Here is a 69,682-nt window from a genome sequence, read left to right as displayed (position 1 = left end):
TCTCCTTGAGAGTCAAGACATGCTGGGCTATGTCGATGGAACTATGGTTCCACCACCTCGCTTTGAACCAGAAACCTCTTCAACACTCAACCCCAAATATTTGGCATGGAGAGCAGCCGATCAACGACTTCTCTGTCTCCTGCTCTCCTCTCTCACTGAGGAAGCCATGGCTGTTGTCGTTGGTCTCTCTACTGCACGTGATGTTTGGCTTGCGTTGGAAACTACGTTCAGCCATCAGTCTAAAGCTCGTGAACTGAGACTCAAGGATGACTTGCAGTTGATGAAACGTGGCACCAAACCTGTTGCTGAGTATGCCCGTGCCTTCAAAAAAAAATTGTGACCAACTTCATGCCATTGGCAGACCGGTCGATGACATTGATAAAGTGCACTGGTTCCTTCGTGGACTCGGCACCGAATTTTCAGCTTTTTCTACTACTTAGATGGCTCTCACCTCTATCCCCTGCTTTGTAGATTTAGTCTCTAAAGCTGAAAGTTTTGAGTTGTTCCAGCTCTCCCTTGAGTCCTCTAACTTCACTCCTACAGCATTCACAGTCACTAATCGTGGTCGCACCCATGGAAGCCACCCTGCTTCCTTTACCAACCAGCGAGGTCGTTCTTATTCTCACAAAAACAACTCTTCTAATCGAGGACGAACCCACTAAAGTCAAGGTCGTCGGCCACCTCACTGCCAAATATGCCGCAAAGAGAGCCATTATGCTGACCGCTGCAACCAACGGTATGTTCGACCTGATTCTTCTCATGCTCACCTTGCTGAAGCCTTTAACACGTCATGTTCTATTGCTGGACCCGATGCTGCTGATTGGTTTCTGGACACTGGAGCTTCGGCCCATATGACTGTCAACCCATCTATTCTAGATCAGTCTAAAAATTACACGGGTAAGGACTCTGTGATTGTAGGAAACGGTGCATCCCTACCCATTACCCACACCGGTACTCTTTCTCCTGTTCCAAATATTCACTTGTTAGATGTCTTGGTTGTCCCTCACCTCACTAAAAATCTTCTTTCCATAAGTAAATTAACGTCTGATTTTCCTCTCTCCGTTATATTTACTAATAATCTTATTACTATCCAGAATCGTCAAACAGGAAGGGTGGTGGCAACCGGTAAAAGAGATGGAGGGCTATATGTGCTGGAGCGCGGCAACTCTGCTTTTATTTCAGCCCTTAGAAACAAATCTTTACGTGCTTCATATGATTTATGACATGCTCGTCTAGGTCATGTGAATCATTCTGTTATTTCTTTTTTAAATAGAAAATGTCATCTTTCTCTTACATCTTTATTGCCTTCTCCATCATTATGTAATACTTGTCAGCTTGCAAAAAGTCATCGATTGCCTTATTCCTGCAATGAACGTAGGTCGTCTCATGTGTTAGATCTTATTCATTGTGATCTTTGGGGTCCTTCTCCCGTCAAATCAAATTCGGGTTTTCTTTATTATGTTATTTTTATTGATGATTATTCTCGATTCACTTGGTTTTACCCTTTAAAATTTAAATCTGATTTTTTTGATATTTTTCTTCAATTTCAAAAATTTGTGGAAAATCAATATTCTTCTCGTATCAAGGTATTTCTGGCATCCACCATCAACTCTCTTGTCCATATACACCTGCTCAAAATGGTCGTGCTGAGAGAAAACATCGTCATGTGACTGAGACTGGCTTGGCCCTTCTCTTTCTCTCTCATCTTTCTCCTCGTTTTTGGGTTGACGCCTTCAGTACTGCAGCTTATATTATCAACCGGTTGCCTACTCCACTTCTTGGAGGTAAGTCACCCTTTTAACTCCTTTATGGCTACACTCCACATTATGACAATTTTCATCCCTTTGGTTGTCGTGTTTATCCTTATTTGCGTGATTATATGCCTAACAAGCTTTCTCCCCGCAGCATTCCTTGTATTTTTTTGGGTTATAGTCCTACTCATAAAGGGTTCCGCTGTCTTGATCCCGCCACCACTAAGCTATATATCATCTGTCATGCTCAATTTGATGAAACTCACATTCCTGCTATCCCTAGCTCCCAGACCCAACCTCTTTCCTCTATTCCTATTTCAAATTTCTTAGAACCACATCTTCATCATATTGATTCATCCCCCCCTACCACTTCATCACCGCAAACTCCTCGATCCAGTTCATCCCCGTGTGATATTTGTTCTGATCTTGTAGATGAGTCTGTGCAGGTTGATACTTCTCTTGCAGGTTCCACTTTGCCACCCTCGACTTCTAATTCGACCACTATTGAACCTTCTGTTGATTTCTCTTCTTTGGGCACTCATCCTATGATCACACGAGCCAAAGCTGGTATATTCAAGACTCGTCATCCAGCAAATCTTGGTATTTTGGGCTCATCTGGACTTCTTTCTGCTCTTCTTGCATCCACTGAGCCAAAAGGATTCAAATCTGCGGCTAAGAATCCTGCTTGGGTGGCTGCCATAGAGGAAGAAATTCGAGCATTACAACAAAATGATACTTGGACCTTGGTTCCTCGCCCTGCCAACACCAACATCATGGGCTCTAAATGGGTGTTTCGTATTAAATATTTGCCTGATGGATCCGTCGAGCGTTTCAAGGCTCGTCTTGTTGCCAAAGGTTATACTCAGGTTCCTGGTCTTGACTACACTGACACTTTCAGTCAGGTTGTCAAAGCTACCACCGTCCGTGTTGTGCTTTCTATTGCAGTCACAAATAAATGGCCTCTTCGACAACCTGATGTCAAGAATGCTTTTCTCAATGGAACTCTTATTGAACGTGTTCATATGGAACAACCTCCTAGGTATATTGATCCTCGATTTCCCACTCATGTTTGTCTATTAAAGAAAGTCCTCTATGGTTTAAAGCAAGCTCCTCGTGCTTGGTTTCAGCGTTTTAGCTCATTTCTTCTCACACTTGGGTTTTCTTGCAGTCGCGCTGACACGTCCCTTTTTGTCTTTCATCAGCAATCTAACATTATCTATTTGCTTCTTTATGTTGATGACATTATTGTTACCGGCAACAACTCATCTCTTATTGACAGCTTTACTCGCAAGCTTCATTCTGAGTTTGCTACCAAAGATTTGGGTTCTCTCAGTTACTTTCTTGGTCTTGAAGCTTCACCCACTCCTGATAATCTCTTTATTAGTCAGTTAAAATATGCTCGAGATATTCTTACTCGTGCTCAGTTGCTCGATAGCAAACCAGTTCACACTCCCATGGTTGTTTCTCAACACCTGACTGCTGATGGTTCTCCTTTCTCTGATCCTACTCTCTACAGATCTCTTGTTGGTGCCCTTCAGTACTTGACTATTACGCGTCCAGATATTGCCTATGCTGTCAATTCTGTCAGTCAATTCTTGCATGCCCCTACTGCAGATCACTTTCTTGCTGTCAAACGTATTCTTCGCTATGTCAAAGGAACACTCCACTTTGGTCCTACCTTTCGTCCATCCACTGTTCTCAGTACGCTAGTCGCTTATTCGGATGCTGACTGAGCTGGTTGTCTCGATACTCGTCGTTCTACATCCGGCTATTCTATTTATCTTGGTAACAATCTGGTTTCTTGGAGTGCCAAAAAGCAACCTACTGTCTCACGCTCCAGCTCTGAATCTGAGTATCGTGCTCTTGCCACAACCGCTACTGAACTTCTTTGGGTTATGCATCTTTTGCATGACCTCAAGATCCCTATTTCACAGCAGCCCTTACTCTTATGTGACAACAAAAGTGCTATTTTTTTGAGCTCTAATCCCGTTTCTCACAAGCGGGCCAAACATGTTGAACTAGATTATCATTTCCTTCGAGAACTTGTTATCGCTGGCAAACTTCGCACACAATATGTACCCTCTCATCTCCAAGTTGCTGACATCTTCACAAAAAGTATTTCTCGACCTCTCTTTGAATTTTTCAGATCCAAGCTTCACGTTTGTTCAAATCCGACGCTCAGCTTACGGGGGGTGTTAAGGATAGTTGACCGTTCATTATAAGGCAAATATTTACATTACGGGTTACCATATTTGCCCTTTTATTAAATGCAAATATATTGCATTCATTTATTATTCTTTCCTTTTATTACTATTTTCATATTATTTGTAATTTACCATATTTCTATATCCTGTAAATGATTATAAATAAGAGAACTCTCACCCCATTTAGGTGGGGTGATTCAGCAAACATTCACAATGTAAAGTAAAAACGAATTCCATTGTAGAGCCGTATGTACTGCACAAAAGATGGTTGTTAAAGCTATCTTCTTTATTCTCTTTGACTCATCGTGATCAATCGAGATAGAGATTTTGAGGTTTCATATATGTCATGAAAGGTGATTTTCATTTTGAGGTTCCACATACATCATACTTGAAAATACAGTAAAAAGAACATCTGTGCTTTCTTTAATGCTTTCTTTAATTAAAAACTAAGTTAATTTACAAATATGATCGATCTTATTTCTAAAGTGATTCAAATCTCAAATAAATCTCAAATATTCGTTCAACGGTGATCTAAATCTTATTTTATTTTTTTCATTCAGAGGAGGAACAGAAGAGGAACCTTATAAAGATCGTATTGATTCAAGCACGAATAAATTATTGATTCAAGCACGGGTAAATTAAACGGTATTCCCATAGCAATTGAGATTATGGATTTTAAGTTTATGGAGGATAGTATGAGATCAATAGTAGGCAGAAAATCACCCGTTTGATCTCGTATGCTATAAATCCAATTGTAAGTGATCTCAATATCGGCTAACTCGACAACTTCACATGAAAAATCAACACAAAACCAAAACCTTATTCCTCGTCATTTATAAATACAACAAAGGAGAACCCTTTGTTCACTCCAAATTTATTCTCTAGGACGTAAAAGAAAACTGCCTAATTAAATCTCTTCCTCAAACGATCATCTTTTGTAGAAATAGCTTACGCTCACGAAGAAAGCTAAGGACAAATAATAGGGTTTTGTATCCCAGTAACAACCTGGTTTCACATTCGAACATTCAGATACAACTGGACCTTCACGTCCAGTGTAAGTGATATCAATGTTAGATAACTCCACACCTTCACATGGATAATTAGCACTACACAAAAGCTTGACAACAACTACATTGCCCGCACTACCTTTGCCCGCACTACCTCTGATATTCTTGAAACTCACCTTACTTATCTTGATTTTTGATGGAATCTGAAAACATGAAATAAACACCGCTTAATGAAAATGTTTCTAATTAAAATAAAACAAAGAAAATAAAAGATTTCGTAATTCCAGTACCTTCTTGTTACATTTGTTGTATGGACTAATTCCAGTACCTTCTTGTTACATTTGTTGTATGGACAGTATTCTTGATCCAAAATAATTGGATTGGATTTTGGACGTTAACAAAAATTATATCTTCATAATGCATATCAGTAACCGTTCCAGTAGCAGGAGAAGTCGGCCATGGTTTGATTCTTAGGCCATTTGTTGTACCAATCAATTCTCTTTTGTGTTTTAAATTTTTTTAAATAACTAAAAAAAAAAAATTAACGCAATCATGATTTGAATTAAGTAGTCAAAATTTTATAAATATTTGCACAAATGAATTTTTCATAAATAAGTTTGAAATTTAAATTTTATTTTATTTTGTTTTATCAACTAATATTTAAATTACTTATTTTGAAATTTAAATTTTATTTTATTTTGTTTTATCAACTAATATTTAAATTACTTATTTTTCTTATCCCATTAATTGTCTAATTAAAAAATATCCCTCAAAAAAAAATTTCGGCCTTAAGAGATACTCTAAAGCGGCCAATATAAGTAACGACTTTAAGACTATGGGTCAAGATCCGACTTACATAAATTTATAACCCCAAGTATTAATCCCATTCGAGGATTTGGTTTGAGGGAAGGTGTTGGATGAAAGTGTCCCACATTGGTTTTGTTCGACATTCGAGGATTCGCAGGACTAAGTTTAGAAAAATATAAATTCTCATGATTTGTATCCAAAAATAAGTTCAACGAGGCAAGATTGATCAATACTTCTATTGTTTGGATAAGGGAGATTGAAGCAAAACAAAGCACGGGTAAATTAATTGGATCAATACCTTTTATTTAATTGGATCAATACTTCTTTGGATAAGGGAGATTGAAGCAAAACAAAGCACGGGTAAATTAAATAGCAATTGGGATTATGGATTTTAATAGTAGGCAAGAAAATCGCCCGTTTGATCTCGTATGCTACAAATCCAATTGTAAGTAATCTCAATATCAAATAACTCAACATGAAAAATCAACACAAAATCAAAACTTTATTCCTCTTCATTTATAAACACAAAAAAGGAGAACCCTTTGTTCACTCCAAATTTATTCTCTAGAACGTAAAAGAAAACTACATAATTAAATCTCTTCCTCAAACGATCATCTTTTGTAGAAATAGCTTACGCTCACGAAGGACAAATAAGAGGTTTTTGTATCCCAGTAACAACCGGTTTCACATTCGAACATTCAGATACAACTGGACCGTCACGTCCAGTATAAGTGATATCAATGTCAGATAACTGCACATCTTCACATGGATAAGCAGCACTACACAAAAGCTTCACAGCAACTGCAGTACCAGAACTACCTCTAATATTCTTGAAACTCACCTTACTTATCTTGATTTTCGACGGAATCTGAAAAAACATCAAATAAACACAATTTTAATGAAATTATTTCTAATTAAAATAAAATAAAGAAAATAAAAGATTTCGTAATTCCAGTACCTTCCTGTTACATTTGTTGTATGGACAGTATTCTTGATCCACAATAATTGGATTTTGGACGTCAACCAAAGTTATAGTGCATATCAGTAACCGATCCAGTAGCAGGAGAAGCCGGCCATGTTTTGATCCTTAGGCCATTTGTTGTACCAATTAATTTACAATTTTTGACATAAAGCCCAGCAACCGGTTCTTCAACAAGATATTGTCCTAGACTTCCTACGCTTATGCCGTGTCCAGGTCCACACGTCACATTCGTGACTGTTACCTGTCTGCTTCCATCTCCGAGTGAGATACAATCATCACCAGTACCAATAACTGAATTGATGATATTAACTTCATCACAACGACCCATGTGAATTCCATCACTATTAATACTATTCCCCGGTGCATTTATAGTCACGTGGTCGAAAGTAAGATTCTTACAACCTAGGATATTGACATGAAAATTCAACCTAGGATATTGACATGAAAATTCTTGCTGTCTTTTGACGTTATGTCCCTCACAATTGAATCTTTTACAAAGCTGAACTTCAAACTCTGTAAAAAAACGGTCATGCATGAGTATAAACAATAAATTAAAATTTGCAAATGGTTAATTTAAGTGTATTTACCATTGGAATTCTTGCACACTTGGGGTTTTTATGGCAATCGTTACTTGCCCAAGCTTTTTGTCCTTGTCCATCAAAAACTCCGCCACCTGTTAATGAAATTTTGTCGACATATCTGAACTGAATCCAACCATCACCTGTTATATCTACGGGTGCCATTATTGTTCCTTGCACGACAATATCAATTGGACTTTTGCAAGGACCAAGCATTGTGATTACACCTAACGTGTAAGTCTCTTTTGGAATAATTAATTTACTTTGAATCGGTGAAGCACAAGCGTCCTTCCATGCCTTTTCTAGAATCTGTTCAAAAATCACGAACATAATTAGAAAAGATTTATCATCGTAAAAATATCTAAGCATCGATATATTTGATATTAGTTTTTACCTGAGTTATATCAGCATTAGGCTTAGCACCGTATGTTGTTACGTCAAAAACTCCATCACTTGATTGAGCTGTTCTTATAGAAACGTATAATAGTAACACGAACGATAGAGTTATCAACTTCATGTTCATACCCATCTTCTTGTTATTCAACTTTCTAGTTTTTTTTTTTTTTTTTTTTTTTTTTTTGTTTTTGTTTTTGGAGATTGTTGGTGTGAAATGCTTGAATGTTCCATTTACAATTTGAAGTATTTATATGAAAAGGAGAGAACTTTGCTATTATTACCTTTCTTCTTGCTCCACCTATACTTAACTAATTTTGCTGTTCTTTCTCCATAAATTTCTCTCTTTTGTGAAATGGTCTTTGTGGAAAATTTGTTAATAGTTTAAATAATATTAATGTGGTTTATGGTTCATTAAGTCAAGATTTGTTCTCGGTGTGGAAGCACTATCATTCACGACTTGTTCGTTCTTCAAAAGAGTCACTGAAATGTTTAGAAAAAACATCTTTTTAGTTGTAGTCTCTTACTGTATCTAGTAGAGATTGCACGTGTTCGAGAAGAATTAAAAAAAAAGGTGTGGTCATGTGTACAAGACCTTATAATCCAAACCTGCATGAGAGAACTGTGTTCGAGGCTTTTGAAGCATTGGGTGAAAAAACGAAGTCTATTTTCCGATGGTTTTGTGAAGAATGTTTTAAATTTGACTAAATTGGTCTATTTGTTGTATAACGACCCATCTACTAGGAGAAGGTTTCCAGACCCTTATAAATGGTGATTTGTTCTCCTCTCCAACCAATGTGGGACATCACATGTTGTCTAGAAATACACCTAGAAATGGTTTCACTCTCGAATCAGTTTTAGGTCATTTTCTAAAAGGGTACCACCAATTGTACAAGATGTGAATTTTGTGCATCCCTTTTGTTATATTCTTTTACTTTTACCACATCATCGATCTATAGCAAGTAACAGTGTTCATTATCACAATGCATTCTTAATCTTATGAAACGTGGTTGCAACAAAGAACATCAATAATGACCCTTAAGGGACAATATCGTTCCTGGTTCTTATGTTTTATGGTTCATCATTTGGTTGGTTGATCATGGTTAAGAGACGCTCGATATTACTTTATTCAATCCTTTTTCTAAGGTTGTGATTTGTCTTCCTTCATCAAAGTTATAGATGTTGTAGCTACCTATAGTTTATATTTTAAACTGGTATGGTTTAGGGTTTAGGTTTTTGTATTCGATTGCAGTAATATTTAATAAAATCTCTCAACCTCGTACTAAAAAATGTGAACGTTTCTTAACTTGTTAAACGTGAATTTAAAAATCTATGTATACCGCTTAATAACACTTGTGAGATCCCACATCGATTGAAATGTTTTAATACACCTACTTATATTTTTGTTACCAATGTCTTTGTCACCATATTATATTTGGAAAATTAACAAAATATATATATATATATATAGTTAACCTATTAAATATTACAACAAAAGAAATTCAAATGCAATATTAAAAAATAATAATAATGATTGATTTTAAACTAAATGAAAATAAATAAATTAAGCGAGTTGAGTTGGAAAAATCTTTTGGACCAACGAATTTTGAAATGGTGACTCGAGCAACCCTAATAGAATTCACAGTCCAACTCAACCCTTAATATCTTGAATAAAATAAAAAAAGTCATATTGCATCTTTAACGACGGTTAGAAATGTTAATATTCTTAATCATTTTAAAAGTAGAGTAGGTTGGTCGGATTAGTCAGATTGACTCCAACTTTTATGATTTGAATTAAGTAGAATTATTTACACCGACTTAATCATGATTAATCAAAATTGTAAAAAATATAGAATTATTTACACCAACTTAAATATTTTTTAAATAATATATATATATATATATATATATATATATATATATATATATATATATATATATAAAAGAGTCTTATTAAACGATTGACCAATGAATTTTTTAAATAATATATTATATATATAAAAAAAAGTTTGAAATTAAAACTTTATTTTATTTTATCAAAGAATATTAAAATTACTTATTTTTCTTATCGGATTAATTGTCTAATTAAAAATATTCCTTAATGAAAATTTTGGGTCTTAAAGAGGTACTCTAAAGCCACCAATATAAGTAACGGCTTTTAAACTATGGGTCAAGGTCGGACATATAAATTTATAAACTAAGTATTAATCCCATTTTTCAAAAGTTTATTTGAACTAATAATCTAACCCAATCAGATGGTTCAATTTAAATTAAGATTAGATTGATTTTGTTTTAGTTTAGATCGGGTTGATTGTTTAAAAATAAAAAATTTGGTTTGATTTACAAGTTGACATTTTTCTAGTCGAGTCAATCAGACCAACTCGTAGAATTACAACACAACTCAACTCAACCTTACCGTACTTTTAAAAAGATATTTAACATTTTTAACGAATGTTAATGATGCATTGACTTGTAAACGTTTAGGGTTGTAAAATATACTATAGATAAATATAATTTTTTTAATATAAAATATATAAACATAATTTTTTTAATAATTAAAAAAAAATCATCAGCTCACGTGAATTTTATTTGGATTGTTCGAATACCAACTCAACCAGTCCAAATTTCGAGGTGGTTCAAAAGATTTTTGTTCTACCTAACTGATGTACACTCCTACATCTACTAGTAAAAAATTAAAGAAATTATTTAGATCTGTAACGATCCGAAATTTTCTTCTTAATTTAAGGTTGCTACTGTATACGTACCATAAACATTGAATGCAGAAGACTTCATTTAAATTTCATAAAACATAATGTTTATCTTAAAACACAGCCATGGACTTACGTGTTTCGAAAAAATCTTTAAAACGACACAACAAAAAAACTAAATAAAATAAATAAGCGTTTAAGTTAAAAACATCTTATTCTAGCCTAAGTCTAAGAAAATAAATACCCCTATCCTATGCATGTGTCATGGTCTTGAGTTGCGATTCCGTCGTCAGTCGTACAGGAATGCCTTATCTTAACCTGAAAAATGTAGTAGCACATGGCTTGAGTAAGTGACTCCACTATTGGGGTTAAATGCAAAAACATGCGAATGCAATGACGGGACCTATCCTTTCAATCTATTTTCCTACGGTACTGTCCTAATAGGTAATTTGGACGTGTACCATATACTCTACACACAGCCCATACGTATGGGCTCACCAATCAGTTCGCACACCGCTGGACCACCTTACTTGTCGGGCGAGCATACACTAGGACGCTCCCTAGGCCGAACACCCGTTAGAACTAGTAACCGTCACGGCAGCGCTATGCAAAACATAACAATCGTTGTTCTGTCATTGGATGTACGCGTCCATACCTTCGTGATGGAATAGAGGAATCCCCCTAAATGCATGAGCACACATAATGCATGAGGTCCCCAACATTTCTACTTTTATCATTAATGAATATAACCCCACTATCATCTTTCATGCTTAACATGTCAATTCTCATTTTTCAGTCTACGTATCATACATAATCCTAACGGGGTTACAATTCATTTCATTTGTCGTGATATCATGTCATTCATAACATGTTGTATACATACAATTTAGAAAACATAACATAACGCTCCATGCTTTTAACATGTCGTTTCATAACGTGCAATTCATACAACAATTACTTCAATGATCACACAAAACAATCTAAAAATAACATATTACATCACAATATATCGTATCATAAACATGTCATATCGTAAACACTTCGTGGTCATATCGTTCCCTAACTTATCATAACCTTAACGTTCTTATACCTATCACAATCATATCGTTACGTGAACGTACCTTAGTCATATCATCACAGGGACGTATCCTAACGCTATCGTTCTATCAATCTATCACAAACCTATCCCTTTCTACCTATATCCTAACCATATTCTTTCATCAATCTCCCCTATCCATAGCACTCCAGTATGTAACCTAACCTTAACGTTTCATGAACGTCTCTTACTCCTATCGTTAAATTTCGTTTTGTGCATCATTCTTGTATCATATCTCAAACATATCCTTGAACACATCGTACCATAATTATTATCATACAATCTACATGTTATAACATAACATAAACATAATATAAGCATACTGACTCACAGATAATTCACACATATCAGTATATATTACACGTGCAGAACCACAGACACATGTCAACATCAAATATAATCATGCTGATAGTAAGGTCACTTACCTGGCTAGCTTAAGTCGTTGTCACAAATATATCTTTAATGAAAGTTTGATTTCGTCCTTTGAAATCCGAGTCAACCTATGTGAGTCCATGACATCAGTTTTAAGTTTGAACTCTATAACATTATCTCTAATCTACCTTAATGCATTGTTAAAAGTCTTGAAATGTTTTATATATATATATATATATATATATATATATATATATATATATATATATATATATATATATATATAATGCTATTTTCACTAAATATCTTATATTCTATTATCATGTTGTAGTGAATATATTGTTACCGACAAAATTAGATACTTCCTATTTTATTTTTAAATTTTGTTCACCAAATCTTTCCTCAATCTTCCCTCCTCACTTTGAATGGTATAAATAGATTTTCATTCTCTCAACAGAGATTTCTTTTAATCTTGTTTGCCTAATCTTACATATTTATATAACTGACAACAAAAATCTAGTTAATTGGATAAGGAAGATGAGATCTGATCATTACATGATCTGATAAAATATTGGATAAAGGAAAGAAGATCTATCCTAATTTCTTATAACGATAACTATAAAGTAAAAGGAAATCTGAGATAGAATTTTACCGTAATAACTGACCAAAATCTCTAAATCTGCTGTCTGCTTAAAGCCATTTTACTTTTTTAAATATGACCATTGTTGTTTTTCTGTTTCTTTTTTGCAATAACTGTTACTCTGGCATAAGGATGGGTTGAAGAGAAAGTGTTGTTTTTCTTTTCTTTTTTGTAATAACTGTTACTATGGGTTGAAGAGAAAGTGTTGTTTTTCTTTTCTTTTTTGTAATAACTGTTACTCTGGCATAAGGATGGGTTGACGAGAGATAATTGTGGGAAGGAATGAGAGGTTAGTGGAGAGAAGTGCCGAAATGTTTTATTTATTTATTTATTTATTATTATTATTTAACTATTTTTTTTATAATTATTTTTATTTATTTATTTATTTATTTATTATTATTATTCTTATTATTATTATTATTTTGGGCTATTACAAGATTAATCTAATCCACTAAACTTCGCCCTCATTTGATAACACTCCCATATTTATGATATAACATATAGTTTATTGTTTGGTTTTATAAATGCTTTATATTTAATTTAAAATTAACATTCCTACTTACTCAACGAATAAAACAAAAGGATTTGTCCATTCTATGTGTCGTGTCTCCTAATAACTTACCTAAACTCAATTAGGTTCATTAACCACTTCCTTAAAAATTACTATTTTTTTTTAATTAAAAATTACAAGAATATTCGTAAATTTCGTCTTTACTTTAAAAATATTTATATTTTATCGATAAATTTGTCTTTACTATACAATATTACTTTTTTGACCTCTCATATTATCCCCGGTATGCAAAAGTCCAAATCCATCACTAACAAATATTGTTATCTCTGAAATTTCCGTCAAAGTTTTTAAAATGCGTCTGCTAAGGAGAGGTTTTCACACCCTTTATAAAGAATGCTTCGTTCCCCTCTCCACCTCATTCGGAGCCCAACGTTCTTGCTAGCACACCACTCTATGTCTGGCTAACCCTAAACTAACAGAGAATGTCCTTTTTGGACTTTTCGTTTCTGGGTTTCGCTCAAGGTTTTTAAAACACGTCTGATACGGAGATATTTCCACACCCTTTATAAAGAATGTTTCGTTCCCCTCTCCAACCAACGTGGGATCTCACACGATGCATATTATATTAATAACTAAAATCTTATAAAACTCAAAAATCAAACATTCACAAGTCACAAACATCACTTATATCCGCTACAAATATCAAATATTCTTCATTTCATAATAATCTGAAAAACCGAGTAGATTATAGTTGGGTTGTAACTCTATTTTTGGTTTGTCGGGTTATACCCAACAAAAAAAAATATGTAAACGTGCGAATTGACTCGAATTATAGTTTTACAAAAGTTCAACCCAACCCAAAAAAAAAAAAAAAAAAAAAACGTTTTTATAGTTTGAATTGGGTAGTCTAGATCGAAAATTTTGAGATTAATATAAATTTTTATTTAAAATTCAAAGAAATTATAAATAAATAAGATTCTAAAATGGATTATTTGATGGAATAAAAATTAAATAATATTATAAATAATCTCACTTCTTCTTATAAAATCCCTAATTTTCATCTTCTCCAAATCAATCATGCGAACAACAAAAGGTTTCAGATTGAAAATCAAGCTTCCCAACATCTTCAAACGGAGAACCACCTCCAACCCTTTTTCCAAGCTCTTCGCCCTCGCTACGGCGTCGTTTTCTCGCCGGAATGCGTACTCCCGGCTGAACCGGGTCCGGAACGGACCGGAAGCGGCGGCGCCGAAGGGGTATTTGGCCGTGCACGTCGGTGGACTGGAGGATGAAAGGGAGAGACATCTTGTGCCGCTGATTTACTTCAACCATCCGATGTTCGGGAAATTGCTGCAGGCGGCGGAGAGGATTTATGGGTTTCAGTATCCGGGTCGGATCGTCATTCCGGTTGATGTGTCGGAGTTTGAGGAGGTTACCAATTGCATTGCTACGGCGGAGTACGGCTGCCGCAACCGTCGTAGCAGTGGCTACCGGTGGCGGAGCTGTGGAAAGTAGAGTCTGTTACTGGTACCGACTGATTGTTAAATAAAAGCCATGCCTTATTTAGTTAGGTTTGTAAAACATCTGAATTCACGCTGGAGGAGCGTGATTATAGGAGTCATTGTTTTGTCAATTTGGGCGAAGTCTTCGTCCACTTCTTCGTATAATTGGTTTTTCTATTTTTGTAATTAGATTTGTTATTTAAACCGTTCAACTGAAGTAAAATAAAATCCTTCAGCAATATCAGCAAATCTCTCACTCTCTCTCCTTTTACTTCCGCTAATTTTTCCTTCGAAGAAACCTTCGGCCAATTTTTCGTCGATACTGTCTTCCGATTTGCTATCAGCAAATCTCTCACTCTCTCTCCTTTTACTTCCGCTAATTTTTCCTTCGAAGAAACCTTCGGCCAATTTTTCGTCGATACTGTCTTCCGATTTGCCAGAGTCAACAAGTGGTATCAGAGCCTCGTTGAAGCGATCGGTAGTATACCATCACAAAAGAGCCAACCTATCAACAATCAAGTTGAATAGCTCAAGTGGTTAGAGTGTCGACCTAACAACACACAGGTCTTAGGTTCGAGTAGAAGAAAATGCAAAGGGCGAAAATAAGTACATCGTGGGGTCCATCCCGAGTAGGCTCGCTCACACTCCTCCACGCCGCTGTCAAGTGCAGGCATCTCCATCACCACCACGAAGAGGCCGACGCCGTGATGACGGGCGTCGAGTTGTCGTTGAGCGAGTGATCAGGGAGACAACGACCGTCGTCGTTCAGTACCCGATGTTGACAAGGTCCAACTAGAATGAGTGGGCCTTGTTGATGCGCGTCAACCTACACAGGCGCAAGGGTTATGGCACGCTGTCGAGCCAGAGGAAGAAGAAACGATCGAGTATCGGGAGGATCAGCTGGCGTTTGCCGCCATATTTTTTACGATCTGTGCCCCCAGAGATGCTGGCTTCTCTTTCCACCAAGCGCACCGCACAATCGGCCTGGGAGGGAATCAAATCCCGTCGGGTCGGTGTACAGCGTGTGCGAGAATCCAACATCGAGCAACTGCGAAAGGAGCTCTCGGAGATCCGCTTTAAGGACGGCGAATCCGTCGATGATTTTTCAATGCGGATCACGGGGCTCGCCAACAGCATCACCACCCTCGGTGGTGGCATCAGCGAGACAGAAATCGTGAAGAAAGATGTTGCAGGTCGTCCCCGATCACCTCGAGCAAGTCGCGATTTCAATTGAGACATTGCTTGACGTGAACGACCTAACAGTGGAAGAGGTGACCGGAAGACTACGTAACGTTGAGCAGCGGAAGAAGAATACCACTTCAGCTGTTGACAAGGAGGGCCGTCTACTCCTCACGGAGGAGGAATGGCTTGCACGCCTAAAGCTCCGCGACAACACCGGCGAGAGCAACGGGTCCCTCCTCCAGAGCCATGGATGTCCCACGGGCGCACGCGTGGGAAAGACTTCAGCTGTTGACAAGGAGGGCCGTCTACTCCTCACGGAGGAGGAATGGCTTGCACGCCTAAAGCTCCGCGACAACACCGGCGAGAGCAACGGGTCCCTCCTCCAGAGCCATGGATGTCCCACGGGCGCACGCGTGGGAAAGATGGGAATCAAAAGAAGGAGTCGACCAATGGCAGGCCGATCCAATGCTCGAACTGTGGGAAGCGTGAACGACCTAACAGTGGAAGAGGTGACCGGAAGACTACGTAACGTTGAGCAGCGGAAGAAGAATACCACTTCAGCTGTTGACAAGGAGGGCCGTCTACTCCTCACGGAGGAGGAATGGCTTGCACGCCTAAAGCTCCGCGACAACACCGGCGAGAGCAACGGGTCCCTCCTCCAGAGCCATGGATGTCCCACGGGCGCACGCGTGGGAAAGATGGGAATCAAAAGAAGGAGTCGACCAATGGCAGGCCGATCCAATGCTCGAACTGTGGGAAGAGAGGACACCTGAGCAGAAATTGCTGGAGCAAGCTCAGGAATAAGGAGAAGGCCGAAAAGGCCCATGTGGCTCAATCCGATGAGGACGAGCCAGCTCTCTTCATGGTAACTGCATGCGTCCCCAGTTTCGATTCCAAATCCGACGACGATGTTGAACCCAAGAAAGAGCTCCAGTTGGGCGTAGCAAAGATGGCACCAGCTGGGGAGCCAATTCAATTGGAGGAGGAGCGAGTGTTTGCTCAGATCGGCGAGAGGGACGAGCAACACGAGCACCGGCAATGGATCCTTGACACAGGGGCAACAAACCATATGACCGGGGCTAGATCTGCGTTCTCCGAGCTCGACTCGGGGATCCGTGGGACGGTGAAATTCGGCGACGGCTCCGTCGTCGAGATCGAAGGGCGCGGCACCATCCTGTTCGTCAGTAAGGGAGGCGAGCATCGCAAGCTGACCGACGTCTACTTCATCCCGAGGCTCAAGGCTAACCTTGTGAGCCTGGGTCAACTCGATGAGACAGGTTGCTTCATTTCCATCGAGCGCGGACTACTCAAAATCTGCGATAATCAACGACGGCTGCTCACGCAGGCAAGGCGCACGACAAACCGTCTTTACATCCTGGAGTTAGAGATAGACCAACCCGTCAGCCTCTCGGCCAAGACCGAAGAGGTATCTTGGAGGTGGCACGCAAGGTACGGACACTTAAACTTTCCTGCCCTAGAAAAGCTGCAGAAGAAGGAGTTGGTGCACGGCTTGCCAGAAATCAAAGGCGTGAACAAGCTGTGCGACGGGTGCCTCATCGGCAAACAGAGGCGCACACCCTTTCCGTCTCGAACAGCCTACCGAGCCGATGAGCCGTTGGAGCTTGTACATGGCGATATCTGCGGGCCCATCAAGCCGGCGACCCCAGGCGGTAAGAGTCTCTTCCTCCTGTTAGTCGATGACAAAAGCCGCTTCATGTGGCTGACTCTGCTGCAAGCGAAAAGTGAGGCGGCAGAGGCGGTTAAGCGCATTAAAGCGCGAGCGGAGGCCGAATGTGAGAAGAAGATGCGAGTGCTGCGCACAGACCGAGGCGGAGAATTCACCTCGGCAAGTTTCAGTAAGTACTGCGACGAGATCGGCATACAACGGCACCTAACGGCGCCCTACTCCCCCCAACAGAACGGAGTGGTAGAGCGCCGAAATCAGACCATTGTCGGGACAGCAAGGTCATTGTTGGTGACGGCCGGGATGCCTGGGAGATTCTGGGGAGAGGCAGTAATGACGGCTGTCTATCTCCTCAATCGGTCACCAACCCGGAGCCTCGACGGGAAGACGCCATATGAGGTCTGGTACAACAAAAAACCAACAGTACATCATTTTCGCGTGTTCGGCTGCGTCGCATACATGAAGGTAACACGTCCCCATCTCGCCAAGCTCGATCCCAGGGGGCTGAAGGTCGTCTTCATCGGCTACGAACCCGGGAGCAAGGCGTATAGACTCTATGATCCTGTAGGGGGGCGAGCTCACGTGTCTCGCGACGTCGTCTTTGACGAAAGCACCTTCTGGCAGTGGAATGACGTGATCGAGGCAGACCGTAATCCAAATCAATTCACGGTGGAGTACCTCGTCACCGAGCCTGAAGAAGGAGGAGCCCAGCATCAGGAGACGTCACCGCCGCCAGCAGGTGCACCACCTGAACCAGTGGAATTCGCAACACCACGGACTGCGGATTCGACGCTGGATGCCGATCACGATACTGATCTGGAGGCTAGGTACCGGAGGATGGATGACCTAGTGGGAGGAGGTGAACCACCTGGACTAGCAGCGCGCGAGCTCGAAGAAGTGGCCGAACTACATGCCGTCAGTGCAGATGAACCAAACACCTTCGCCGAAGCAGAAAAGAACCCGTGCTGGCGGAAGGCAATGCAGGAGGAGATGACATCCATCACTGAGAACCAGACGTGGAGTCTGGAGGATATGCCACCGGGACACCGAGCCATAGGGCTCAAATGGGTCTTCAAACTGAAGCGCAACGAAAAAGGAGAAGTTGTGAAGCACAAGGCTCGTCTGGTGGCGAAGGGCTACGTCCAGAAGCAAGGAGTGGACTTCGAAGAGGTATTTGCGCCAGTAGCAAGGTTAGAATCTGTTTGTTTCTTGCTGGCAATTGCGGCACATTACTCTTGGGAGGTTCACCATATGGACGTAAAGTCTGCTTTCCTTAACGGAGAATTGAAGGAGACCGTCTATGTTCGTCAACCACCTGGCTTCCTGGATAACGACAACCCTAATAAGGTACTGCGCCTGCACAAAGCACTCTACGGGCTTCGACAAGCCCCACGAGCCTGGAACGCGAAGCTCGACAGTACCCTACTGTCACTGAACTTCAAACGTTGTGCCTCTGAGCATGGCATGTACACATACGACCACGGCAAAAAGCGACTGATCGTGGGAGTGTACGTCGACGACCTCATAATCACTGGAGGCGACGTGGGAGTCCTCGGAAGGTTCAAAAAGGAGATGTCGAAAAACTTCGAGATGAGCGATCTCGGTGTGCTCAGCTACTACCTCGGCATCGAAGTGCAACAGAACTCTTCCGGCATCTCCATCTGCCAAAGTGCATACGCGAGGAAGCTGCTGGACACAACTGGGCTTGTGGACAGTAATCCTACCAGGACACCAATGGAGGCCCGACTTCAACTAAGGAAGGCCGGCACTACGACGACAGTCGACTCCACCAATTACCGCAGCATTGTCGGGAGTCTGCGCTATCTGGTAAACTCTCGTCCTGATCTTGCTTACTCTGTTGGCTATGTGAGCAGGTTTATGGAAGCACCTAGGGAGGAGCATCTAGTGGCTGTCAAGCGCATCCTGCGCTATGTAGCCGGAACCAGAGGCTGGGGTGTAAGATATTGTGCAGGGAGCGGAAAGGAGAAACTCAAGCTGGTCGGCTACAGTGATAGTGACATGGCCGGTGACGTCGATGATCGTAAGAGCACCAGCGGAATGATCTACTTTCTCTCAGGCGGCGCGATCTGCTGGCAATCAACAAAACAGAAGGTGGTTGCTTTGTCTTCCTGCGAAGCAGAATACATCGCCGCTTCGATGGCAGCAACACAAGGGATCTGGCTTGCACGACTAATGGAAGAACTCATCGGGAGAGAAAGCGATCATTCCGCTGGTGCTCTTACGATCATCGACGTCACCGGCCATGTCACTATCACTGTAGCCGACCAGCTTGAGTTTCTCCTTTCCGCTCCCTGCACAATATCTTACACCGACTGAAGTGGATGGTCAAAAAGCATTGGCCAATGGTTTTTTTTTTTTTTTTTTTTAGCTTAGCTAAATATATATAAATAAATAATTATAAATAAGATTATATGTTAATAATCAATAAATTTATGTTAATAACTCGGTTGAAATTTGTGGAGATGAGGGTTGAAATAGGAAACAAGAACGAGAATGGAAAAGACTTCCACGTCCCTACTCACCTTTTGCAACACGAATTCAGCTTAGTTGACTTTATAATTTTTATAAAATTATGCGTATAATAATAATAAAAAATTAATAAACTAAAGTCATTTTAATTTTAAAAATAATTATGTTAATTTTATGGGTCAAAATAAGCAAATAAGAACATTTTTAAGGGCACAAATGTAAATGCAAAATTTTCGTGTAATAAACCGTATAATCGAACATTAACCATGACAAGGTAATCAGTTTCTTTAAATAGAGATCATGCCCATACATATACGAATGCACCAATTCAATGTGTGATACCTGACCTAAACAGTTGCATTCCGGATAGTCGTGTACCTAATCCAAATTATTAATGATTAATTCCGACTCTCGAGTAAAATACATGATAAACAAAGAAAATTAGTGTTAATATTTTCCCCTCAAAGAAGACCACTTCAATTTGAGTTGAAACCACAAAGGAGGAACACCCAAAACTCCACGTTGTAGCCTTGGATCAAACACATCAAACTCTACCTTTCTTAAAGAATCCAACAGAACTTGAGCAGGCACACCCTGCAAAAGCACAGGCAGCGCCTCCTTCGGCACGGTCCCGGCCAAGTCTCGAGCTTTTCGTAAATGAGCATTGGCTACAGAAGCCATCTCAAACACTGCATCACATAGCTTCTCTCTTGAATCCAACCGTATCTCGAAACGCCCTCCCTGCTTAGCCAGCAGACCGTGCTCTTCGGCCACTTTAACAGGAATGTAAGAACAATGGCGATTTCGAGTAGCGTGATATGGTAATGACTTGAGCAACAAAAGCAGCCCTCCTGCCTTACCGATATGAGACGCTGCGTGATCGGCTGCTGTTGACCTAATGCCACCGGATTGAAGGGTCATGTAGAGTAGTGTTGATGCAGTATCTTCAGCGTATTTCTCTAGCTCATCAATGGTTTCTGGAATTTCGGTGTCCTCCCTTCTGGCGTCGTTAATACGAGCTTCAACAGATCGTTTCAGCCATAGTTTGCTTATTTTGTTCTCAGATATCACAGATGAAAGGGCTTGTGCTATTGGATGTTCGATCTTTTTGCTAGCGTATATTTTGTCGATAGCTTCCTGCCACCACACGAGTCGCATGAGACCGATCCTGGGATCGGTAGCAACGTCCATGGCTCTTGATGTCTCAACGTTAAATGCTCGAAGTGCAAATGCAGCCTTCCTCATCAAAGGGGGAAGTTCCAGGAGGCAGAGGTAGTGATGGTAGTCATAGCTTCGCACTTGCTGTACGCAGTGCGAGAAAGCAGCGCGTAAGCTACTGGATGCGGTCGTGCCATTCATCATATTCCAGATGTCAATCTACCTGCAAATGAATAATCATAATATTATCATTTGTTACAGAAAGTAAAAAAGGAGAATTTAAAAGTTTCATATTGTAACAGCCTAAGCCCAACGCTAGCAAATATTGTACTCTTTAGGCTTTCTCTTCTGGACTTCCCCTCAAGGCTTTAAAACGCGCCTACTAGGGAAAGGTTTTCACACCCTCATAAGGAATGTTTCATTCCTCTCTCCAACCAATATGAGATCTCACAATCCATCTCCCTTAGGGTCCAACGTCCTCGCTAGCACACGTTCCCTTCTCCAATTGATGTGGGATCCACCCCCCCTTTGGGACCTACCGTACTTACTGGCACACCGCCTCGTGTCCACCCCCCTTCGACATCGCCCGGTTCTGGCTCTGACACCATTTATAACAGTCTAAGCCTACCATTAACAGATATTGTCCACTTTGACCCGTTACGTATCGTCATCAGCTTCACCGTTTCCACACCCTTATAAAGAATGCTTCATTCTTCTCCTCAACCAATGTGGGATCTCACAATCCCCCCTCCACCCTTCAGGACCCAGCATCCTCGTTGGCACTAGGGAGAACCTTCCACACCCTTATAACGAATGTTTCGTTCTCCTCCCCAATCAATGTGGGATCTCACACTCATTCCACATGCCTCACCCTAGTTAAAAAAGGTAAGACATTCCACCTTGCCCTCTAACGTTTATATGGTTTAACCATCGGGGGCCTATCAACAACGTGCTAAACGATTAATCTCTTTCTTCAAGCCCTAAGCAAATATGAAATGACTGTCGCACCAGATTTTGTGAAGCAAATATATATGTTATAAGCATTCACTATTTTCAGCTTGACTCCACTACTGATACAAATACTTCATTCTAGTATACAAATACTCATTAACCCCAGCAATTAGGAACCAAAACGTACGCTTCCTTTCTCTGCCGAAGGGTATTCAGAACCAAGTTTCACTCAAGAACTGATAAGCCAAAGGTACTTATCTAAATATAATTTTCTTTTTCACTTGCTTGATAGATCTGTAAGCTGTCATTTTTTTAATAAAGAACCAAAATTCTATTGCAAAAAAATGAGGAAAAAAAATCTCACAGAAAAGAGGCAGAAGGAGCTCCAATCCAACAAAAATCATGCTAAGATCATAATTACAAAAGACTCCATCAAAACTTGTTAAGCTCGAGCTACTAAACCGGAACAAAGAAAGAAGGGGGAGAGGAAACAAACCAAAAAGAGAAAGGAAAGACGAAACGAAAGATGAATTAGAGTATATTCAATCAATCAATCCTTCTTGAACTGTGTAAACTCATGAATTAGGAAGTCAAGACTCAACTCTCGATGAATTCGAGAATTCAATCACAAGGTAAGGTAAAAAAGAGTTTCTCTATGGCCTCCTCGTTTTGAGACATAATAATGAAAGACAAAATTCACAGCGGAATACATAGCATATAAAGAAATAAACTTGTGGTTTTGTAATTAACTTATGGTCTAAAAATAATATATATTTTAAAAAATGTCCATTTTAATAAACGGTTCCTTGTAGTGTTTGTGTCCTAGATTTTAAAAATATTACGTGTCACTGTGTCTATGTCATACCGTATCTCGTATCTATATCCATGCTTCTTAGCTAGAGACTGGGAGACAACAAGGGTATTAATAAGTTGTTGGGTTTTTGTAACCACCCAAGCTCACCGCTAGCATGTATTGTCTTTTTTGGGCTTTCCTTTTCGGCTAGTAGATATTATCCTTTTTGGACTTTACTTTTTGGGGTCCAACGTCCTCGCTGGCACTCATTCCTCTCTCAAATCGATGTGGGATCTCACAATCCACCCCCTTTGGGGCCCAGCGTCCTCGTTAGTACACCGCCTGGAGTCCACCACCCTTCAAGGCTCAGCGTCCTCATTGGCACACCGTCTGGTGTCCGGCTCTGATACCATTTGTAACAGTCCAACCTCACCGCTAACAGATATTGTCCTCTTTGGGTTTTCCCTTTCGGGATTCCCCTCTAGGGAAAGGTTTCAACACCCTTATAAAGAATGTTTCGTTCCCCTCCAATTGATGTGGGATCTCACAATTCACCCCCTTCAGGACTCAGTGTCTTGAATGACACTCGTTCCCCTCTTCAATCAATGTGGGATCTCACAGTTTTCAACCTGAAAGCTTGAACCTAAGACCTTACAGGACATCTCCAAACATCTGAAACTCTTATCACTGTGATTCCTACAGGTGATGCAATCCTCAATTCCTTACGCCTAAAACACCCCTCAGGTATTACAGAACTCAAGATCTACTATCAATTCAGAAAATGGAAAAGGAAACGTGCTAACACTTCACTATCAATTGACAAGTACAGTACATCAATGAAGTTTTATGAATTCAAGTAATGCTAACAAGAACAGATTAAAATGGGTAAAAAGAAAATCAAAAGAAATTGAATCCCATGTAACTCCTCCTTAACCCAAACTGAAGATCAAACAACAAAATCTATACTATTTCATTCAGTACTTAAAGCAAACACTTGATGTGCATCCAATAGATTCCATCAATACACCATCGTTCCGAGTTACAGCCATTACCCTCGATCCAAATTACGAAACCAAGCAGCTAAATAGAAGATAACATAAAAATTTGAAAGGATGCATACAAGATCTCTCTAGAAAACTACGAAAAAAAGTGAAAGAAAAACAAAATCTTGAAATAATAGCTGCAGGAAAACTTACTTCAAATTGGTAATCGAAGAATGTCTTTAATGTCAAGAACAAGCTTGCAAAATTTTTGAGAGAGATAGAGAGAGCACCCAAAGACCATCGGCGTTCAAACCCCACGAAGAGCCCCAGGGGAGGCATATCGGGCACGTTCTGCCACAATACTGCCGCTATACGACGACGTTTCGAAGCTCCAACCAATCTATGCGATTTGAGCATCTGTACGACGCCGTTTGGAGCCTACACCGGAAACACTAAATTAGGGGTGTATATTCAACCCGGCAACCCGACAATTCGAACCAACCCAACCCGAATTATAAGGGTTGGGTTGGGTTCATTTTTTCTGAACCCAAACTAAATCGCCTTGGTTTCGGATTCATGGGCAAAACCTTCAAGTTGACCCGAGCCAAATAAAAGTATATTCCGGTAACGTATAAATAAGCATATTTCAGTTAAAATATTTTTATATATTTTTTATTTTTGTTATATACAATACCCTTAAGCTAATTATTGTTTATTTAATTTCATGATCTATCATGTATTTTGTTACTTTAACCAATCCTAAAAAAATGTCGTATTTAGTTGTCTTTAGTTTTATGACAATGTTGAACTATGTTAATATGTTACAAGGCTCATTGTTGTGGATAAATAAAACTTAAAAAAAAATTGACAACCCAACCCAACCCAACCCTCTATTTTTTATTGGGTTCGGATTGGTTTAGATGGTGAAAAATTTCGGGTTGGGTTGGATTACCAATCCAACCAACCCGAACTTTTGGGCTGGGTCAAAAAAATCCCCAACCCAATCCAACCCGAACCATGTATTCCTCTAATTAAAATTATATACTACAATCAGTTATAAATTTGGTTTATAACCTCCCCTAACCTTCTAAAAAATATACAAAATATTATAATAAATTTAATATAATATAATATTTAACTTAATTTTTAAAAATTTAAATTTAAATATTACAATATCAGATAAATCTAAAAATAAAAATAAGTTAAATTAAATAAATATATTCTGTATTAAATTTTATTTATTTATTTACAAACAAAAATCAATTATAATTAAATTTCAAATCCGAATAATCAACATTGAGGATCAAAATATTAATTTTAAAAATGTAATAACCAAATAAAAATTAATGAATTATTTATTTATTTTTTTAAACACGAATATAATTAGAATCAAATTTCCGAAAAGTCTATTTTACCCTCAAAATAGGCCATATTTGATTATTCCAGGAGAGGATAAAGTAGCAGTTGTTTCCAAACACCCCAATTTTACGAGGCAATCGAACATTCGAGAACTTCTTCGAGAAATCTAAAAGTTATTTTCTACTCCAAAAATAAAACGAGAACTCTCTGGGTTCTTCTTTCGAAATTCTTCGCCATTATAAGATCTTCATCTTCCCCGATTACTGCAATTTTTCCTCCGGATTCTCAGATTTCTCACCAATTCTTGTTGCTTGATCGGTTTACTTTCCATGGCCGACGAAGCCAAAGCCAAGGGTAATGCGGCTTTCTCCGCCGGGGATTTCTCCGCCGCTGTTCGTCATTTCTCCGAGGCCATCGAACTTGCTCCTACCAATCACGTTCTTTATTCCAATCGATCTGCGGCTTATGCTTCTCTTCATCAATATTCTGAGGCCTTGGTTGATGCAGAGAAGACCGTTGAGTTGAAGCCGGACTGGCCTAAGGGTTACAGCCGTCTTGGTGCGGCTCATCTCGGTCTCGGTGAACATGAGGCGGCTGTATTGGCTTATAAGAAGGGGCTTGAGATTGATCCTAGCAATGAGGCGTTGAAATCCGGGCTGGCTGATGCTCAGTCTGCTGCATCTAGGTCGCGGCCAGCGCCTCCGACGAATCCGTTCGCGAATGTTTTCTCTGGACCTGAGATGTGGGCTAAACTGACCGCTGATCCGACGACTAGGGCTTTTCTGCAACAACCGGATTTTTTGAATATAATGCAGGAGATTCAGAGAAACCCTAATAGTATCAATGTTTATCTGAAGGATCAGAGGGTGATGGCTGCGTTAGGGGTTTTGCTGAACTTGAAGATGCATAATACGGCCGGGGAGGAAGGCGATATTCCTGAGGCCTCCTCTCCGCCGGCGGAACGAAAAAGAGCTGCTGAGGCCGAGCCGGTGAAGGAGCCAGAGCCAGAGCCAGAGCCAGAGCCTATGGAAGTGACGGAGGATGAGAAGGAGGCTAAGGAGAAGAAGCTGCAGGCACAGAAGGAGAAGGAGGCGGGCAATGCGGCTTACAAAAAGAAGGATTTCGAGAAGGCAATTAACCATTACTCGAAGGCATTGGAGTTGGACGATGAGGACATCTCTTTCTTAACAAATCGAGCTGCTGTCTATTTGGAGATGGGAAAGGTAATGGGTTCTACGTATGATTAAATGCTGATAACTTTCATGATTGTTTTTTGTTTTCCGTTTCTATATTACGTTAGGCATGTTATGCAAACATTTGTCAATCGTCTGTTTCTGATTGATGGGCCTTGATCTTTAGGCGAAGGAAAATTTTGATTGCAAATTATTTTGGAAAGGGTTCTTTCAGAAGACTATAGAAAAAGAGATGCCCACCTCATAGTTGTTTTTACCCCATGAAAGCATTTAGAAATGCGAGTTATTAAGCTATGCTTGTTCTTTCTCTGCAGTACGAAGATTGTATTAAAGATTGTGATAAGGCTGTTGAGAGGGGAAGGGAGCTCAGGTCAGACTTTAAGATGATTGCAAGGGCTTTGACTAGGAAAGGAACAGCGTATGTAAAATTGGCTAAATCTTCAAAGGATTATGATATTGCTATTGAAACTTTCCAGAAGGCTCTTACTGAGCATAGAAATCCTGACACCCTGAAGAAACTTAATGATGCTGAGAAAGCAAAGAAGGACTTAGAGCAACAAGAGTATTTTGATCCTAAAATAGCTGATGAGGAACGGGAAAAAGGTTTTGTTCCTTCTTATGCTTTTAAATTTTACTGATAGAGCCGAATGGATTGAGTTTGTAGAAGATCTTATTCTTTAGATATTACTTGATTAAAGCAATTGGGTAACTTGCAAATTGTAGCAAGAACGTACTCCAGGATCTGTTGCTTAAGCGTTTCATTCTTGTTTTTGTGACCTTTGGCTGTATTTGATGTCTCACATTCCAATTTAACTTCTGATGCTGTCCACAGGCAATGAGTATTTTAAGCAGCAAAAATATCCTGAAGCCGTGAAACATTACACAGAATCCTTGAGAAGAAACCCCAAGGACGCAAAGGTCAGTGCATTAGCTATGTCTTTGAACTCTGAAGAAATTGGCTCCGTCCTTATGGTGAGATGTGTTCTGATGTATTGTTTTCTTCACAGGCATACAGCAATCGTGCGGCTTGCTATACTAAGTTGGGTGCATTGCCCGAGGGATTGAAGGATGCAGAGAAGTGCATTGAGCTTGATCCTACGTTTGTGAAGGGTTACACGAGGAAAGGTGCAATTCAATTTTTCATGAAAGAATACGAAAAAGCTATGGAAACTTACCAGGAGGGATTGAAACATGACCCTAAAAACCAAGAATTACTGGATGGTATTAGAAGGTAAGCATTGTCTACTTGAATGCGGGATTAGGAAACAGATTCCACTTAACTGAAGCTGAGAACTTCGATTGCAGATGTGTAGAACAGGTCAACAAGGCGAGCCGTGGTGACTTAACCCCCGAAGAATTGAAGGAAAGACAGGTAAATCGTGTTTTCGAATCGTGTTGAGAGTCAGCTTTGTGTTTCTTGAATTGGTCTGACATGAACTTCATCTTTAGGCCAAGGCAATGCAAGACCCAGAAATCCAAAATATTCTCACAGATCCTGTAATGAGACAGGTATGTTCAGATCTTACCAGTCTTTGTTCTGTGCTTATGCATAATTCTTGAGTTTGATGCATGTGTTTTGGGTCCTTTGTAGGTATTGACTGATTTCCAGGAAAATCCAAAGGCGGCTCAAGAACACACCAAGAACCCAATGGTGATGAACAAAATCCAGAAGCTGATTAGCGCAGGAATTGTCCAAATGAGATGAACACAGAGCAACCCCATTTACTATTACCGGTCAGAATGATTTCTTAAAATTTTCAAGTGCAGTGTGGATTGTGTGTATCGTTTGGAATTATTGATATAGACCCGTTTTTAAGTTGAAATAATTTTCTTGCATGGTAGTCTTTTTTGTTTATTAATGGTTTCGATCCTTAGTTTCCTTTCCCTTGCACAGTACATTAGTGTTCCATTTTGAGTCATGAATCAAATTTCGTGACGTACGCTCGAGATGATTGTTTTGTATGCTGAAGTTATGGCTCAAAATTGAGTACTGCACAGTTTTCTTTCTTCTTCTTCTCAGCTTTTTTCATCTCGTTCTTGATTTTAACTCCTTATGTGATTAAAAGCTTGAAAAAGTGGCTACATTTAGTGATCTTTAGGGTTACAATTTTACTTCATGGTCTTGTTTGGTGCCTGAGGATATGAGCATAGTTCAATTTATGGTTTGATTTGATTGGATTTCTATCACCCGTAGCAATGTTTGAATGTTAGATTTACAAGTAGGACAAGTCCCATATAAGGACTGTCTTTTGATATCTTTTTCAAGGATCACAACCATTCAAGATTATAATGTTCTGTCTTTAGTTGAACCTATAGCTAAGTTCTTTCTAAGCATCACTTAAATTATGTGTATAAATATTAGTTTCTTTTGAGTTCATGTCCAAGACATGGAACAAATGATACAAATACAGCATCAACAAATTAATATTTAAGCGAGAATATACTCACAATCTTCTCGCAATATTGTGTGAAAATATAAAAATATGAGTGAAACTACTCTCGTCCCTGAATGAAAGTGTGTTGACCTACGTTTTTGGTTGTACAACCCGGTTATACGAGGATGCAAGTGTTATCCAGAATGATTGAGCGTAAAGCGTTTGGAGGTGTCTTTTTCGGCTCGTCCCTACTTTGATTCAAAAAGTCAGATGGAGAAACTTAAACCTAATGGAACTCCTTTCCCTATCAGTCTATATGGCAACACAATATAAACAACCATTTTAGATCTTTGCTCTCAAATTAATTTAAATCATCCAAATCTTTGGAGCATATAGTTGGGAAGATCCATATGGGACTAGGCAAATTTTTTTGTGCCTACGTAATGGTCTTCAAAGCTTTCATCTTCGAAGTTGAATATACCTAGAGTTCCATCTAATTTCCCCAACAAGATTAACGTAACGATTATCAGTGAAATATATACACGATTTGGTAAACATTCAGGAAATTCTTTAATTAAAACACAAATGGAATATATACACGATTTGGTAAACATTCAGGAAATTCTTTAATTAAAACACAAATGGATTGAGAGTCGCCAATGAAAATAGCATAAGCTCTTCACCTCTACTGCCCTTCGTATGTCATCTTCATTCTCATGAATAAGTTTGTAAACTTCAAAGTCGACCGTCTCGAATTGTTCTTCTCCAGAGTCTAATATCCCAAAACAACCAAAAGCTCTCCTTTTAAAGACTCTGTAATATAGAAATAGATGAACTTCCATCCTCACAGTTTTGAACTTCAACCTTCCAAACATTCAAATCATTTTCTGTGGCATATATAGTATCGCTACAAATGTTAATATCATTAAAAAGAATATTTGGTGTTGGGCAGTAATACGTCCAAGTTTTAACATTTGCTCTTATCAGACACAATCTTTTATATGTACCAAAGATACCTACAACCATGTAATCGTTTGGATATAATGATGGATCTTTGGTTAGTATTGCTTTAATTATGTGGGCCTGGAATTCACTCAATTTCATCTTATGTACCAATCGGAGGAAGATAAATCACAGTCCCAGAAAAAAGGGTTGAATAAAACGATACCGAGTGTCTCATCACGCATGATCAACCAACCGAAAGAGGAACCACAACACCTTTTGTTGAAGCAAAATTTGAAGTCAACGGGGCGAACTATGTTCCTAGTGAGATCGTATAAGCAATGCTCCTTTTCAAGACCATCTTTTGAGGGAACAATGAGCATGGGTAGTTGAGGAAACTTGAAAGTAATTATAGATCGATGGTGTTTGTGGCGTAATGCAAGAAAATACCAAGACTTACATACCAAGCTGAATTGGAGATAATCGTAGAGAGACACCATTTTGTTAAAAATCACACCAAGAACATCATAGTTAAGAATCATGATTTCTTTTTTTTAAATGGACACAAAAGATAAATTATTATTATTATTATTAAATAATTATGTAATTTATTTAAACTATAATTAAGCTTTATTACATTAATATTATGAAAACAAGAGTTTAAAATTTTAAAAAAAATAGTAACACAACAAATATCGTTAAATATTTGCTCACAAATTAATTTTAATCATCCAAAATGAGAGAGCAACGCTTGTCAATTTTAATCATACAAACACATTTATTTGATTCACACACACTTCAGTTGTCTAACAAGCGAGAGAGCAATACTTGTCAATTGAGCAACATCCACCACCAATGCCCTCACCGACTCCTTCACGCTACCGTTCATGGCGTCTCCAGCGAACCCGTCCATGCACGTGTTGTCGTCGGTCAGAGCAGCGCTTACCCACGTCTGAATATCCTTAATGTCAAGTCGGGTTTTGTCATTACCCTTCAACTCCTCCACAGCCATCTTTAGCTCTTCTATCGAATCTCCAAACTCCTCAATGCAATCACTCAAAGCATAACCCTCTCGTGGTGTTAAGGCATTTGACTTGGCGAGGCTTGTGACGGTCGATGAGGCATCGTGCGTGTGCGTGAGAGCAACGGCGATGGCTGCCGTGAATGGCGGAGGCGTCGGCGGAGAGGGAGGAAAGGCAGAGGTCAGGGTAGGGTGTGGTTTGACAAGTGGTTTTGATGAATTGGGTGTCGTTGATTGGTTGAGTTGCAACAGTATATGATTGGTTGATTAAGATCATGAAGACAATGGCTGTGATTGGAAGAACTGAGGGTTCCATTTCCCACTGTCTATGGTCGGTTTTGATTAAGGGGAAGTTTCCATTTATTTATTTATTTTGATAAGTTTAAGATTCCATGTAATGTTTCTAGATAAAGTTAGATCTAGGTTTGATTTTTTTTAGTTAGATTGTTTTGTAATTTCGAGGTTGTCTCCTTTACGTGTGTTTCTTTGTCTGTCATGGAATCTATTTTTCTCTCGATCTCTGTGAATATGTAGATCCATACTGTGAGAATCCCATATTGGTTGGAGGAGAACGAAACACTCTTTATAAGGATGTGGAAACCTTTTCCTAGTCGAAGCGTTTTAAAAAACTTTGAGAGGAAACCCGTAAGGGAAAGCCCAAAGAGGACAATATCTGGTAGCGGTGGTAAATGGTATCAGAGTTAGACACTGGACTATATGCCAACGAGGAGGCTGTTCCTCAACGGGTAGACACGAGGCAGTGTGTCAGTAAGGATGCTGGGTCTCGAAGGAGGTGGATTTAGTGGGGGTCCCACATCGATTGGAGAAAGGAACGAGTGCTAGCGAGAACGCTGGGCCGTGAAGAGGGTGGATTGTGAGAATCCATATTGGTTGGAGGGAGAACTAAAGACCATTTATGAAGGTGTGGAAACCGCAGACACGTTTTAAAAACTTTGAGGGGAAGCTCGAAAGGGAAAGCCCAAATAAGACAATATCTGCTAGCGGTGAGGTTCGGGCATTACACATATTGTACACCCTCATAGTTATACGCCTTATTAATATCCATTATCAGATGACTCGTTTCGTAATATTAAATTATCTAATAATAATAAATTATCTTACCAAATATCATTACCATAAAATAATCATTTATTTATTTTTAGTAAAGTAAAAAATCAATATGATAATCATTATGTTATTTTTGGTAATTATAAAAGAAATCTTACTTTCGTACTTTTTCAATTTTTCAATTAGTTTTTTATGGTAACAATTTATCTATATTTTTTAATTTAAAAAAGAAAATGTTCATTTTTAATTAATATTTTACCATAATATATCTCTTTATAATGGGACAAAATTACTTATTTTATTTGGCCAACAAAACTATTACAATTTGAATAACACATTAAAAACTCTTTGATAAAATAATTAAAGCAATACCGAGTGTCTCTTCACACATGATCAAACCAACCGAAAAAAAAAAAAACCACAACACCTTCTGTTGAAGTAAAATTTGACTTCAACCGGACAAACTATGTTCTTTGTAAGATCGTATAAACAATGTCGTTTTTCAAGACCATCTCTTGAGGGAACAATGAGCATCAGTAATTGAGGATGTTAGATGAAAGTGTCCCACATTAGTTAATTTAGGGAATGGTCATGGGTTTATAATCTAAGAATACACTCTCCATTGGTATGAGGCCTTCTGGGAAGCCCAAAATAAAGTCATGAGAACTTATGTTCAAAGTGGACAATATCGAGTCATACCCTAAACTTAGACATGTACCATAAGATCAGTTTGGCCTAATTAAATTAGTTTTTTTTTTAATCATATTTAATAGTGGTCTGGAATCCACTCAAAGTCATCATATGTAGTCTTCAGAGAAGATAAATCACAGTCCCAAAAAAAGGGTTGAATAAAGCAATACCGAGTGTCTCTTCACGCATGAACAATGTTCTATTAAAGCAAAATTTGAAGTCAACCGGGCGAACTATGTTCCTAGTGAGATCGTATAAGCAATGCTGCTTTTCTAGACCATCTTTTGAGGGAACATTGAGCATAGGTAGTTGATGAAACTTGGAAGTAATTATGGATCGTTGGTGTTCGTGACGCAATGCAAGAAAATACCAAAACTTACATACCAAGCTGAATTGGAGATAATCATAGAGAGACGTCATTTTGTTGAGAATCACACCAAGAACATCGTAGTCAAGTGCAGTCCAATCTCGATTATTCGAAATCTCGAGATAAGAAATATATTTAAATGGGAAAATATTTTATTTGAGTAAATAATAATGATAAAATATATGCATTTAAGTGAAAAAAAAAAAAAAAAAAAAAAAAAAAAACCTTAAATATGCGTTATTCTAGAATGTAGACACGTACATAGATAAATAATTTATCTAACCTCTACACATTTATATAATTTTAATAAGATAATATGGATGTACATGCACGCGCACATGAACTCGAGCTCGTATACGTACCCATGCTCCTGGTCTCCAACTAGCATACACTCACGCTATCGGTATACCACAAAGGAAAGGGAGCGTGCATAGTATTATGATGTACATAATACCGTATCATAACGTCATGACAAACATAGACATTGTAAGTTACGTGTCCGTATCGATCATAATAGAGAAGTATCCTGATGCACGTGAACACACAATATGCATAAGGTCCCCCAAAGTTTTAAATCATGGCATCATTCTTTTCATACCTTTTCATACCATACTTTCATAATATGTCACATTCATCAATAGCATAACGAGTAAACATGACATGACGACATAACATTCTTCATCATAACAACACATCATAACATAATAAGCGAACATAACAATCACAAGGTAGCACACGCCACACGCCACACGCCACACGCCATTCATGCTTCAAACAATTCATCCAACCCAAACAGTAGTGAAGTTACTCACCTGAGTAGAAACTCATACCCTGAACTCGAGATTAACCTATGTGAGTTCATGACATCACGTTAGAACTCATTATTTGATCCTATCTACCTAACATTTACAATTAAGCCCATAAATTAGTTTTCTCCGGCAATTGAGAGAATCCAAAAGATTGAGGGACCGGGTTTAGGAGATATTTTAATGAAAGTGGAAAAATATCGATTTTTTCTTTATTTGACTTTTATTTATTTATTTTATTACGCACCATACATATATTAGATTTAAATTTGAAAATTCTAAAGGTTATTAGCATTAGCGATCTTTAAACAAAATAAATAAATAAATAAAATAAAAAATTTAATGACCTAAAAAGCCCCACCAACCCAATTCAATGCAGTAATTCGGTTGAATTATAAACTTATTTAAGTTGAATTAAGTTTAAATAAATAAATAAATCATGTTTCAAAACTACATTGAAATTTAATTTATTATTAATTTTAAAATATACATTTTTACTTATAATACAATTATATATACGTGTAATTATGAATTTTATATTTTATATTTATTATTTATTCTCCTAACAATATTTTAAAATAATATTTTTAATTATTTAGAAGACTATTATTCTAGACATTTTTTCAAAATAGAATATTAAAAATAAATTTCAAATATAAATTAAACGCTTGAAAATAAATAAATAGATGTTTTATAAATTAATATTTTATTTTTATTAAAAATAAAAAATTAAATAAACGAACTAAACAACCTTGGGTCCAAAAATATTTTAATCATCAACCCAATTTATAAACAATCTTAAAAAAAACATTTTAAAATTCATAAATTTATTAAATAGAAAATTAAAATTTTAAAATTTAAAAAAATTTAATAACCTAACGTGTGAGAATGGTCAGCAAAATTTTTAGTTCGTTTTTTTCTTTTAAAATAAAATAAAGGAATTAGAATTTAAAAAAAAAAATTAATAATAGGTACGACCTGGTCAAAGGCGGGAAAAACATGAAAAGCACGTGAAGTACACGCTCTGAGTAATCGCGTGGGTATTTTGTTTGTTTTCCCACGGCAAGTCAAGTCAATTTTCACAGTTGTGCGTCGGTTAGGAGTAAATTCTGGTTTTGATTTCTTTTAAAGTCCGAAAACAGAGAACTCGGAAACAACACGGAAGCGAAAACGAATTGAAAAGGAGGAAAGATTACATGGCCGGAAGTTTGGTTTCCGTCGTGGCGGTGGCGGTGGCGGTGGTGGTGGTGGTGGTGGCCGTCGGATTCGTGGAGGCGCAGCAGCCGGACTGTGCTTCTAAGCTAGCGAGTTGTGCGGAGTTCCTGAAATCCAATAATCCGCCGGCGACGTGCTGCAATCCGATAAAGGAAGCGGTGGCGACGCAGCTCGATTGCCTCTGCAACCTCTACACCTCGCCGGATTTCTTTTCGTCGATCGGCGTTAATGTCTCCGACGCTCTCCATCTCACTAAGGCCTGCGGCGTTCCCGTCGATCTCGCCAAGTGCAAAAGTACGACTGTTGATTCCTTCGATTTTCCTCAATTTGGTTCTCTGATTGATTATTTGACTGAATTTTCTTTTCTGCTCCGCCGTTGATTTTACAGCTGGTGCTCCGGCTCCGTCACACGGTTCTCCGGCTCCGTCGCACGGTGCTCCATCTCTACCGGCAGGTAAATTTTTCCAACTGGATGGCTATTTTCGTCATTTCACGTTTTTATTTTCGTTGATATTTTTTTATGATATTGACAGCTGGATTTTCTTTCTGAATAAATTAATTGGTTTTTTCAGTCAACCAACCTTGACCTTGAGAAATTAAAATAATAATTAAATTTAGGCTAAATATCTAAATGATTTAGGGCCGTTGATATTTTAGCCCATCCACTACTATGAATTATTTTTATTTTTTATTGAATAGTATTTTAATAGTTAAACTAATAATTTTTTTATTTGTCTAGAAAATATTATAAACTTAAAAAAAATATTAAATTTTGAGTTTTTTAAAATTCCATTAATACCCTTAATTTAAAATAAATAAAAAAAAAAGTGTTTTTCTTTAGGAAAAAATCAAAGGGCTTTTTTGGAATATTAAATTTAATGTGAAATCCTTTTTTTCCTTTCATTATATGATTTTTCAAAGCAAACCAAACTTGGGTCCCACTTTCTTAATTGATAAGCTAATGAAAAATGACTTTTTTTTTTATTAAAAAAAAGCAATTAATGTCTTTTTATTATTATTATTTTATAAAATTTAGTGATTTACTTTAAAAATTGATTTAAACATAAATTAATTTTTTTTTGTTCTATTAGATATAAAATTAAAATTATATTTAATTGATCAATTAGTTTTTATTTTAAAAAAATTAATTATTTTAGAAATGAAATTGTAGGTTTAAAATCTTAAAATATATCACGAACCATTTTTAATTTATGTTTCTAGAAATATTTACATTATGTGTTATTTGATTTTTGGTTATGAAGTAATATTTTATGATTTTTTTTGGAACAGTTGGTGGATTTACGTTTCTGCTCTTGTTCTTCGTCTCCCTCGTCTTTTATTAGCATCTCAGATATTGTCCATAATCGATGGAACGTGTTCAAGTAACTAGCGTCGATCAGCTTTCTATATAGTTTAGGGGTTAAAAGCAAGGAAAAAGTAGCTTATTTGAAAACATTTGTTTGTTTGATTTGAGTTATGGTCTCGTAGTCTCGGTGATTTTATCACTTTTTCATTAATGTAATTGTCTTATATTTGAGTTACAGTACGCGAAGATTCGAAATCTAGTTCACGAGATTTCAATTTTATACTTAAGAAGTTATTGAATTTAAAAAAATGTTTAATACGTCAATAAATAAACATTTTTTATTTTGTTAACTAAAATTTTAATTTAGTACTTATTTAACACAAAATGAAGAGTTTTAATTAAATAGATACAGATTTATTATTTATTTAATTTAGACACTATTTTCTTCCGTGCCCTTAATTTACTATTTTCGATTAATTGAAAATAATAAGTTAAAAACATATTTTAAATATAAAATTGAAAATTTAAAGATTTATTTTTAAAATTTATAAATCCGTTACTCACCCCTTAAAATTATAAGTGCCCACGCTCTACCCGTCTTTACACATACAAAAAAATCACTCTAATTTAACTAATTTATACTAAATAATATTAACTAAAAAATATAATTAATATTAACGAATGTCAATATTTTCAACTTTAAAGATGCAATTTCAAATATATGATTAATGTACGAATAGATTATTAACACTCAGGTAAAAATCATATAAAATATAAGTATTTAGTTTAAAATGCATTTTAAATATATTATTAGTATATATATATATGGATTGTGATGTCCCACATTGGTTGGGGAGGAGAACAAATCATCCTCTCTACAAGGGTGTGGAAACCTTCCCCTAGCATACGCGTTTTAAAGCCTTGAGGGGAAGCCCGAAAGGGAAAGCTCAAAGAGGACAATATCTGCAAGCGGTGGATCTGGGCCGTTCCAAATGGTATCAGAGCCAGTCACCGGACGATGTGCTGGCCTTCTCGCTGTTCCCCGAAGGGGGGTAGACATGAGGCGGTGTGCCAGTAAGGACGCTGAGCCCCAAAGGAGGGTGGATTTGGGGGCGGTCCCACATCGATTGGATAAAGGAACGAGTGCCAGCGAGGACGCTGAGCCCCGAAAAGGGTGGATTGTGATGTGCCAGATTGGTTGGGGAGGTGAACAAATCACCCTCTATAAGGGTGTGGAAACCTTCCCCTAGCAGACCGGATCTGAGTCGTTACAAATGATATATATATATATATATATATATTTATTAAAGTTTTTATTTTTTTGGGGTTAAAAACCACATTTGATTTTTAAAAAATAACAATTTAGTTTCTCAATTTTAATTTATAATTTTATAATAATTTAATTTTACAGTAAAAACTATTATTAAGATTTAATGAATTTTCTTTTCTTGTAAATAGATTAATAAACTAATTAAGAATTCAATATGTTTATAAACTAAATCGTTAAATAATAAAAATTGACATTTAAAATTTTAAAATGTAGAGATTAAATTGTTATTATAAATAAAATTCAAAATTCAAAATCTAAAAAATGTTATTTTGAGAAATTGAATTTATAAACCATTTTATTTTCTCGGAATAAAATAAAGCAAGCACGATTGTTTCTGTATTGTGTTTCGTTATACAGGATTTGATTTTACGCTAGGGCTTACCTTCTCCAACTCTGAATCTGCTGCAGACGGAGCCGTGATCGTCACAGGTGTACATTCATTTTTATTACCTTCCTTTTATATGATAATCAATCGGCGTTTCATTTCCCATTTTCTAGAATTGATTCCTGGATCTTCCTTCTGTTGGGTGCCCTAGCGTTTATGCCATTGTTATGGGTTCCATTTTGAAGATTTTGTGTATCCGATGTCTTCTGTGGTTTATCAATTGCATTTGAATACCGTCCTTTTCCATTTAGCGATAATTGCTGGAGGGTTTCTTGGGTTTGGCAGTGGTATATGTTTAGGCGAATCTGAGTTTATTGCGATGGGTTTTGAAAATGGGACGATTTAGATAGCTGCTTTTGTTTTCCCTCTGTTGTAGGTTATGGTGGACCAGTGGATGTGGATGTTGTCTGTAATTTATGATATATTTAGATGTTCGTTGATTTTGGATGTTGGTTCCATTTGTGTTGGTTTGTAATCAAATTTCGTTTCACTTGGTATCTCCTTTTGCTTGACAAGTCTGTTAGTGTGTATTTGTGTAAACCATCTTGTGGTCAGTGAGGGCAGGGAATGAATTCAATCCATAGTGGCTATCTACTAAGATTTAATATCCTACTAGCTTCTTTGGCATCCAAATGTTATAGAGCCCGAAACAAAATAACTTCATAACTGTGAGATCCTACGTCGGTTGGAGAGGAGAACGAAGCATTCCTTATAAGGCGTGGAAACCTCTCCCAACAAACGTGTTTTAAAACCGTGAGACTAACGACGATACGTAACGGGTCAAAGTGGACGATATTTACTAGCGGTGGGCTTGAGGTGTTACAAATGGTTATCAGAGCTAAACATCGGAGGGTGTGCCAGCGAGGGCGTTGGGCCTCCAAGAGGGGTGGATTGTGAGATCCCACATCGGTTGGAGAGGGGAACAAAGGATTCCTTATAAGAGTGTGGAAACCTCTCACTAACAGACGCATTTTTAAAACTATGAGCCTGGATAATATCTGCTAGCGGTGGGCTTGAGCTATTACAATAACCTCCAGAAAGTTTTATTTCACTCATTCATGCTATTTTCTGTCGATGAAGAACTGAGGTTACCGTTCAATTCACGTGATTCAAATTGGGAAACAACGTGACTGTCCATTTGTATATTAGATTTGGGAGTCAATGTGAGAAGAAAAGTGTCCCCTGGCTAGTTAGTCCTTGATGTGTCTACTGTAGAATATTGATTTTCAGCTACTTGGCAACTATCCAATTTGAATTGGTTTTCATAGGTCCTCTAGTTCTCCGGAAAATGCATTAATTGGTCATTCTAATCCTCTATTTGGTATTTGTGCTAACATTTAGACTGAAAAAGCCCCTTCAGAGTTGTCTTTCTTTATCCTTCTGACTACGGCTAACTATTTCTGAGATCTGCTTAAAGAGTTTTTTCTACTCTTCTAGTGGCTTTGTTAGTTTATCAACTTTGACATAAAGTCTTCTTCATATTATGGTTTTAATCTCTCTCTCTCTCTCTCTCTCTCTGTTTTTTTAGGCTTTGATTGAACACTAAGATTTTGCAATGGTACACTTAATCATTTTCTTAGTTCATTAATAATTTTTTTGATGATGCAAAATTTGGATGGAGCATATTATCCTTTGACCTTTCTTTGCCCTTGTATCTAGAGGTGTTATTATTGTGTTTGTGATTTATAAACAATGAATATAGTTGTAAAACTTTTAAAAGATATTAGTGTTTAATTTTGAATTAAGAAAGATGGGTCAAGATGCAACACGAACACAGTGACATGTTATTTTCTAAGCAATTATGAGTTAGGACACAAAATTTGTTTGGTGAAAGTTTACAATGGTCTCATATCTATTGTGTTTGACAAATGCTCTGAACATATTCAGTTATGTAAAGACAAGTGCCCGCCACATGCCTAAAGTGCCTAATGAACATTTGAGAGTTGTCTAATTCTTTACAAACATTTCTACTGTTAAGAGTATTTGATGAATGTCAAACGCGGATACATTATACACTTTAGTTTGAAGGAGCACCATAATTGTTTATTTGCCTATGTTATTGTATTGTTAATGAATATATTGTTGGATTAAACCCTTACAAGGGATGCGGTTGTAGGACTTGTTTTGCAAATTTTTGACTTCCTTAGAGAGAGAGGATAGAGATCATTTATGTGCTTTTATTTGATTTCGAGATTGGTCACTGCAGAGACAATCGACTTGAAATTACTACGTCCCCAATCCATTAATTGTGATAACATGTTATATTGCATCGCGGATAATTGGATATTCTCTGAAGTCTGGACTCCTTTTCTACTACTAGTGTAATTTTATTCGGTGATTTGGAAGGATGCTTATCTCAAGGTTTTCTTTTAATGTGCTGGCCATTTATTTTCATGCCCCTTTGGGTTTATATTGTGGATACTTTTTGTGAGATCCCACATCGATTCGATAGAGGAACGAGTGCTAGCGAAGACGCTGGGTCCTGAAAGGGGTTGAATGGTGAAATCCCACGTTGGTTGGAGAGGAGAACGAAACATGCTTTATAAGGGTGTGGAAACCTCTCCCTAGCAGACACGTTTTAAAACTTTGGGAAGGAAAGTTCAAAGAGGACAATATCTGCTAGCGGTGGGCTTGGGCTGTTACACTTTCGGCGGGTCTTTGGTTGTGCCTTCTACGGTTTATGAAATTCTACTAATGTTTTTGTGGGCTACCCTTTTCATGGTTCCAAGAAGATGTTGTGGCTTGCGTTTTCCAGGGTGTTCTTTAGACTCTTTTGGAGTGTGCGGAATGGTTGAATTTTTGGACACCTCTTGCTCCTTTGATTGTTTCTTGGATTTGGTTATTCTTAGTGCTCTTTGTTGGTGTAAATATAAACACTCTTTTAGCAATTGTAGTCTTTCATCATTAATTAATAACTAGATAACTTTGTAATTTCATGGATGAAATTTTTTCTCTTCTAAAAATCATGATTCCTGTCCTGCTTTTCAGGTAGTCTGCCTAGGAGCATAATGGGTGATTTTTCCATTCAGATTAGTTCAAACCTTGTTAATATGTTAATTGATGATACCGAAAAACCGAAAAGAAAACCGAGAAGAAACAGAACAAAGGAACCCCAAGTAAAGGTTGATCAGAAACATGTATCTGATGATTCTGGGATGCTCAAGGGAAGCACAAGTGATGGATGGCCTCACCAAGCTCCTCCGCTCTTTCTTCCCATAATTCCGCCCGTGCATTCTGCCAATCCAGAGCTAGATGCAATCCGATCCATCCTGCAAGAGAGCGAAAGGGTCGTCGAGAAGTTGCAGAAGCAGGAGGACAACATGGTGCAGGAAGTTACTCAAAGGGCAAAGGAACTCCATGACAAGGAGTTCAAGCTCCCTTACCAAAAGCCCATGCCATGCGTGGCTGAGAGTGAAGCTTGCTTTCAATGCTACAAAGATCATCCCAATGACTCTTTGAAATGTGCTCATCTCGTAAAAAGTTTCGAAAACTGTAACCGTCAAGCTCGGCAGAAATTGAGCTCGAGCTCGGTCGAGAAGTAGGATTGCCATCTGCAATGAATCTTCTCTTGTACTGAGAATATTGTGATTTCAAGTTCTCACTGAGAAAAGGAAAGAAAAAAACTGATTTAGCCAACAGAAATAACCCAAGACATGACTGTTGGGGGTTCCTTTGATTCAATTTTGTGTGTTGTTTCTTGAATCGTATTGGCCAGCCTTTCTCTTAGGCTCTATGGGTGTACTTATATGTCATTCACTACGGTTCAAATCCGTTCGACTAGATGAGTGAACTCTTCCTCGTACCCTTCATAAAGATGGTTCATGGGGTTTCTTTTGCTTTTAGCATAGTGCCCCTAACGAGAGGCTTGCCAACGTGTGTCTATTATTGAAATCACCCGACTAGAGAGTACCCTTCAACGTCTATTGCTTGATCTTGCTGTGTGCAGATTGAATATTAGAGTTTATATCATCTACTTTGAACAAATATTATGTATGTGTAACAGATTTCGTAACTTTAAAATGAGCTTAATTGACTCAATTATTGCTAATATAGGCAAAACGGACTCTAGATATACATAAATTTAATATCTAAACTTTCGTGTTTCTGTTCAATAGGTTCTTAAATTAACAGGATGTTTATTTATGTTTATGTTTATTTGTTAAATATATTTGAAAGTTTAGAAATAATAATTTAATTTTGTTACAATTTGAAGAATAAATAGATATAACCTTTATAATTTTAAGTACAAAATATTAATTTAATAATAGAAATTAAATAAAAATAATAATTAAATATCATTTCAACTTTTTAAATAGAAAAGGAAAATTTCACACCAAAATGATACATGAAAACCACGTGCACATCACGTGATGGAGAAAAATGCAGGCGAATTCCGCGTTACATCCTCCTTCGACAAACCAAGTAGTCAACTAATTTATCGCCGTTGTATTTCAATTACTCGGCTACCTTTCCCTTTCCTCCAATCCGCCGTCCTTTTCTCCCCGGAGTCCTGCCGGCCGGAATCTCATCACTCCAGTTTCAGACTTCCGATGGTACTAAGATTCGGTCTCAGATCTTCTCCTTATTAATTCCGTCTCCTCAGGTACTGTCACTATCTCTCTGATGAATTTTTCAACGCATTACTCTTTCAGCAACTTAATTCCTTTTCAAATTCGTTTCTCGGTAGTCACTGGAAGCTTAATTTTCATGAAATTCCATTTCGGTGAAGCTAATTTCTGGAACAATTCATTTTCTTAGCAGTTTCTAAATACGGTAGTTGTTAGCATGAGTTAATAAATTATCGCTTTCTTGTATGATCTTAATTCTATGAGCTTACTATGAACATATGAGTTGTAGTTGAAGTGATTTTTTGATTCTGAATCACTCAGAAAATGGCAAAGGGAACAGAGCATTCGCTGAAGTAATTTGGATTTTGGGTGATTACACAAACTGGATGCATTTTATTTGAATAGAATTAGTAACTTCAGAAGTTCTTATTGTAAGAACATAGTAGTTTGTGGTATTTCAATGTATGAATGGATTGGGATGCTTTGGATTTGGAACATTTTGATTCATATTAGAACTGAATTGTATGAATTAAAATGTTCCAAATCATTGTGTTTTTAGTGCCAGATAGTTGATCCACCTTAGAAGTTTGTAGTAAGTAAAGATGCTTTTGTCTGTTAATCATAGCAGTTTGGGTTTGTTTTAGGCTCCTTGGGCTGCTGTAAGGGCATGTCATTGTTGAAATCTAATTGCTGGATGTTCTATGTTGTAAAGTAATGTTGTTGCTCAACACGAACTGAAGTGTATGAGTGTTCTTGGTCAGGTTTGTGACTTGGGGAGGAGAATGAAGCATTCTTTATAATGGTGTGGAAACCTCTCCCTAGCATACGTATTTTAAAAACCTTGAGGGGAACCTTGAAAGGGAAAGGCCAAAGAGGACAATATTTGCTAGCGGTGGGCTTGGGTTTGGGCTGTTAATATGCCAGACACCAGGCGATGTGCCAACGAGGAGGCTAAGCTCCAAAGAGGGTGGACATGAGGCGGTGTGCTAGCAAGTATATTGGCTCCCGAAGGGTGGTGGATTGGGGGGGAGGGGGGAGGGTCGCACATCGATTGGAGAAGGGAGCGAGTGCCAGCGAGGATGCTAGGCCTTGAAGGGGGGTGGATTTTGAGATCCCACATCGGTTGGGGAGGAGAACGAAGCATTCTTTAGAATGGTGTAGAAACCTCTCTCTAGTAGACACGTTTTAAAACCTTGAGGGAAAGCCTGAAAGGGAAAGCCCAAAGAGGACAATATCTGCTAGCGGTGGGCTTGGGCTGTTATACAAGATTTTTAGAACTCGAGGATACCATTGTCCAATCTATAGAACAAAACTTGTTCAAGTAAGCTCATAGCTTGAACAACAAAATAATAACAATAAGAGTCATTTGGATTCCTTGAGACACAATGGGACTTTGGAAATCATTGGATGTAGTATGATGCCTACTTTAGACAACTTGAAAAAAGAGTAAGTAGTAGGAAAGAACTGGAAAGACTCTTCTTAAAAGATAAGAATATAATATTTAAAAGCGAGCAGAAAAAGAGCGTTGAGTGAGAATAACATCTAAACGTGTCTGATTGAACGAGAATGAGGACCTTAAGACCTTCATATCGACTGGTCATGGAGTAGATCGAGATTAGATTCTTGCTGCTGTCTCCGTTAAGGCTGTTCACCATCTCTGAGCGGCCTGCAACAGGGAAACGTTCTAACTGTGGCCCCTTGGTCGTCAGCTGATTCGAAGTCACGAGGTAGATCTGTAGATGGTCTCTGATCAAGTATGTTCATCATAATAAATAATAGAGGTACCTCTGACTTCGACTCGTTCTCTGCAGTAGTCAAACAGTCCGTCTTCCGACCTCAAATGTCTAGAAGTTTAGTCCTAGTATTAGTTTTAACTTGATCTTCCTTGTATTTATTTTGATCAACTGATTATTCAAGTGACTCTCTCTTTAGTCATTGTGATTTCCTTGTTTCTGTAAAGGCTAAAGGCTTTAGCTGTGAGATCCCACGTCGGTTGGAGAGAGAATGAAACATTTCTTATAAGGGTGTGGAAACCTCTCCCTAACAGATACGTTTTAAAATCGTGAGGCTGGCGCCAATACGTAACAGGCCAAAGCGGACAATATCTACTAGCTGTGGGTTTGAGCTGTTACAAATGGTTATTAGAGACAGACACCCGACGGTGTACCAGCGAGGACACTGGGCCCCCAAGTGGGGTGGATTGTGAGATCCCATATCGGTTGGAGAGGAGAACGAAACATTCTTTAGAAGGGTGTGGAAACCTCTCCCTAGCAGACGCACGTTTTAAAAATCTTAAGGGGAAGTTTGAAAGGGAAAATCTAAAGAGGACAATATCTGCTAGCGGTGAGCTTGAGCCGTTACACAAATATATAAGGGCTCGGGAAGCTGATCATAAGACTACCTTTTGGGCACACAAGTATCACTACGAGTCCCCGATCATGCTTCGGGATTAAAACTGCATTAGCTGCATTCCAGTTGTTAAATTTCAATGTAAACTCAGCTTCTCTCTCTCTCTCTCTCAATCAATCAATGAAATCTTATATGTTATTTCCCTTCATTCTACTTTATTATACCTCTGACCTTCCACTGTAATTGTTGTATTCTAGGGGCACAAAATATTGTATACCTTCTGCTATGTTCAAGGCACCCTACTAAACCATAGCTTATCAGATTCCGATACTCGTATAGACAATGGTTCGAGGACGGGACGCTTGCTGGGAACATTGTGTCCTTGTTGATGCGACGAGACAGAAGGTTCGATGCAATTATTGTCAGCGGGAATTCAGTGGAGGTGTATACAGGATGAAATTTCATTTAGCTCAAATTAAAAACAAAGATATAGTTCCATGTGCCGAAGTCCCGATCGACGTTCGAGACCATATTCAAGGTATATTAAGCACTCCTAAAAAACAAAGGGCACCCAAGAAACCAAAGGTCGATATGGAAACTGCAACAAATGGACAGCAACATAGCTCCTCAGCTAGCGGCGGTATCCATCATGGATCGAGTGGACAGAACGAAAGCAACTGCCCATCGACATTTCCGTCCTCTTCACCGAGCGCACAACCACCGATCGATGATGCTCAAAAGCAGAAGAAGGATGAAACTGATAAAAAAGTTGCTGTCTTTTTCTTCCATAACTCTATTCCTTTCAGTGCTGCCAAGTCCTTGTATTATCAGGAAATGGTGAATGCTATAGCAGAATATGGAGTAGGATACCGAGCACCGAGTTACGAGAAACTAAAATCGACTCTTTTGGTTAAGGTGAAAGGTGATATACAGAATTCTTACAAAAAGTATCGAGACGAATGGAAAGAAACAGGCTGCACGATCCTATGTAATAGCTGGTCCGATGGACGAACCAAATCGTTTCTAATCATTTCCATTACGTGTTCAAAAGGAACATTGTTTCTGAAGTCGGTCAATATATCAGGTCGTGAAGATGATGCAACTTACCTGTCCGACTTGCTCGAGACGATCGTCCTCGAGGTTGGTGTGGAGAATGTTGTCCAAGTTATTACAGATGCTACAGCCAGCTATGTCTATGCTGGTAGGCTTCTGATGACCAAATACACTTCCTTATTTTGGTCTCCATGTGTTTCTTACTGTGTTAATCAGATGTTGGAGGACCTTAGTAAAATCGAGTGGGTCGGTACGGTATTGGACGAGGCAAAGATCATCGCCCGCTACGTTTATAGTCATGCGTGGATTTTAAACACGATGCGAAAATTCACGAGCGGGAAGGAACTGATCAGGCCAAGAATTACTAGATTTGTGACTAATTTTCTGTCCTTGAGATCCATTGTGTTTCTTGAGGACGGTCTCAAACACATGTTTGCTCATTCGGAGTGGCAGTCCTCGATTTATAGCAGGCGCCCCGACGCACAGGCGATTCTTTCCTTTCTGTATTTGGATCGATTTTGGAAGGACGCTCGTGAAGCTGTCAACATTTCTGAGCCACTTATTAGAATTCTCAGGCTTGTTGATGGAGACATGCCTGCCATGGGCTATATATATGAAGGAATCGAGAGGGCGAAGGTCGAAGTCAAAGCGTATTACAATGGCATTGAGGATAAATATATGCCTATTTGGGACACGATCGACCGGAGATGGAACTTGCAGCTTCATACGACGTTACACACAGCAGCAGCGTTCCTTAACCCGTCGATCTTTTATAATCCGAACTTTAAGATTGATCTGAGAATTAGAAACGGATTTCAGGAAGCTATGTTGAAGATGGCGACGACGGATAAAGATAAAATGGAGATCACTAGAGAACATCCTGCATATGTAAATGCTCAAGGTGCTCTTGGTACCGACTTCGCTATCTTGGGGAGAACTATAAATACCCCAGGTATGAATCGTCTTATGCATGTGAGTAATATAAGTTTTATTGTTACAGTCCAAGCCCATCGTTAATAGATATTGTCCCTTCTGGGCTTCCCCTCAAGGTTTTAAAACGCGTCTACTAGGGAGAGGTTTCCACACCCTTATAAAGAATGCTTCATTCCTCTCTCTAACCGACGTGGGATCTCACAATTCATCCCCCTTCAGGGCCTAACGTTCACACTGACACTCATTCCCCTCTCCAATCAATGTGGGATTTCACAATCCACACCCCTTCGAGGACCAGCGTCCTCGCTGGTAAGCCACTCGGTGTAATTGTGAGATCCCACATGGATTGGAGAGGGGAATGAGTGCCAGCGAGAACGCTAGGCCCTAGAGGGGGGTGGATTGTGAGATTCCACATTGGTTGGAGAGGGGAACGAAGCATTCTTTATAAGCGTGTAGAAACCTCTCCCTAGTATACGCGTTTTAAAACCTTGAGCGGAAGCCCAGAAAGGGAAAGCCCAATGAGATTAATATTTACCAGCGGTGAGCTTGAGCTGTTACATAAACCCTCCAACTAGATCAAGCCAGCTCAACGGTTCCATTGGCCTGTCAGATTTTTGTTTACTTTTCAGATGCTTATTTCATTTTCCATGTTGCATCCATAGGGGATTGGTGGTCAGGGTACGGTTACGAAATCCCGACGCTCCAGAGAGCGGCGATACGAATACTAAGCCAACCCTGTAGTTCTTATGGGTGCAGCAGATGGAACTGGAGCACGTTCGAAACCTTACATTCGAAGAAGCGTAGTACAACCGAACAGGAAAAGTTGAACGATTTAGTGTTTGTACAGTGCAATCTCTGGTTGGAACATATTCGTTGGACTCGGGATGGTAAATATAAACCCGTCGTATTTGATGATATTGATGTGAGTTTAGAATGGCCGACCGAGCTAGAATCATCGGCTCATGTTTTAGATGATTCGTGGTTGGATAATCTGCCTCTTGAATGTGGAGGCAGCCCTTAATATCTTCAAGGCAATCAGAAACAGATACATCAATATTCCCTTGATTGCATATCATCTCCAAATATTGCACTCAGGTTTTCATACAAATCAAAGAGAAGCTGCTCTGTAAATTAGAGGGCACAACTACCTTGATCACATTATATATATATATATAATATATATATATATATAGCCAATCAGAAATCAGAAATATCACCGGATCGTCCGCCCTTCGGGGATGTCCTCAGCGTCGAGGAACATGTACTAGGGTGTATGTGCGACTCGTTCTGACCATGGACTGGGACAAAAGATAGTACAAATTTTTCCCGTATCAGTGATAAATACCAGTAAATAGGATAGAATGAATGGAAAAACTCGGTTCACGGCCTAAAAATAAATAAAAAAGATTTATCGTTTTATTGTGTATCAAAGTTATATATATATGTCATGTTAATTTAAAAATAAAAACGTGTCCAATCAAGACACGAAGCAAAAAATTTGACGGTAACGATTAACTATAGATGAAAAAAACAAGATTAATGGTAAGATTTCACATCGGTTGGAGAGAAGAATAAAACATTCTTTATAATGGTGTGGAAACCTCTTTAGATGCGTTTTAAAAAATCTTACGGGGAAGCCCGAAAGAGAAAGTTCAAAAAGGACAATATCTAGTACCAGTGGACTTGAGATGTCATATATGGTCAGAGCCAGACATCGGGCAATATGCCAGCGAGGAGGTTGAGCGGGTGGACACGAAACAGTGTGACAACAAAGACGTTGGGCCTCGAAAGGGAGATGGATTGGGAGACCCCACATTGATTGGAGAAGGGAACGAGTGTCAGCGAGGACATTGGATTTCGAAAGGAGGGGGCGGTGGACTATGAGATTCCATGTTGGTTGGAGAGGGAAACGAAACATTGTTGATAAGGGTGAGGAAACCTATCCCTAGCAGACGAGTTTTAAAAACTCTCGAACAGAAAAGGCCAAAGAGGACAATATTGGAATGTTACATTAACCCAAATGACATTAATTAAAATGTCGAGCTTAAAAACTCAGGGACGAACAACAAGAAGTATATTTTTCTCTTCGATGATTTATTTATTCCCGAGTACGCTTTGATTTTTTAAATTATAAAGGAAAAAAGGACAAAAAAAAAAAAAAAAAAAAAAATTGTGTTATTTACTTAAATACCATTCCCCATCCTTGAAATTTGGCTTTCATGATGGAAGCAATTTGGGTGGGTGGTTGTTTTGTTTGGCTCTTTATGTAATAATAATTTATACCCAACCAACATAACCCTAACTTAAATTAGGAACCAAGATAACCTCCACATTTTCATGCCCTTTGCCTTCTCTCCAAACTCTCTTTAATTCTTTCCATTTTTCACCCTCGAACGAGCCGAGATCGAACCTCCGACTTCCAAAAAAACCATTGCACGACTTTTAAATATTTAAACATTTAAAAAGTGTGAGATCCCACGTCGGTTAGAGAGGAGAACAAAAAATTTCTTATAAAGATGTGGAAACATCTCCCTAATAGACTAGCGATATAATGAGCCAAAACGAACCATATTTACTAGCGATAAGCTTGAATATCGAGTTTACTCAAAATTGCTTTTTAAGAGTTTTTTTTTTTTTTTTTAAATAAATGGGTAATTTTCAAAGAATATTTTAAAAACTCGACACCGAAACAAAATAACGTTTTATATTAAATGATATAATTATCGATAAATGTAAGATGTCATGTAATTAAATTATATGGATAAGGAAGGGAAAGGGTTCATCCTTATCCAAATGAAATATGTTCATCATTACCTAATTAGGAAAATACGTTTTTTTTTAAGTAATTAAATTATTAATTAGTTATTTGTGATTATTTTTACTAAATTTAATTTAAAATCAGATAAATAAAATTATGAAAAAAATTACAGTCTTCAAGTTTTTAAATTTTGGGTGTGATCGGGAACTAAAAGACCGGTTTCGCTAAAATTATTGTTTTAAAAGAATCTGACTAAAACATCAAAATATATATATATATATCGGATAATTATTTCTAATAAGTAAAGAAAATAAAGGAAGACGAACCGTTCAAATATATTAATCTAATTCCCCTCTACGATAGATTAAAAAAGAGGTCACGTTTTGAACTAAATTTGGAATCTATACTAAGTACCTAATAGTTTAGGTATTCTTTCCAATCCTATGACATCCGCGTGTGCAATATAATATTCTGAGCCACTTTTGAGATGGAACGTTGTCTAACATATGTCCTTTAAACATATTATATCTTCACCCAAATACTTTATAGAAAAATGTGTTCTATAATTATTTCAATTAGATAGACTTAACTATAAAGTTATCGTAAATAGGTTACAAAAGAAATAAGAACCTTACTAATTCTTTAACGTAGATTTTCATATGCTTGTATCTGTTTATAACATCTTTAGCTTTAATTTGATACGAATAGTTTAAATTTAATATAACCCGATAAAAGAAAATAGAGATGTGACTACCTTTGTAACAACCCAAACCCACCATTAGCATATATTGTCTTCTTCGGCTTTTCCTTTCAGGCTTCAATTAAAGTTTTTAAAACGTGTTTGGGCTAGCATATTGTCTTCTTTAGGCTTTTCTTTTCGGGCTTCTCTTAAAGTTTTTAAAACGTGTTTGCCACGGTGACGTTTTCATACCCTTGTAAATAATGTTTCATTCTCTCCTCCAACGAATAAGGGATCTCACAACCTTCTACTATTGAGCTTTGCAAGGGGTAAATAAACCTTCAAAATGATTTCAATGATTTCAAATTTCGAAAGATTATGGAGTTTAAGAGAGGTGATACTAAAGTTTAATCTTGTGGATTACTTGGTTAGAGATTGTGTAATATCCAAAACCCACCGCTAGTAGATATTGTCCATTTTGACCCGTTACGTATCGCCGTCAGTCTCATGGTTTTAAACGCGTATGCTAGGGAGAGGTTTCCAACTCTTATAAAGAATGTTTCGTTCCCCTCTTCAACAGACGTGAGATCTCACAATCCACCCCTTTTAGGGCCAGGCCTTCGTTCTCTTCTCTAATCGATGAGGGATCTCACAATCCATCTCTTCTCTAATCGATGAGGGATCTCACAATCCACTCCTTTTGGGAGCACAGCATCCTTACTAACACACCGTCCGGTGTCAAGAAAAATCCAAAAAATGTACGGATAACATCACTTATCAAGCCCAAAGCCTAACATGACCGTGTCTAAGATGTAAGGAAGTTGAAGGGTAAAAGTTGAGCCATTTTGAAACCCAATGAAAAGAAAGTTACCAAGTGGATGAAAGGTGGAAAGAATGAGCAAAGGATTTGGAATCTCTAAGAAAAATCCACGCCATTGAATTGAAACAGTCAAGCAAGCAAGCCTCCACAGTTTCTATCGTCACTATTCCAAGCCCCTTTCCTTCTCATTCACTCCCCCTTCACCTTTTTTTTTCATTTCCCTTCCCCTTCCCCTTTCCCTTTCCCTCACCAACACCAACACCCAAAATCCAATCTTCCTCTTCCAGCAGAACAAAGCCAATCGTTAATGGCGATGGAAACCCACCCTTCAATCTGAGAATTCCCAGAAACCTCTTTCATTTTCTCATACTTTCTACACAATTTTCTAACCCCAACTCCTAATCTTGAGGCACTTTCATTTTGGCCAATGTCACAGCAGAAGACAATTTCCCACATCGATAACTTACCATCAACGCCGGGGAAGTTCAAGCCGGAGAAATCTCCGCCGTATATTCACCGGTTGAGAGTCCATTCCGCCATTTCCAGGTTGACTCTATGGTCCTCCTTGTTCTTGATTTTCATCATCTGTTTCTTCTTCTTCTCCCCTCCTTCATCCTCCGCATCGCCTCGCCGAGCCCTGGGCGGAGACTCGTGGGGTGGTCATAATTGGGAGAAAAAGGTCAGCCGCTCTGCTCAAACGCGCTCCGGCCTCACCGTCCTCGTCACCGGCGCTGCGGGTTTTGTCGGAACCCATGTCTCAATCGCCCTGAAACGACGAGGCGATGGGGTTCTTGGACTCGATAACTTCAATGACTACTACGATCCACAGCTCAAAAGAGCTCGGCGGAAGCTTCTCGATCGCGCTGGTGTGTTCGTTGTAGAAGGAGACATTAACGATTCTGAACTGCTTCGTAAGCTCTTCGATGTTGTGGCTTTCACCCATGTTATGCACCTTGCGGCTCAGGCTGGAGTCAGGTACGCAATGCAGAACCCAGGTTCTTATGTGCACAGCAATATTGCTGGGTTTGTGAGCCTTTTGGAAGCCTGTAAGTCGGCAAATCCACAGCCCGCCATTGTTTGGGCATCTTCAAGCTCAGTCTATGGATTGAATTCCAAGATACCCTTTTCAGAGAAGGATCGAACTGATCAACCAGCAAGTCTTTATGCTGCAACAAAGAAAGCTGGAGAGGAGATAGCTCATACTTACAACCATATTTACGGGCTTTCAATCACTGGTTTGAGATTCTTTACTGTATATGGACCTTGGGGTCGCCCTGACATGGCGTATTTCTTCTTCACTAAGGATATTCTCAAGCGGAGGGCGATAACAATCTATGAAGCTCCTGATCATGGTACAGTTGCTAGAGATTTTACCTACATTGATGACATAGTGAAGGGGTGTTTGGGGGCTCTGGACACCGCTAAGAAGAGTACAGGGAGTGGTGGGAAGAAGAAGAGGGCTGCACAGCTGAGGATTTTCAATCTGGGAAACACATCACCAGTACCAGTGAGTGAGCTTGTTAGCATACTGGAGAAGCTTTTGAAAGTTAAGGCAAAGAAGAAAGTTCTGCCAATGCCCAGAAATGGAGATGTTAAGTTCACTCATGCCAACATAAGTTTGGCTCATAAGGAGTTTGGTTACAGGCCAACAACCAATCTCGATACAGGACTGAAGAAGTTTGTGAGTTGGTACCAAGATTACTATTCTGGTTCCAAGAAGAGAGTTGCCAGGGCTTTCTCCAACATTTAGATTCTTCACAATTAATGTTGTTTTGTGTCCACTGATCATCAATCTTTGATACTTTGCTGCATTTTTCAGTCATATTGTGCTTACAAAGAAGCAGCACCTCCTGCATTAGCTTTGCTTTTTGCTCTTCATTGCCATTTTCTATCAGCAAAAGACCAGAAGCCTTATTTCATAGCTATATCCCAAATGTTGCTTCATTTGTTCTGTTCGTTTTTCTGTATTTCCCCTATGGACTGCATTCTGTTGAGGCTTTACATTTCATGACTGAGAGAAATGAAACATGCTGGTTGGTTGGTGGACTTCACTTATCATCTTGAATAAGATAGCAATTTACGAAATGGCTTCCCATTCTTTGAATATTGAACTGACCTCTTGCTAATGTTTACGACAATACATACACATATTAAAGCTCTAGCAAGATTCTGGATAGCCATTCAGTTCTATACTCAAGTTGTCTGTAGGAGGGTGTATTTGTTTCTGCATAACCCTGCTTCTAAACTCATAACAATCTTGAAAATTTCAGTAAACAAATTCAGTCATTGCATTGCATTAGCATATGATTCGCTCTTTGCTTCAAATAAACATGCATGTTCCAAACAAGATTTTGGAATGCTCTCTACCAGTCTCTTATTTTGATTGAAGAATCCTTAATCTGTATGGCCTAAGATTTCAATTTCCTTTTTCAAACCAGCAGATTCGTGTTGGTTTGTTGTTTTCTGGCCAAACTTTATGAATAGAGCATACCATTAGCTTCCAATTTCTCTAACCAAAAATGGGTTTGGATGATATCTAATAATGGTTCTCAAAGCAATCCAAGTGTTCTAGGTTCTTGGAATCTTCAAAATTACTTTTGACTATCAAACAAAACTCTAATTTTTTTTTAAAAAAACACTCTTATCCTTCTGAGATCCCACATCGGTTAGAGAGGAGAACAAAGGTGTGGAAACCTCTCCCAAGTAGAGAAGTTTTAAAAACCTTGAGAGAAAGCTCTTCAAAGAGGACAATATCTGCTAGCGGTGGGTTCAGGCTGTTACAAAACCAAACACTAGGCGATGTGCTAGCAAGGAGGCTGAACCCCGAAGGGGGTGGACACAAGAGGGTGTGTCTACAAGGACGTTGGGGTCAGAAGGAGGTAGACAGGGGGTCCCACATCGATTGGAGAAAGAAACGAGTGCCAACGAGGACACTAGACCTCGAAAGGGGGTAGATTGTGAGATCCTACATCGGTTGAAGAGGAGAACGAAACATTTTTTTATAAGGGTGTAGAAATCTCTCCTTAGCATATGCATTTTAAAAACTTTAAAGAGAAGCCGGGAAGAGAAATCCTAAAGAGGACAACAGCCACCACCTATGGACTTGGATTGTTATACTTCTAAATTCCTATCTCAAACTCACTCAAAATTTTAGGGCAATGTGCAACATTAAGTTCTAGGGTAGTGTTCAAGTAAAGATGAAGCAACAATACATGCTAGTGTCAAGTCATTTACATGATCGTGACGACACAGCTTCAGTTTCAGCATCAGAGCTGAGATCCCACCAAGCACCACTGTCACCATTTGTCATATTCTCATCAACCGAACCTTGTTCAACATCTTCATCCTCGCCCATATCATCATCCAAACCAAACACTTCCTTCTCCAATTCAGGATTGTATGTCCATTCCAATCTCTTCAAAACGTCCCGATCCTTCCATTTTCCCACAACAGACACAGCCGCCTTCTTAGCCTTCCCCATTAAAATCTCCTTCCAAGAAAACCCAGTATCAGCATTTCTCTTCAGTGGCCCATCATTAAGATCCCCAACAACAACTGTTCTAAGACATCTCAACTTGGCCTCCTTCAAAACATTCACAAAATCAGAATCATCTGATACAAGAACCAAACACTCTGCTCTTCTCCTATCCATGACCTCAACCATGTCGTTTCTCAATTCTACATCGGCAGCTTCAGGCTTATCCGACACAGTCTTCACAAAAAACCCTGCCCTCTTCAACTCATCTGCTAGACCATATCCCTCTTTCGGAGTCAAAACATCCCTAGCAGCATTCTTATACTTCTGTATTTTCATCGAATACTTAGCGAGCAACTTCACTCTTCTACTACCCTTGGCAGATTCGATCTGATTCAACCTCTTCTTATGCTCACTCTCATGAATTTGCTTAAAATGATTCACTAACTTCTCATTCGCATAGAAATTTCTCCCACAAACACGACACAGATACGGCTCAATCGATTTAATCACACCTTTCCTCTCCAATTGATTAAGCATCTTCCTCTCTCTCCTCTTCTCTCTAACAACTTGCGGCACATAGCTGAACGCATGCCGATTCGCATAAGCCACCATGTACCGAACGGCGCCAAAGGAAGCCGCTGCAGCCTTGAGCTTAACAGCAGCTTCGTAAGGCGGTAACGATTTCGGTGGTTTATTGTCCAAATCCCAGAAAATCGCAACGGCAGAGCAGGAAGAATCCGGAGAATTTGATTTCAGATTCGTTCCGGAATGAAAACGACTAATTAATTCAGTTTCCTTACGGAAATGGAACGATAAATTCCGAAATCTAATGAACGCTATCATGGCGAGAAACTCTTTTCACATGTACTGAGGATGAGATAAAAATGGACGAACGGAGGAGAAATGTAAAGAAGAGATGGAACTAACCTCAAGTACAGAAGAGTGAGTAGCAGAAGAATTGCCTGGTCGGCGCTTGACGGCGGGAATCTCGGAAGGTGAGGCGGGGGAGGGCCTTGTATGGCGGAAGCAATTCAGAAGAAGCCCAATTCAGAAGAAGTCCAATTAAAGAAAAAATGCAAAAAAAAAAAATATATATATATATATATATAATTAATTAATTAATTAATTAATTAATTAATTAATTTTAACAGTAATATTCCAATTTTATTAAATTATACCTCAAATTTAAATTAGTATTAAAATCTTAACCCTAAATTATATAATATTTAGCAATTTTGAATTTTTTTTTAAGAACAAAGTTATACAACAATAAATGTTAGATTATTTTGAAGTCTAATTGAATGAAATTAAAAGTTTGAGTTCAAATTTATGATTAGGTTTAATTTATTCATTTTGTTGTTATTATTATATTAATCAATATCAAATTGGGCTTATTAACACGACCATAGAATGTGAAATAACCATTGTCGTCCTAAAATTTGATGTTTTTAATTTTTACCCTAGAATAGTGGAACGAACTCAATAAGAAAAAATGTTTTGTAACAATCTAAGTCCACTGCTAGCTATGAAACTCACAATTTGGTCCATGACGTATCATCATCAACCTCATGATTTTAAAATGCATCACCCAAGGAAAAATTTTCACACCCGTGAGATCATACAATCCAACAAAATACACTTTTAGTTTAAAATTAATGTCTAAGTTTAGTCCCAAAAGTTCAAAAACCTTCTCTCTTCTTCTTTCACTTGGTAAACTCAAATCACTACTGAACCTGAACCTTGTAAACTATCAGCTTCTCTAAGGAAGAGAACAGCGGTTGCAACAACCCACTCCACTTACGACACAACGGATTGTATTCCCCGGAGGCGCATCGTATGAAAAAGATCAATACTCAGGATTCATTCAAGTTCAACTATAGGGCATACTATTTTAAAACCTTTTATTTCAGAAGTCATAAACAAAACCTTAAACAATCGGCCCTCTTGGAGTGTGGATTAAATTCCCACTCTATTCCAAAATAATCGATCTCCAAAAGGTCCTTATAAGTAACTAAAATAGTGTAATTTTTCACTTAAAAGCACTTTTCTAACCACCTAGAAAATCAATCCCGGTAGGGACTTATAGTCTAACCAATCTAATCTAAGACCACAACTGCCTTCTCATGTTCACCCCGCCCCCTCTGGAGAAGAGTCTGGAGACTCGAAAGTCTCAACACACCTCAGGAACAATCTTCTTAAGAACAGAACAGAACCTCCTCTGTGACAACCTCGAAGCACACTCCTAACCATGAGGTAAACCAAGGCATGCTCTTCTTAGAACTGTACCTCCCACACAAGCGCCACAAGGCGAGGTGTGAATGTAGTTTAACACTCATAATCCAACCAATCACAAATAAAAACCGACCCGACGTCCGAGAAATTAAGAACAGGTTAATCTGGTATATCATGGATTGGGTTAGTTATGAATCATCTTTATTAATTATAGGATCAGAACTTTTAAAACATAGATACCATAAACAATCCCAATAAGCTTTAAATTTTCAGTAGGCCAAGTAGCATACTTATACAGGGGAACCCATGGCGCAAAATGCTTCAGAGCCCACATCTCCACTCTTGAATTCAGAAGAATATCGATTATAATTATCATAAGAAAAACTATCATGTCCAATTAGACAAGAAACTACAAAATCACTATGAGAATAGCTCAAATTGATCCTTATGTTTCTGTGATACCTTGGAACAATTACCACATAATGGGAAATACCTTACATCGAATAGAGTGAATGAAAGGATCTTAGTCACCCATAAGTGCAGCAGTGGACAAAATCAGGCAACAAGTGTGCTAGCAGTAGTTGACTCGCTGAAACAATAAGCAAAAAAAAACAATCAATCAATCAACCAATCACCAGGGAGGAAAGATGATAGTCGAGGTAGCTGAGTTTATATGAACTAAACTTCAAATAACCCATGTAGAGAGAAGTTTTATTTTCTTCCACATTCAACTAGTAATTGGAAGTTGATAATTGGAAGTTGATAATGTTAGAAACCACCATGATATGATATTTGTCCACTTTGAGCATATGCTCTCGTGACTTTGCTTTTGGTTTCTCCAAAAGACTTTGTACCAATGGAGATGTATTCCTTACTTATAAACCCATGATCAACACTTTAATTAGCCGATGTGGGACTCATCTCCCGACAATCCTCCCCTCAAACAAAGTACACCATAGAGCCTCCCTTGAGGTCTATGGAGCCCTCGAACAACCTCCCCTTAATCGAGGCTCAACCCCTTCTCTGGAGCCCTCAAACAAAATACACCTTTCGTTCAACACTTGAGTCACTTTTGACTACACCTTCGAGGCTCACAACTTCTTTGTTCGACATTTGAAGATTCTATTGACATGGCTAGGTTAAGGGTATGGCTTTGATACCATGTTAGAAACCACGACCTCCACAATGGTATGATATTGTCCATTTTGAACATAAACTCTCATGGCTTTGCTTTTCGTTTCCTAGAAAGGCCTCATACTAATAGAGATATATTCTTTACTAATAAACTCATAATCAACCCCTTAATTAGCCTACGTGGGACACATCTCCAAACAATTCTCAACAGATAATTGATCTAAGCAATTGCAATACAATACTTTGCATGAAGAGAGGATATTTAAATCCACCCTAATAATGAGTAACAACAGAGCTTAACACAATAATCATCCTTTAAGTTATAATACAGATAACAAAATAGACTACAGTGAATCAGATCAGTGACCACTTACTATTTCCAGACAGGTGGGAGCTTCTTGGTCTTCTTGTAATAGCGAGCTAGCCGGTGAATCCTGCTCTCCACAAGAATCAACCTGAACTTTGAGTCCTTATCCTTCCTGTTCCTTTCCAAATGCTTTCTAATCGAGACGGCCTTCTTAATCAAATGGTAAAGATCCTCAGGAATCTCCGGAGCAAGCCCTTTTGAAAGTAATAGGGAACAAAAGTTCATACAACATAAAATTTCTGAATTGAGAGAAAAGTGGAACAAATACCATGAGCTTTAAGAATTCGCAAGATCTTGTTTCCAGTAACGCTCTTGACCTGAGCAATACCATGAGAGTCACGAAGAATTACACCGATCTGAGACGGCGTCAAACCCTTCTTCGCGAATTTGCAGATGTTTTCTTCAACCTAATGAACACAGACAACACACATTCTAGAACTGTCCGTTCCGATCAAAGTAAATCGCAGCTCAAACATTAAAGGTAAAGGGACTTACATCTTGAGTAGAAATCTTGAGCCAACTCGGTGGAGTCCTCTTGTAAGGCAATGCTGAAGCTGAAATGCCTTTTCTGAAATCGAAAATGAGAGGAGGGATTGAGTTACTGAATCGGAGGGATGAGAAGATGAGAAAGAGAGAAGAAGATGAACTCACCCTCTGCTGTGCATACGACCCATTGTAGAAGACGACTATGGAGGGGCTTCGAAACCTCTCTCTGCTTCAGAAACTGGCAATGGCCTCAACTGCCAATCGATAAACCCTAGTTTTTTTTTTATATTTTATCTAAAAAAAACAACTTTAAATTTTTAAAATTTATGGATAAAAAATAACAGTAGAAATTTGAACATTTGACCTCTTACACAAATAATTTGTGTCTTTGATCGAGTTAAGTGAACAAAAACCTCATTGTTTAGAACACCAATATTTCTCAAATTGAAACGCACCACTACTAAATGAGTATCAAAGCACGAGATTTTCGATAAGGTGTCAGGGATCTCGTGATGGAAACCGCCCACGCTCCCTCTTCATAAGCCCTCGTCGTTCACACTCCCTCACACATACATGTTGAGGAAGAGAGAACCCCACAGACTCGAGAACGTGCAGAATGCATTCACAAAACTCGTCGTCGCGTCCCCATTCTTGAGTCGGTTATTGTGGAGTGAGTAGAAACATTTGACATTAGGTGGTAAGACTAATTGCAATTGCTCTTTCCTCTGTTCTTGAGTAGTCGGGTTAGGAAAAAAAAATTTGGAGAAGAGGAATGAGGACATCTCACGGTTTTTTGTGTTTATACAGGTACGACAATCGTCACGAGTGGTGAAGGAAGGTAATTGAACCAAAATGACATCCAGATTCATGTGGTTGTCGCCAAAAAAACGAATCTATAAAAGAGAGAAGACAGAAGAAAAAAGGGGTTCAGAATCGAGTGAAGAAGAAGATCCACGAGAAAGTTGAATCGAATCCAGAAATCCATAATCCACGTGGATCCACTACTGCATCCCAATCTACCACTTCGGAAGGTTTCAGCCAACCCATGCGCACGCTCCCGAAGGACCCAAGCCCAAAGACACATGGGTTAAACCAAGTCCAAAATCTCTCAACGTGCTAACCAAACTAAATTTTAGGTAATGCTGCAAAAAAAACCAACTCAACTCAAACCGAACAAATTTATAACCTAACTCAATCTTTATGGTCCGGGTTAAGTTATTGGGATTATCTAAGTTACCTTATCGAGCCATTTAAACACACTGAAGCTCCCTCTTTCGATATATATTCTCCAATAATTTAAATAATTAAATAAAAGTGACCTTTCATAATTGCAATTCCGTATGGAATTTATTTATTTTTTATTATTATTTTGGGTTTAATTTCCATTTTGCCGTTCCCTAAAAAAAAAAAAAAAAAAAAAAAAAAAAAAAAAAAAAAAAACGTTACCTTCCCACACTCAGGCGAGCGTGAAAGGGAGAGGAAGAAAGGAAATCAGAGCTCTGTGAAGATTCAAACCTAAATCGAGACCAGAGATGGGCAAAGATCTGAGCGATGAACAGAAATCCTCCATGAAAGAGGCCTTTACCCTCTTCGATTCCGACGGCGATGGACGGATCGCCCCATCGGAGCTCGGGATTCTAATGCGTTCCCTCGGCGGAAACCCCACTCAAGCCCAACTCAAAGCCATTATCGCTGAGGAGAATCTCACTGCTCCTTTTGATTTCAATCGCTTTCTTGAGATCATGTCCAAGCACATGAAGCATGAGCCCTTCGATCGCCAGCTTCGAGACGCCTTTAAGGTTCTCGATAAAGAGAACACCGGTTACGTCCTGGTCTCGGAGCTCCGACACATTTTGACGAGTATTGGTGAGAAGCTTGAGCCGTCGGAGTTTGATGAGTGGATTCGAGAAGTTGAGGTCGGACCGGATGGTAAAATTCGGTATGAGGATTTCATTGCTCGAATGGTGGCCAAATGAGGAGGGAAGTAATGCAAATTTGGTTTTCTGTGCTTTACTGGAATGATTTCTGAAGTAATTTGTGGCGATCTTTGTTGTTTTTTATTCTTCTTTCATTTTTCTTTCCAATTTCTGTTAATTGGTTTCAGATTACAAGACTTGCTTGGATTTTGGTGGGATGGATGCGGGTGATGCTCGCATACTTTCCCAAGTAATGCTAATATTATTTGAAAAAATTAGGATTATGATGGGTTATGTTTGGATTGATTCGAGGTGTATTGAAAACTGTGGTTTTCTGGGTAACGTAGAATCTGGTGATTTGTATGTGTTTCTTAGCTTGAATTTCGAAAAATGATTAGCTTCTCCCACGATTTATAGTCTTGCAATGGTTGATGTTTTTGCATGGTCTTTAAGTTAGAGAGACTCAGATGGTGTCTTCATGTTCACCATGGCTTGTTGTTTAGTTTTTAAGATTTGAAAGATTAATTAAGCTTCTCTTGTTTCATTTGGTTTAGCATTTTCTTTCAATATTAGCCTCATGAGATAAGAGACCTGATATATTTTAGGCATCTTAGTATTAATTATATTGCATGTGTTTAAGATGTTTGAAGGATTCGTTGCTACAATGCAAGAGTTTCTAATGCATTCAATTGAGTCAAAAAGATTGGTGTCAAAAGGTTGGTTCTAGACTCCATTTTAGTGGCCACAAAGTAGATCCTCTCAATTTTTTGTAGAAGGGATCTGTTGGGCGGGATGCACAGATGCTTTTAAAACTTACACAATTCTATATGTGAGATACTATACCTTCTGTCAGGTTCTGTGAAGATAACAAAAAGTTTTTAGTTTTAAGGTTGTGGAGCTAAAGGAAATCCGTCCCAAACCTAGTGTGTTCTCTTTTACCATGTAGCTTTTTAACATTCTTTTTCTTACGAGTTCTGTGGAAACTGTGAGATCCCAAATCAGTTGGAGAGGTGAATGAGTGCTAGCAAGGATGTTGGGCTCTGAAGGGGGGTAGATTGTGAGATCCCACATCGGTTGGAGAAGAGAACGAAACATTCTTTATAAGGGCGTGGAAACCTCTCCCTAGCATACGAGTTTTAAAACTGTGAGGCTGAGAGCGATACGTAGCAGGCTAAAATGGACAATATCTGCGCAGGCTAAAATGGACAATATCTGCTAGCGATAAGTTTGGGGCTATTATAGAAACATTCTAGTTATTAAATTTGATTTACCACATGACCATGGCTTGGCTCTCTGTTGGAATTCTGTGCATTCCTTGTGTTTGTAATGAACAAGAGTTTGAAGGTTCGAACTCGTCTGTATTGACCCGGGTGAAGTTTGTGGTGCAGTTTAACACGTAGTCGTTTGGAATGTTTCCTTCCTAGCATGTTAATTTTATATGCCAACTTACTAGAGTCTGTGATCCTTTGTCTTGGAAAAGCACATACTTTGGAGGTTCATAGCCAAGTTTTATGACCAAATTCATGGATCTTTTAAGTAGACTGAATGAATAGAAAATTAAATAGTCTTTGCCTTAAAAATTTTGGTAACCCTTGTGCAAAATTAGTCCTGAACTTAGAACTAGTAGGGTTAAGATCTTTCCAAACATAGGGGGATGTGTGCATAAATTGAAGGCATCGTTATTTATTATGCAAAACATGAAGAAGATCTAGTAAAACATTACCTGCATCCTATGGATGTCAAGAAACAATGCTGGGCTGTTGGATCATGTGAATGACTCTTAAGTTGATGAATATACGCCAGTCAGGTGTAAAGCTTCAGTTTTGAGTTGTTAGACGGTCTCGAGATCCCGAGTTCTAAGTTTCATGATCACTTATTTACAATTGATCAAAATTTGAATATAGAGAGCAGATTCTTGATTAATCGAGGGCGTCCCGTGAAAGTTCTGGACTTAGCATCTTAGGAGCAATCCCATACTTCATGACAACCTGACCAGGAGTATTTGAATAGGAAACCACCCCCACCATACACACACAAAGAGATTTAAACTACTTTTTTGTGGTTTCCTAACCTTGGAAGGCATTGATGTTGAATTCAAAGTAAGAGTCCGCTTATTTTTTCTCTTCCCATCATTGTGTTAAGCTGGATTGATTGGTGCTGAACTAACTATAGTGCAAAGTCTTTTGGCCTCTCATGGTGTAACTCGGGGCTAGCTCTGATCTTATACGATATAGCTTCTAAGTTAAGGGTTTTATAGTGTAATGTTAGCAAAGCTCTTCCCTCCATATGGGTGTTGTTCAACTTTTCTAATCAATATCAATTGGAAGGTACTTTTGTAGTCTTCCTTTGGGTCTGGGAAATTTCTTTTCCCCAGTTATTTAACATATATCATAACTTTTGGTTGAAATGGCATGTGATTGAGTTTATTTTCACTTCATGTGTAATTCTTTACTTGTTTACTTAAGAATTTAGAAGTGCTGAAGAACTGTATCTGCTAGTCCTAATCTTGTCTGCTGCTTATTTCTTTGACCACTTTAGTTGGTTACCTTATGTGTAGACCATTTTTGACATGCATCTTCTCTGTAAACCATCGACCAGAATTACATTTTCTACCCCCTGAATGTTTGCTCATTGTGTTTCTCTTTCTTTTACAACATTTGAACCTACCACTCACTTGTGAGGCGAAGGCTATTGCTAGTAGATATTGTCCTCTTTGAGTTTTTTCTTTTCATGCTTCCCCTCAAGGTTTTTAAAATGCGTATGTTAGGGAGAAGTTTCCACACTCTTATTAAGAATGCTTTGTTCCCCTCTCTATCCGATGTGGAATCTCACAATTCATCTTTCTTTGGGATCCAACATCCTTACTGGAACTCGTTCCCTTCTCTAATCGATGTGGGATTTAACAATCTACCCCTCTTCGGGGCCAGTGTCCTCGTTAGCTCTCGTTCCTCTCTCAGAATGATGTGGGATCTCCTAATCCACCCCCGCCGAGGCCTAGCATCCTCACTAGCACACCGCCCGGTGTCTGGCTCTGATACCATTTATAACAGCTCAAGTCCACCGCTAGTAGATATTGTCCTCTTTGGGTTTTTCCTTTCGGGCTTTCCTTCAAGGTCTTTAAAACGTATGTTTCGTTCCTCTCTCCAACCGGCGTGGAATTTCACAGTGAAATACACGTCTAACCAGTTGTACTATGTTCAGGTAAGTTGATTGTTCAATTACATAAGAGATTCTGCAGGTTCATAAGTTGTAAATGACTTCAAAACTTGAACTCGCTCGAGCAGTTTTCCATTGCACCGTTATTTTGGATTCCCTATGTCTTGTTTCTCTTTTGATTACTTTGAATTGTACTGTAATTAAAGCCTGCATCATCTGCTCCAAGCTGTTCTTAACTTTAATTTGACTAATGTTATGCAAGCCACATTTGGTGGGTCATCAGCCAAACATCTAAGGCTTGATGGCTCAACTATTACCTCAAATTGTTTGCTGTCTTTCTTCCATATATCAAGCCATATTTGATACTCTGGTCTATAACTATCAAAACACTGTTTGACTGTGTCTGTGTGGGTGGCTATCCTCTATGGTCTGTTACGTATTGCTTCACAGTTCTAAAACACGTCTACTAGGGAGAGGTTTACACACCCTTGTAAATAATGTTTCGTTGCTCCTCTTTAACCAATAAGACCTAAAATGCTCTAAAGATCAAAAGCGTTTAAAGCCAAAGTCTTCTTTGAAGAGCTAAAGATTTTGAAAGTAAGTTGAAGTCATTTAAAGCGTACGACTTTGAGATTTTAATTAAGGGTCAGATCTAAGTATCAGATCTAAGTAGATCAACAAATAAAATAAAACAAGAAGATCCACAAACTATCATCCAAGAAGATCGACATTGACAAGCCAATAAGATGATTGATCGGGATCTAATTATGATTTTTAAAACGGAAATTAATATATTTATCTTTTAAGTATAATTTATCAAAAATAAAATTAAAGACATAGATACCATTCATGATCTAGTAAAAAGGTACAACTAAATGAACCTCCAAAAGTAATGGAGCTAAAGGAAGAGGTACAAAAAGGAAAAGGAAAGCCATTTTTATTTCCCTTTCCCCTTTATTATTTTTTTTTTTTTCCTTCTTCATAATTAATTTAAAAATCGGTACTCGACCATTTTACGAAGTTTCTATGGTTGAACTACTGAAAAGGGATGTGCGTCTTATTGGTATAGGTAATGACTTCTAATTCTTTTAACCCGTTGTTAGGTATCTTATCTTTAGAATTGCTTTCATTCGAATATGGTTTTAGTTCACTTGGATGACACATTGTAACACCCCGAGGCCACTGTTAGCGATATCGTCTGCTCTAACCTGTTACGTATAGTCGCCAGTCCCACGGTTTTAATACGTGTTTGCTAGGGAGAGGTTTCCACACCTTTATAAAAAAAAATGTTTCGTTCCCCTCTCCATTTGATGTGGGATCTCACAATTGGTTGGAGAGAGTAACGAAACATTCTTTTATAACATTCGTTATAAGGGTGTGGAAACCTCTTCCTAGTAAGCACATTTTAAAACTGTGAGATTGTCGCCGATACGTAACCGGCCAAAGCAAATAATAGCTACTCGAGGTGGGCTTGGGTTGTTACACACATTTTCTTTAGACCTCTCTCGCTCAATCCCTTGGATTTTTGTGGAAGAACCGAAGATTCAACGGAGCTTAAATAAAAAAATTAAAAATCGGCCAATTTTTTTTCTCTATTTCTTCATTATAAATTTTCGATTATTATATTTTAGCTGTACGAGTGAAATATTCATTTCCAATAAATATTTCCATGATTTTGAAAATTCTGTCGATAATATTCTCCCAATAACACTTCATCACAATACTCCCTAATCTTAAATATATTGACTTACGATACAATAAAATAATTAATAATTTAAATATAGTACTACACGAGTTATGATGTGACATAATCACTTAAACAGCTATTTAAAAATATCTATAGACCATATCTATTACGCTTCTTCGTCAATGACCTGATCGCAACTAATACCTAACGATAACGGCTAATCATTACAAATATCTTCTCTTCAACTCTCGACCAGCTAAGCTCGGTCTTAGACACCACACAATTACATACTCCTCTCAACTCGTAATTTTTCATCTGAATTTCTCTATTATATTTTTAAAAACGTTCTTACAAATTATTAAATTTTTTTTTATCATAATTCACTCCTTTTTCTCTCCAATAATTTTGAAATCATACTAATTTGAAAAAGGAAATAAAAAAAATAAAATAAAAAAGAAAAATATTATTGATAAAGTGGTAATGAAAATGATGGGCACAAAATTTTCTTATAGTTCATTTACTTTTGAAGTGGACCATTATAAAATAAAGTTTTTTTAATCATTTTTCAAATGCATTTAAATGTTTATATCCTATAGTTGGGTAGGCACATTACATTAATTCTTATCATCATTTTTTAACCTATGATCCTCGTGTGACGACTTAGTGATATCATTACCAATGAAACGGATAAAAACATGTCCAATCTAAAGCACTTCATATATTAGCCACATAAACTCGGCTCATATAGATGGATTCCACTACTCGAAACGAAATGTTCTAGCTTTTTGGTAATTATAGGTCAAATGCAATCCAAAAGCGGTGGCACTATAAAGCTGAGACCATGGGACCATCATTTTGCTCGGGTAAAACCCTACTCGACTCGATTGTGACCTAGTAGTTGTGAAGTCTTCCAATAGGTTGTAGGGGTTCAAACCGTAATAATTATTATAATTTTATAATATTAAACATAAAATTAATCGTCCTACTTGAAAAAATGTTGAATCAAACTATTTTCACTCATCTAACACAACTCTATCAAAAGCGACCTTTCGGTACATATGTTACAATTTTGACTGCCCAATAACTAATTTGGTCTTGAGGTTAGAAATAACCAGTTACACTGAAGAGAAAGGGTTAAGGAATTACTCGGTGTGTGTAACGACCCAGATCCACCGCTAGCAGATATTGTTCTCTTTGGGCTTCCCCTCAAGGCTTTAAAACGCGTCTGCTAGGGGAAGGTTTCCACATCCTTATAAATGGTGGTTTGTTCTCCTCCCCAACCAACGTGGGACATCACAGTGTGAGATATCACATTGTTTGAGGAACCTTAAATGTTGTCGAAGTAAAGGGTTGTGAGATCCCACATCGGTGGGTCAAAGCGGACAATATCTACTAGTAGTGGCCAGGTAGATTCTGGGTATTAGATATCACATTGTTTGAGGAACCCTAAATGTTGTCGGAGTAAAGGGTTGTGAGATCCCACATCGGTGAGCCAAAACGGACAATATCTACTAGTAGTGGCAAGCCAGATTCGGAGTATTATGCCAACGAGGACGCTGAGCTCCCAAGAGGGTGGATTGTGAGAACCCACATCGGTTGAAGAGAGAAACTAAACATTCATTATAAAGATATGGAAATCTCTCCCTAATAGATGCGTTTTAAAATCGTGCAGCTGACGGCTATACGTAACGTGTTAAAGCAGACAATATCTACTCGCGGTGGCTTCGAGCTGTTACAAGGGTCATCCTCGATAGTTCCAATTTTTCATTCCAATTTTACCCCTCAAATCATGGTTCCATTTGAAAGAGGTTTGTTAAAAAGAGTTTGCCGTCAGAGAATTGGTTGTAAAGTAACTTTCCCTTAGCTTTGTGCTTTTTCTTTAATTTCCACTCAAATAAACAAACAGAATCCAAAGTTCCCAACTTTTGTCCTTTTTACCCTTTTTTTTTTTTTAATTATTGTTTTTATAATTTCAATTAAAAAAATAATTATTATTTTACTCAAAAGGAATATCTCTTTTTAAAATTCTTTTTAAAAAAATTAAATTTTATAATTTTTAAAAGGAGGAATTTGTATATATAGAATTATCATTTCTATATCTATTTTTAGCAATTTTAAAAATTTAATTTATAATAAATATGCCAATAATTTTTATTTTAAATTAATATTTTTCTTGATGTTACAAACAAAGGGAAATTATTATTTTTTTTTATAAACAATTTATAAAGGAAAATTAAAATTAAATATTTTTAAAATTTGTCTCCATATATAGTTTTATATATATTTTTTTTTAGACTATATGAAAGCAACCTGGTAGGGCGTCGAGATCGATTGATCCATATGAATTTTGAAAGTGGATGGTTTACCGTTGTTCCCTTGTCCCGGAGGCTCTCCAACCTTTTTCTCCTAATGTATGTGGTTGGACGTTCATTTCAATTTTTTTAATAGACGTTTTTTAAAACTGTGAAGCTGACGTGGATACGTTAACGAGCCAAATCAGACAATATCTGCTAGTGGTGTGAATTTTTGCCAAAAAAATAATAATGAAAATTTTAGTTTTTTTTTATAGTTTTTTTTAATGAAAAGGGTAATGAATAAAATCGAATATCTATCGGCTTAACTAGTTGAGTTATTATACAATTGCTCGTAATATTAAATATTTGAATTTAAATTTAATTTTTTTGAAATGATAAATTAGAATATCTATAAAATAAATAATAATAATAATAATAATAATAAGTCAAATTTCAACCAATCAATGAAATGTTAGGTTGTTTTCAAAATAAATAATAAATAAATAAATGTTAGATACTTTTTTTAATAAACTAATTATTTAATTTAAACAAAATGTATTATTAATAACTAAATGTAATTTTAAAACAAATTGGAGAACCATAATTAAGGTTTTATGGTATAAGATATAGCCAAATAATAAATTTTTTAAAAATTCAAAATTATTTTATATTAATTTTAAATTTGGTATTTTTTATTTTTTAATAATTTCATGTGTGAAAAGTTCATTTGAAATTCCACAATTCAAGACCTTTTTTCCACTTTTTTTTTTTTTTTTTTTTACTTATTATTTATTAATAACTTTTAAAAATGAAATAATAATAATAAAAAAAAAGATTACCAAAGAATAGTTTAAGTAATAAATATCTATATAAAAAAAATATCAAGTTTTGAATTATTTGAAAGAAAAATGTTATATTTAAAAATTTTATAATGAGCTTAAGTTTTTGCTAAATGAATAATAAAAAGAATCAATTGTAACAATTAAAATAATTGTTTTATGTTGAGACCATATAATAAAAATATTTCAAAATTAATGAACGAAAATAAAAATGTATGAAATATCAGGGACAAAAAGATAAATATATGAAACATTAGGGACCCATTTGAAATAGTGGAAATAATTTAAATATTATATTCAAACTTTCAATATATATTTATTTATTTATTTGTAGAATGTTAATAAAAAATAGAATTCTAAAAAGTTTGGCAGTAGTTGAACTTTGTCCGACAGAAATAATGAGCTGTAAAATGAGCCAATTGTATTTTTTTTTTTTAAATAAATTATTTAATATTTTCACAATTTTGACACTAAATTATAATAACTTAAATTATAGTTTTAATTCTTATAATTTGAGTTTGATTTATTTTAGTGAATAATTCAAAAAAAATTTAATTAAACTTTTAATAAATGGTAAATTTAAGCTTTTAATTAAAATGATTGAATAATACTATTTTCCATGAAAGCCCACTAATAATATTTTTTACCATTTATAAATTAATTTATTTTTATTTTTTAAAAATAGACGGTGATAGATGTAACGGTCCAAGCCCACAGCTAGCCACAGCAGCGACATACAGACATACGTAGAGGTTTCCACACCCTTATAAGCTTTTTCAACCGACATGAGATCTCAAGTTGAAAATTTAGGAAACCTTGTTTTTTAGGGTTCGAAAACCAAATAAACATAAAATTTTGAAAGTTGAGGGACTAAATTGTAAATTAACGAAAAGAAAATTAAACTTAGAGATAGGAGATTTAAGTCAATATTATTTAAGATGAATTACATTTTAGTCCCTAAAATTTGGATTTTTACTTAATTACTAACGAAAATTTGACATTGGAGGGACCAAAATGCAAAGTTGAAAGTAGAATAAAAATTCAAGGAGTAAAATTGTTAAAAATTGAAGGACTCAAATGCAAT

The 69,682-nt window shown here is 37.7% G+C and overlaps 10 protein-coding genes and 2 pseudogenes across 14 annotated transcripts; 7 read left to right on the top strand and 5 right to left on the bottom strand.

The window, feature by feature from the left end:
- Window positions 1–6,288: 6,288 nt before the first annotated feature.
- LOC147789582 (exopolygalacturonase-like) lies at window positions 6,289–7,873 on the bottom strand (annotated as a pseudogene). The gene is made up of 4 exons (XR_015411760.1): window positions 7,724–7,873; window positions 7,339–7,638; window positions 6,728–7,264; window positions 6,289–6,637 (listed from the first exon to the last, which is right to left on the bottom strand). The product of XR_015411760.1 is annotated as an exopolygalacturonase-like (transcript).
- A 6,236-nt stretch (window positions 7,874–14,109) lies between these two features.
- On the top strand, window positions 14,110–14,639 carry LOC111810491 (auxin-induced protein 15A). Its single transcript, XM_023697199.2, has one exon. The coding sequence runs from the start codon at window positions 14,127–14,129 to the stop codon at window positions 14,562–14,564; it is 438 nt and encodes a 145-aa protein (XP_023552967.2). The 5' UTR covers window positions 14,110–14,126; the 3' UTR covers window positions 14,565–14,639.
- A 5,487-nt stretch (window positions 14,640–20,126) lies between these two features.
- LOC111809740 (Terpenoid synthases superfamily protein) lies at window positions 20,127–24,161 on the bottom strand. Its single transcript, XM_023696140.2, has 2 exons — window positions 24,006–24,161; window positions 20,127–21,288 (listed from the first exon to the last, which is right to left on the bottom strand). The coding sequence occupies exon 2, from the start codon at window positions 21,267–21,269 to the stop codon at window positions 20,355–20,357; it is 915 nt and encodes a 304-aa protein (XP_023551908.2). The 5' UTR covers window positions 21,270–21,288; window positions 24,006–24,161; the 3' UTR covers window positions 20,127–20,354.
- Window positions 24,162–25,330: 1,169 nt separating this feature from the next.
- On the top strand, window positions 25,331–28,291 carry LOC111810062 (hsp70-Hsp90 organizing protein 3). Its single transcript, XM_023696608.2, has 7 exons — window positions 25,331–26,374; window positions 26,659–26,947; window positions 27,177–27,262; window positions 27,352–27,575; window positions 27,650–27,716; window positions 27,794–27,853; window positions 27,936–28,291. The coding sequence occupies exons 1-7, from the start codon at window positions 25,481–25,483 to the stop codon at window positions 28,047–28,049; spliced, it is 1,734 nt and encodes a 577-aa protein (XP_023552376.2). The 5' UTR covers window positions 25,331–25,480; the 3' UTR covers window positions 28,050–28,291.
- Window positions 28,292–30,448: 2,157 nt separating this feature from the next.
- Window positions 30,449–30,998, bottom strand: LOC111809749 (21 kDa protein pseudogene; annotated as a pseudogene).
- A 3,780-nt stretch (window positions 30,999–34,778) lies between these two features.
- Window positions 34,779–36,414, top strand: LOC111810309 (Bifunctional inhibitor/lipid-transfer protein/seed storage 2S albumin superfamily protein). Its single transcript, XM_023697002.2, has 3 exons — window positions 34,779–35,122; window positions 35,217–35,282; window positions 36,119–36,414. Exons 1-3 carry the CDS (start codon window positions 34,810–34,812, stop codon window positions 36,169–36,171), a joined length of 432 nt encoding a protein of 143 aa, XP_023552770.2. The 5' UTR covers window positions 34,779–34,809; the 3' UTR covers window positions 36,172–36,414.
- A 1,323-nt stretch (window positions 36,415–37,737) lies between these two features.
- On the top strand, window positions 37,738–41,629 carry LOC111809636 (copper ion binding protein). The gene is made up of 2 exons (XM_023696010.2): window positions 37,738–37,893; window positions 40,838–41,629. The coding sequence occupies exon 2, from the start codon at window positions 40,858–40,860 to the stop codon at window positions 41,389–41,391; it is 534 nt and encodes a 177-aa protein (XP_023551778.1). The 5' UTR covers window positions 37,738–37,893; window positions 40,838–40,857; the 3' UTR covers window positions 41,392–41,629.
- Window positions 41,630–42,261: 632 nt separating this feature from the next.
- LOC111809668 (uncharacterized) lies at window positions 42,262–47,827 on the top strand. 4 transcript variants are annotated; one of them, XM_023696048.2, is made up of 3 exons: window positions 42,262–42,452; window positions 45,106–46,771; window positions 47,415–47,827. In XM_023696048.2, the coding sequence occupies exons 2-3, from the start codon at window positions 45,109–45,111 to the stop codon at window positions 47,771–47,773; spliced, it is 2,022 nt and encodes a 673-aa protein (XP_023551816.2). In that variant the 5' UTR covers window positions 42,262–42,452; window positions 45,106–45,108; the 3' UTR covers window positions 47,774–47,827. The 4 variants fall into 4 exon arrangements, with proteins under 4 accessions (XP_023551816.2, XP_086973874.1, XP_023551812.2 ...); XM_087117748.1 differs by having other exon boundaries at window positions 45,088–46,771; XM_023696044.2 differs by having other exon boundaries at window positions 42,263–42,452; window positions 45,024–46,771.
- A 3,375-nt stretch (window positions 47,828–51,202) lies between these two features.
- On the top strand, window positions 51,203–53,060 carry GAE5 (UDP-D-glucuronate 4-epimerase 5). The gene has a single exon (XM_023697735.2). It carries the CDS (start codon window positions 51,437–51,439, stop codon window positions 52,757–52,759), a length of 1,323 nt encoding a protein of 440 aa, XP_023553503.1. The 5' UTR covers window positions 51,203–51,436; the 3' UTR covers window positions 52,760–53,060.
- A 1,024-nt stretch (window positions 53,061–54,084) lies between these two features.
- Window positions 54,085–55,543, bottom strand: LOC111810902 (zinc finger (C2H2 type) family protein). Its single transcript, XM_023697736.2, has one exon. It carries the CDS (start codon window positions 55,328–55,330, stop codon window positions 54,236–54,238), a length of 1,095 nt encoding a protein of 364 aa, XP_023553504.2. The 5' UTR covers window positions 55,331–55,543; the 3' UTR covers window positions 54,085–54,235.
- A 1,523-nt stretch (window positions 55,544–57,066) lies between these two features.
- Window positions 57,067–58,988, bottom strand: LOC111810903 (small ribosomal subunit protein uS15). The gene is made up of 5 exons (XM_023697737.2): window positions 58,872–58,988; window positions 58,716–58,788; window positions 58,489–58,627; window positions 58,228–58,414; window positions 57,067–57,308 (listed from the first exon to the last, which is right to left on the bottom strand). Exons 1-5 carry the CDS (start codon window positions 58,892–58,894, stop codon window positions 57,275–57,277), a joined length of 456 nt encoding a protein of 151 aa, XP_023553505.2. The 5' UTR covers window positions 58,895–58,988; the 3' UTR covers window positions 57,067–57,274.
- A 1,135-nt stretch (window positions 58,989–60,123) lies between these two features.
- LOC111810899 (putative calcium-binding protein CML13) lies at window positions 60,124–61,029 on the top strand. Its single transcript, XM_023697734.2, has one exon. The coding sequence runs from the start codon at window positions 60,239–60,241 to the stop codon at window positions 60,680–60,682; it is 444 nt and encodes a 147-aa protein (XP_023553502.1). The 5' UTR covers window positions 60,124–60,238; the 3' UTR covers window positions 60,683–61,029.
- The last annotated feature ends 8,653 nt before the right edge of the window (window positions 61,030–69,682 follow it).

The sequence above is a fragment of the Cucurbita pepo genome, chromosome 14 (assembly GCF_057944985.1).
Source record: "Cucurbita pepo subsp. pepo isolate OVF chromosome 14, ASM5794498v1, whole genome shotgun sequence".
NCBI lineage: Eukaryota > Viridiplantae > Streptophyta > Magnoliopsida > Cucurbitales > Cucurbitaceae > Cucurbita > Cucurbita pepo.
The sequence above is the reverse complement of the archived record's forward strand: the minus strand, read 5'-3'. Positions and strand labels throughout refer to the sequence as shown.

What these genes read in the sequence shown, in the direction of transcription:
- LOC111810902 (XM_023697736.2), bottom strand. Translation starts at nt 55,330, where the DNA reads ATGATAGCGTTCATTAGATTTCGGAATTTATCGTTCCATTTCCGTAAG.
- GAE5 (XM_023697735.2), top strand. Translation starts at nt 51,437, where the DNA reads ATGTCACAGCAGAAGACAATTTCCCACATCGATAACTTACCATCAACG.
- LOC111809740 (XM_023696140.2), bottom strand. Translation starts at nt 21,269, where the DNA reads ATGATGAATGGCACGACCGCATCCAGTAGCTTACGCGCTGCTTTCTCG.
- LOC111810309 (XM_023697002.2), top strand. Translation starts at nt 34,810, where the DNA reads ATGGCCGGAAGTTTGGTTTCCGTCGTGGCGGTGGCGGTGGCGGTGGTG. An exon ending in CGATCTCGCCAAGTGCAAAA is followed by an intron (nt 35,123 to 35,216) that starts GTACGACTGTTG and finishes TTGATTTTACAG; the next exon opens with CTGGTGCTCCGGCTCCGTCA. An exon ending in TGCTCCATCTCTACCGGCAG is followed by an intron (nt 35,283 to 36,118) that starts GTAAATTTTTCC and finishes TTTTTGGAACAG; the next exon opens with TTGGTGGATTTACGTTTCTG.
- LOC111810899 (XM_023697734.2), top strand. Translation starts at nt 60,239, where the DNA reads ATGGGCAAAGATCTGAGCGATGAACAGAAATCCTCCATGAAAGAGGCC.
- LOC111810491 (XM_023697199.2), top strand. Translation starts at nt 14,127, where the DNA reads ATGCGAACAACAAAAGGTTTCAGATTGAAAATCAAGCTTCCCAACATC.
- LOC111809636 (XM_023696010.2), top strand. Translation starts at nt 40,858, where the DNA reads ATGGGTGATTTTTCCATTCAGATTAGTTCAAACCTTGTTAATATGTTA.
- LOC111809668 (XM_023696048.2), top strand. Translation starts at nt 45,109, where the DNA reads ATGGTTCGAGGACGGGACGCTTGCTGGGAACATTGTGTCCTTGTTGAT. An exon ending in GAGAACTATAAATACCCCAG is followed by an intron (nt 46,772 to 47,414) that starts GTATGAATCGTC and finishes TTGCATCCATAG; the next exon opens with GGGATTGGTGGTCAGGGTAC.
- LOC111810903 (XM_023697737.2), bottom strand. Translation starts at nt 58,894, where the DNA reads ATGGGTCGTATGCACAGCAGAGG. An exon ending in TCAAGATTTCTACTCAAGAT is followed by an intron (nt 58,628 to 58,715) that starts GTAAGTCCCTTT and finishes TGTGTTCATTAG; the next exon opens with GTTGAAGAAAACATCTGCAA. An exon ending in GCGAATTCTTAAAGCTCATG is followed by an intron (nt 58,415 to 58,488) that starts GTATTTGTTCCA and finishes TACTTTCAAAAG; the next exon opens with GGCTTGCTCCGGAGATTCCT.
- LOC111810062 (XM_023696608.2), top strand. Translation starts at nt 25,481, where the DNA reads ATGGCCGACGAAGCCAAAGCCAAGGGTAATGCGGCTTTCTCCGCCGGG. An exon ending in TGATGAGGAACGGGAAAAAG is followed by an intron (nt 26,948 to 27,176) that starts GTTTTGTTCCTT and finishes TGCTGTCCACAG; the next exon opens with GCAATGAGTATTTTAAGCAG. An exon ending in CAGATCCTGTAATGAGACAG is followed by an intron (nt 27,854 to 27,935) that starts GTATGTTCAGAT and finishes GGTCCTTTGTAG; the next exon opens with GTATTGACTGATTTCCAGGA.